Source organism: Gossypium raimondii, chromosome 3, assembly GCF_025698545.1.
Source record: "Gossypium raimondii isolate GPD5lz chromosome 3, ASM2569854v1, whole genome shotgun sequence".
Lineage (NCBI taxonomy): Eukaryota > Viridiplantae > Streptophyta > Magnoliopsida > Malvales > Malvaceae > Gossypium > Gossypium raimondii.
The window spans coordinates 38,302,664-38,374,752 of NC_068567.1; the positions used below are offsets into that span (position 1 = coordinate 38,302,664).

The 72,089-nt window shown below is 32.8% G+C and overlaps 2 protein-coding genes, 2 long non-coding RNA genes and 1 other non-coding gene across 5 annotated transcripts; 3 read left to right on the top strand and 2 right to left on the bottom strand.

The window, feature by feature from the left end:
* The first annotated feature begins 2,343 nt into the window (after window positions 1–2,343).
* On the top strand, window positions 2,344–5,351 carry LOC105795864 (uncharacterized). Its single transcript, XM_012625520.1, has 5 exons — window positions 2,344–2,706; window positions 2,750–3,212; window positions 3,383–3,598; window positions 3,985–4,160; window positions 5,196–5,351. The coding sequence occupies exons 1-5, from the start codon at window positions 2,344–2,346 to the stop codon at window positions 5,349–5,351; spliced, it is 1,374 nt and encodes a 457-aa protein (XP_012480974.1).
* Window positions 5,352–21,634: 16,283 nt separating this feature from the next.
* Window positions 21,635–22,969, top strand: LOC128039667 (uncharacterized). Its single transcript, XR_008194121.1, has 3 exons — window positions 21,635–21,893; window positions 21,985–22,048; window positions 22,581–22,969. It is a non-coding gene; the product is annotated as an uncharacterized LOC128039667 (long non-coding RNA).
* A 4,339-nt stretch (window positions 22,970–27,308) lies between these two features.
* Window positions 27,309–27,994, top strand: LOC128039790 (uncharacterized). The gene is made up of 2 exons (XR_008194435.1): window positions 27,309–27,407; window positions 27,545–27,994. It is a non-coding gene; the product is annotated as an uncharacterized LOC128039790 (long non-coding RNA).
* A 13,758-nt stretch (window positions 27,995–41,752) lies between these two features.
* On the bottom strand, window positions 41,753–41,859 carry LOC128040105 (small nucleolar RNA R71). Its single transcript, XR_008194765.1, has one exon. It is a non-coding gene; the product is annotated as a small nucleolar RNA R71 (small nucleolar RNA).
* Window positions 41,860–55,567: 13,708 nt separating this feature from the next.
* LOC105794206 (NAC domain-containing protein 2) lies at window positions 55,568–57,113 on the bottom strand. Its single transcript, XM_012623254.2, has 3 exons — window positions 56,652–57,113; window positions 56,271–56,551; window positions 55,568–56,171 (listed from the first exon to the last, which is right to left on the bottom strand). Exons 1-3 carry the CDS (start codon window positions 56,815–56,817, stop codon window positions 55,758–55,760), a joined length of 861 nt encoding a protein of 286 aa, XP_012478708.1. The 5' UTR covers window positions 56,818–57,113; the 3' UTR covers window positions 55,568–55,757.
* Window positions 57,114–72,089: the final 14,976 nt, after the last annotated feature.

Genomic DNA, 72,089 nt, shown 5'->3' on the forward strand with positions numbered 1-72,089 from the left:
CCTTTCATTTTCTATCATAAATTTCAAAATTTTAGCACACTCATCCATGGAAAACTTTTAATACTTTGATAACTCTACAAATTAATCCCCAAAATAGGTAGATTAGGTTACTACAATCTCGAAAATATAAAAATTACTAAAAACGGGACAGGAATGCTTACCCAATTAAGCTTGCTTGACGTCTTTTCTCTTAGCTAAGGTTTCCATAAAATAATTTTGGGGATGAAGATGAAATATATGATATTTTCCTTATTTAATTAATTATCATCTTTTATCGTTTTTACTTTCCAATTTAGTCCTTTTTTTAATTAAATTTCCATGGATGAATCATCATGAATATCTACTAACTTCTCTTAATGGTCTATTTTCCTTATAAGGACTTCAAATTTTGAATTCCATAGCTATTTGATCCTTTTAGCTACTAGAATTCAACTTTTACATTTTATGCAATTTGGTCCTTTCTATAATTAAACATGAAATCGGTAAAATTTTCTTATCGAAATTTTCATACATCTTTCCTATCATAATACAGACCATGCAATAATATTAAAATAAATTTTCTTTCTGACTAGGATTTGTGGTCTTCAAACCACTATTTCAATTTTACTGAAAACGGATTGTTATACGTACAAACTTACCTGGATTGAATTGTGATATTTGCAGAAGTTCAAGGACTATTCCACTAATTTTCCTTTTTCACAAGTATCTACGAGATCTTGATCTATATAAAATTATTCATTCATTAGCATATATTTCAGTTCCAATTCATTTCACCATTAATACCCTTTAATTTTTCAAATTTATATAATTACGCTAAACTTTTACAACTTTTGTAATTTAGTCCCTTAACTAATTAATCCATCAAATTAACTAATTTTTTCAATTAATAATTTATCTAAATATTCCAGGCTATGATACAACCCTTTATAAAATAGAAATTTAATACTAAACCCTAATTCTTCAACTTCTTCACAATTTGATCCTAAAATTAATATTTAACAAAATCACTTTGTAAAATCATCATACAACAAAATTAAAGCTCTAAATCCATGTTATTTCATCAAAAACATCCAGTATTCATCAATGGTAACTTTCAAATTTTCCAATAAAATTAAAAACTAGGGTAATATTTAGTTAGACCTAATTGTAAAAGTCTCAAAAACATAAAAATTACAAGAAAAGAGTAAGAATTAAACTCTCATGGAGCTAAAATATGAAAACAAGCTTTAAGAGCTCTTCAATGGTGTTTTGGATAGAAAATTGGAGAAGAAATTGTCTAGAAACTATTAAAATCCAATTTGGTTATTTTAATTTCATTTTATTTACAATTTTGCCCTTAAATCACATCATTTTATTATTTCTTTCTGTCTTATGCCGCCTCAGCTATCCATTTATCTCTATTTACACTTTAAGTTCTCCCTTGTTTACCAATTAAGCCATTTAATCACTATTTCTTATAATTCACAAGTTTTGCATCTTTTTCAATTCAGCCCTTTTTAACTAATTAACTATCAAAATGTTAAAATTTTCTAATGAAACTTTAATACTACCTTAATGACACTCCGTAAATATTATAAAAATATTTACGACTCGGTTTATAGAAACGAGGCCTCGATACCTCATTTCCTAAAACCACTTGACCTAATTATTATTAAATGCAAATCACTAATTTAAAAATCTTTCTATAACCATATTTGACTCGTAAATATTAAAATAATAAAATTTATGAGCTTACTCGTCGAATTTAGTGGCCTCGAACCACTATTTTCGACACCGTTAAAAATCAGGCTATTATAGTATTTGAGAGAGATATCGACATTTTTTCCAAGTAAACCAGGGTTCAACATTTGTTGCGAACTCTCGTGTTTTACTTTCTGTTTGGCGTAATTGGGTGGATCAACTCTTATGAGATTCTGTTCAACTCTTACGAGCTTCTATTAATATATGATTTGAATAATTTACTATTCTATTTATCTGGTAATGCTTTGTAACCCTATACTGGCGACGGTTATGGGTTAGGGTGTTATATTTAATGGTATCAGAGCTACATTTAGTTGATTCTCGGACTGAACGTAGAGTGTGAAATGTTTAAAATTACATGTCATATAAATCTATGATAGTGTAATGTGTATGATCCGATCTAACCTTTGTTTTTTTATAAATTGTAAAGATGTCAAAAAAATTTAATCGTGCTAACAATGATGAGGTTAATAGTAACATACCTACTTCTGATCATGGGAGGAGTAGTAATGTTTCGATTCCTCCGGCTTAGGAACATGAGTTTAAAAATATGTTCTTTGGGTATATGAACCAGTGGTTCAGCAAGTTATACAAGTGAAAAATATGGTTCAGCAACCTCCACCCCCTATTGTACCACCTATTGTACCTCCGGTTGCACCACTACCTTCTCCAATGATTGAACCTAATAGAAGTATTCCGATTGAAAAACTTGGAAAGCGTGGTGCTGAAGAATTTTGGGGCAGATCAGAGAATGATCCAGTTAAAGATGAGTACTGGCTTCAAAATATATTACAGATTTTCGAAGAAATAGTTTGCTCTCCTGATGACTTTTTTAGATGTGTTGTTTCATTATTAAAAGAGAAAGCGTATAGTTGGTGGTCGACGATAGTAGTTGTGGTACCGAGGGAGAAAATTTTCTGGGAATTCTTCCAGACCGAGTTTAAAAAGAAATATGCCAGAAAAAAGGTATTTGAACAAGAAAAAGAGAGAATTTCTTGAGTTACATCAGGGAAATATATCAGTAGCTGAATATGAGAGAGAATTTGTATATCTCAGTAAATATACTCGAGAAATTATGCCTACTGAAGAAGAAATGTGTATTCGGTTTGAAGATGGTCTAAATGGTGAAATTCAAATGATGATCAGAGGTAATGAAATACGAGAATTTGTTGTCTTGTTTGATCGTGCACAAAAATTAGAAGAAGTGTACAACTGCAAGATACAACAGGATAGACAGATTCAAGAATTTCACAAGAGAAGTTCTTTCAAGTCGTTTTCAGTATCACTGACGAAGAAGACTAAAGATGATTTTAGCCGAGCTATCTTAGTGTCTGAGCATTTGAATAAAAACAAGACGATTCAACATGATTTCAGAGTATCTACTAGACCAACTGATAGTGTGGGTAGTGTACAAAATGCTCCGAAGCCCAAATGTAGATATTACGGGAAATATTACCTTGGCGAGTGTAGAGGTAAAACAGGAGCCTGTTATAGATATGGATCAACTGTCCTAAATTTCCAAAAGAGGATGAAGATCAGAAAGAAAATCAAATGTCTACCTTTCAGAAAAATAGGCGTTCGGGCTAGAATAGTACTACCAAGACTACTCATTCGGGAATAAAAGACATTGTCGTTCGGTCAGAAGCTAAAGCACTTGCTTGCACCTACGCCATTCGAGCTAGAGAGGAAGTTACTACTCTAGATGTGATTGCTAGTATATTCTATCTCTTTAATGTTATTGTGTATGTATTAATTGACCCTGGGTCAACTCATTCTTATATTTGCACTACATTAGTAACGGAAAAGAAGTTACCTGTTGAATCTACTGATTATGATATTCAAGTTACTAATCCACTAGGTCAGAGTGTGATAGTTAATTTAGTTTGTCGTAATTGTCCACTGAAAGTTAGGGGATGTGAATCTCTACAGATTTGATATTGTTACCCTTTCGGGAATTTGATGTTATTTTGGGTATGGATTGGTTATCTTTGCATGATGCTGTGGTAAGCTGTAGATAGGAATGGATCAGTTTGAAATGTCAGACAGGAAAGATAATTTCAGTTGAGTTTGAGAATTCGAAAGATGTCATTAGAATTATTTCAGCCTTTTCTGCTTAGAGATTTATATGAAAAGGTAGCAAAACATTTCTAGCATATATTCTTGATACCCGAGATTTAGAATCGAAGCTAGATCAGTTACCAGTTGTTAGTGAGTTCATTGATGTATTTCCTAAAGATTTGTCAGGTTTACCTCTTGATCGTGAAGTTGAATTTGTGATTGATTTGATGCGTAGAACTACACCGATATCAATATCACCGTACCGTATGGCACTAGTTGAACTAAAAGAATTGAAAGCACAGTTGCAAGAGTTATTAGATCGAGGGTTTATTCGACCGAGCATGTCTCCTTGGGGTGCACCTGTTTTTTTTATGAAAAAGAAAGATATCTCTTTGAGATTGTGTATAGACTACAAACAGTTGAATAGAGTCACAATTAAAAATAAATACCCATTGCTACGTATCGACGATTTGTTTGATCAATTGAAAGATGCCACAGTTCTCTCGAAGATAGATCTCAGATTCGGGTATTATCAATTGAAGGTTAAATACTGTGATTTGTCAAAGACTACTTTTAGAACTCGTTACGATCATGATGAGTTTCTGCTAATGCCATTTGGTTTGACTAATGCCCTTATTGCTTTTATGGATTTAATGAATCAAATTTTTTAACCTTATTTGGATAGATTCGTTGTTGTGTTTATTGACGATATATTAATCTATTCCAAGACAGAATCCGAGTATGTACAACATCTGAGAATCGTGCTAAAAAATTTGAGAGAAAAGCAGTTGTACACAAAATTTAGTAAATGTGAATTCTGGCTTCGTAAGGTTGGATTTTTGGGTCACATAGTATCAGCTGATGGGATTCGAGTTGATCCGAGTAAAGTTTCTACTGTGATGAATTGGAAAATTCTGAAAAATGTTTCAGAAATGCAAAGTTTTCTGGGTTTAGCAAGTTATTATCGATGATTGGTAAAAAAACGTTTCTATTATTGCTTCGCCGATGACCAAATTATTACAGAAAAATGTTGAGTTTGTTTGGTCTGATAAGTGCCAACAGAGTTTTGATCGGCTGAAAAAAATGTTGTTTATAATGATGCGTCTCTCAATGGTTTGGGTTGTGTACTAATATAGTTAGGAAAGGTAGTAGCCTATGCTTCTCGACAATTAAAGTCGCACGAGAAGAATTATCCTACATATGATCTCAAGTTGGTTGTGATTGTATTCGCTTTGAAGATTTGGAGACATTATTTATACGGTGAGAAATGTCACGTATTTACAGATCATAAAAGTTTGAAGTATTTGATGACTCAAAAAGAATTGAATTTGAGACAGAGAGGGTGGTTAGAATTACTAAAAGATTATGATCTGGTTATTGATTATTATTCGGGAAAGGCTAATGTAGTTGCGGATGCACTTAGTCGAAAGTCGTCGTTGTTTGCACTTCGAGCGTTGAACGCTCATTTAGCTCTTAATGAAGATGGTTCTGTATTAGCGGAGTTGAGAACAAAACCCCTTGTTTCTACAATGAATTTGAAAATTGCAAGATGACTATCCGAAGTTAATGTTGAAATGATAGATGGTTTAGAATAATTTGAGTTTAGAGTACAGTGTTAATGATAGTGGTATATTGTGTTATCGCGATAGAATTTGCGTTCCAAGTAATTTAAATTTGAAAATTGATATATTTTCTGAAGCTCACAATAGTACGTACTCTATTTATCCGGGTAGCACGAAGATGTATTGTGATTTGAAATAGACGTATTGGTGGTCAGGCATGAAACGTGAAATTTGTGAATTTGTAGCTAAATGCTTGATTTGTCAGCAGGTGAAAGCAAAACATCAGGTACCGTCGGGTTTACTACAGCCTGTTATGATTCTTGAATGGAAATGGGAGTGAGTCACAATGAATTTTGTATCTGGCTTACCTGTAACTCTGAGAAAAAAATATTTGATCTGGGTAATTGTTGACAGACTGACTAAATCGACACTTTTTATTCTAGTCAAAACAGATTTTACACTATATGTATCTGATATTGTGAGATTACTTGGAGTTCTAACATCCATTATTTCAGATCGAGATATGAGATTTACATCGAGATTTTGGAGCAAACTTCATGAGGCTCTAGGCACTAAGCTTAATTTTAGCATAGCATTTCATCCTTAAACTAACAGACAATCAGAACGAGTGATTCAAATTCTGGAAGATATGTTGAGATGTTGTATACTCAAATTTGAAGGTAGCTGGGAAAATATCTAACGTTAGCTGAATTTGCATATAATAACAGTTATCAATCTAGTATAAAAATGGCACTGTTTGAAGCTCTTTACGGAAGAAAATGTAAAACACCGTTGTATTGGTCTGAGCTGAGTGAATCCAAAATGGTAGGAGTTTATTTGATCCGAGAAACTGAGGATAAAGTTCGGATTATTCAGGATAGTTTGAAAGCTGCATCTGATTGTCAGAAATCGTATACGGATCTGAAAAGAAAAGATATAAAATTTACTGTTGGTGATCGAGTATTCTTAAAAGTCTCTCCATGGAAGAAAGTGTTACGATTCGGCAGGAAGAGAAAGATGAGTCTGAGATTTATTGGACCATATGAAATTGTTGAAAGAATCGGCCATGTAGCTTATAGATTAGCTTTGCCTTCTGAACTCGAGAAAATACATAATGTGTTCCACGTATCGATGCTAAGATGGTACAACTTTGAACTTTCACATGTGATCCCTCATAGTGAGATTGAGCTATAGTCAGATTTGACGTAGTCGGAGGAACCAGTGGGAATTTTAGCTCGGGAAGTCAAAGAATTGTGGAATAAATAAGTTCCGTTAGTAAAATTATTGTGGCATCGTCATGGTTCTGAAGAGGCTACTTGGGAAACCGAAGAATCAATGAGATTACAATATCCGAATCTATTTTCAGGTAACAATTTCGAGGACGAAATTTCCTAAGAGGGGAAAGTTGTAATAGCCCAATTTTCAATGGTGATGGAACAGTGGTTTCAGGACCAAAAATTTCTATCGTGTCGACTCATAATTATTATTTTTAAAATATTTATAGGGTCATTATAGTCGTATTAAAATTTGGTTAAGAAATATTAATGTTTAGTTAGTTAATTAAAGAAAAATGGCTAAATTGAAAATTGTGCAAAACTTACAAATTAGAACAAATGGGTGATGAAATGGTTTAATTAATATTTAAGGAAAGACTTAGGTAATAATTATGCCTCAATTAATATAGTGGGACGACATTTTATTGTAAAATAATAAAATAAAGTAATTAGAATGGCAAAATTATAAATTACATGAAATTAAAACAAAACAAATTGAAATTTACTTCCTATACATTCTTCTTCAAAATTTGGCTGAAACCACCATAGGAGGGAGCTCTAAGTCCGTTTCTTCATTCTTGTTTCATGTGAGTCCAATTTTTACCCTTTTTTGAAATTTTTATGTTTTTGAGATCGTTGTAACTAGGTCCAGCTAGTTCTTACCTTCATTTCTGATTCTGTTAAAAATTTTGGAAGTAGCCATTGATAAATATTAGATGTTTTTGATGAATAAAATGGATTTGGAGCGTTGGTAGTGTTGTGTGATGATTTTGTAAAGTGATTTTTGTTAAATATTAATTTTAAGATTAAATTGTGAAAATGTTAAAATATTAGGGTTTGATAGTGAATTTTGGGTTATTAGGGGTTGTATGAGGGCCTAAAATATTTGGATAGCTTATTGATTTGAGAAAATTAGTTAATTTGATAGATTAACAAATTAAGGGATTAAATTGTAAAATTATAAAAGTTTGGGGTAATAACATAAATTCAAAAAAGTATTAAATTGTAAAATGGATTGGAAATTAAATATATGCTAATAAATTAGTAATTTTATATTTTAGATCAAGATCCCATAGATATTCGAGGAAAAGAAAAAATAGCGGAATAGTCCTTGAACTTCTGCAATTATTTCAATTCTGTCCATGTAAGTTCGTAGGGTTAAAATTTAACATTTGTATAAATTGATGATTGGTTTAATATATATTCTATTGTTGGAACTGAATTATTGTTTAAATTATAAGATTGAATTTGATATTCGGTTTGAATTGAATGCGAGATTTGAGTACATTCGTGATTTGGTGTATGATGGGGGTTGGAGTGGAGATGGTATTGGAGGGAGATATCAGCATTTTTCCCAAGTAAGCTGGGGTTCAACATTTGTTGCGAACTCTCGTGTTTTACTTTCTGTTTGGCGTAATTGGGTGGATCAGCTCTTACAAGTTTCTATTCAACTCTTATGAGCTTTTGTTCAGCTCTTATGAGCTTCTGTTGACAAAGTACTCTTATCCGTAAGTCATTCTTCGAATGAAAAAAATCTCAGTAAGGTGATTTATTTAATGAATTTGAACGACATGTTATTTATTTTTTGTATTTATTTGAATGCGGATGTATTTATCGATTGAAGTTGTGAATGACAGGGAATTGTTATGGATGATTTTTATTATTTGATTTATTATAGTTAATTTGGTAAGATTTTTGTATAACTCGTCTAACTTACTAAGCTTCATCAAGCTTATTTGTGTTGTTCAATGTCATTGTAGATTTTCGGAAGGTTTGACAATCGGATCGGCACTCAAGTCACACTATCCAGTTTATCTCGGTAATTTTTGAAATGTTCAATACAGTTTATATGGCATGTATAGGCTTTTGTGCGGTTTTGATCAAAGTTTGGCTTATGTAAATATTATGAATTGTTTATATAACCAACTTACATAATGGTATGAGAATAAGATATATTTGTGATGTTAGTATGAGTGATATATATATATGTGTGTTTGAATTGTGGTGAATTTTGGTAACTTTGTTAGGTAAATTGATTAGGTATTGTTTGAAAGAGTTGATGAATTGAATTGATGTTTATTTTGTTGTGAAAATGTTATATACTTGTGGTACCATTGAGGGTACATTGGTTTGACACTATTTAGGTTGGATTGACGTGTTTAAGGCTTGATTTTTGTCATTTTGAATTGGTATTTTTTATTGGCATTTAAGTTTCTGAAGGTCTAAGAAATTATGAAATGGTAAACTTGTATTTTAAGGTTTATTTTGGGGCCACACGGCCTGAGACACTGGCGTGTGCCTCAGCCGTGTGTAGCACACGACCATGCGACACAGCCGTATGTCCCCTGTAGGTTCAAAACATCAAGTCAGGTTGTGTGGGATCATTTTGAAGAGTACATGGCCTGGCACATGGGCGTGTGGCTTGGCTGTGTGACCCAAGTCAGTGAGTTATACGGGTACGGACACAGGCTGGGACACAGCCGTGTGTCCCTATTTTAATTGTTCAGACTGCCTGAGACACGGGCATGTGTATCAACTGTGTGAGTCACATGGCTTGGCCACACAGTCGTGTGACCCCTGCAACTTAAATCTTTCAACTTTTTCATAAAATTTTCTAATGTTTCTGATTTAGTCTCAAACTGTTTCTATAGTATTTTTAGGGCCTCAAGGGCTCGATTAAGGGACATTATGAATGTATTTGAATGAAATTTGATTATGTTTATATTAATATATGATTTGAATGATTTACTATTACATTTATCTAGTAATGCTCTGTAACTTTGTACTGGCGACGGTTACGGGTTAGGGTGTTACACCCCTAACACTTGTGCACTCCTCTGCTATGTTCTGCGCTAGTGTCGCTTGTGGTGGTGGAGGAGAAGTTCCGCCACCAACCATTTAGAATGATGAAAGAGAAAAAAAATTGTGTCAAAAACCTTACTCAGATGCCATGACAAGAATAGGTTAATCTCTTGAGTTTTATTGATAGGCCTCAAGGGTATATATATATATATCTATGCAGTAGTAGTTACGTTGGAATAAAATTGCTAAAATATAATATCTATAATAATATCCTATAATATCCCAAATAATATCCTAACAGGATCCACTATGTAATACTAAAGTGGTTTTACACAATTTTGTAACTTTTATACAATTAATATTTTAACCATTCAATCGTTAAATTTATCAATATATTTTTATTTGTCATGCATGTAAAATTTTAAATCAATTTGATATATCTTTCATACCGATCTAGAATATTGTTTATATTAATGCATAATTAACTATTTAAAGTTTTTTACATAAAATGAATAATTAAAATTTTTAATTTATCTTTGAATTTGACATGCATGATCTACATAAATGAAGCATGAAATATAACAGTTGAATTCTTAAAATATTAATTGTATAAAACTTATGTAAATGTGTAAAATTACTTTAATTTTACATCGTGTAATTTTATCTCTTCCTTTATTTATTTCTCATTATACATGAAAACTTTTTGTATTTAATGCACAATTCATTATCTAACAAAATTGTCTAAAAAATAAAAATCGTTGTATAAAGTTTTTTCTTTTTCAAGTTGAGGTAATATATATTGGTAATTTTTAATAAAAAGATGCCTAGAATTGTATATAACCATTTCCAACATTTAATTTAGAAGATAAATGTACTGTAACTTGATCACATATATTTTAGCATAATTTCATTATACATGCATATAGTCTATATCTCATTATACATGAAAAACCCTTTTTCTTCTTTAGTATTTGATGCACAATTTCATTATCTAACACAATTGTGTCTAAAAAAATAGCAATCATCATATAAACATTTTTCCCTTTTCACATGCACATGGTGACTATCTCATTATACATGAAAAACATTTTTACTTCTGTATTTAATGCATAATCTTGATTAAATATAAAAAAGTAAAATACATCATTACTCATTAAATTATGGATAAATTTTATTTTGATCATTTAACTAAAAAAGTTATAATTTGATTACTAAAATTTTCAAATTATTTTTGTCACCCGACTATTAAGTGGCACTTTTTAATTGGTATAATAACAATTTTAGTCCTCAATTTTATAGTTTCATCAATTTTGACCCTAATTATATATAAAATGATAAAATTTAAAATTCTTTTTAAAAATTTAGAAAATTCTAAAATTAAAATAAAAAATAAAAGTAGGTAAAATTTTCAAAAATAGATAAAGTGGGAGAAAATGAGGAAAATTGTTTTAAACCCTCCAAATTTTCTGTCTATATTATCTATATAGAAATATCTAATACCCATTTTTGAAAAACATAGAAAAATTAAAAAAATTAAGAAAAATTATTGGTTCTCTATTTTGTGCCTATTATATTTCTTGACATAGCTTTTTCGTCATAAGAAAAGAAAAAAAAAGTAGAATATATTTTGTTTTTATAATTTGAGTTTTGAAAATTAATTTAAATGAATAAAATTTGAATTGAATCTAAAAAGGAATTGTTATGGTATATTTTGTACATTTTGGCTAAAATTGACATCAAAGTCGATTTCACAAGCCTCTTTAATATCGATTTGGATGTTCTTTAGGGCATAAAACTTGAATTGAAGATATTACTAATTTGGTTTTGAGAAACACTAAGGAAGCATATAATGATCTAACTTTGTTTTGTATTGTTTTAAATTTATTATTGGATTCTATTGAATGATAATTTTCTTTATTTGCCGACATATTAGTTCTTTAACAACAATCTTTTCGAGATTTTATTTTTTAGAAGTTTTATATATAATCTTTTATATTTTAAATAATTTTGAGTTTTTAAATAACTTTTCTATAGAATTAGGGTAAAATTGATAGAAAGTATAAAACACGAGGACTAAAGTTATTATTATACCAAATAAAAAAGTACCACTTGATAGTTAGGTGGCAAAAAAAATAATTTCAAAAACTTTAGTGACCAAATTGTAACTTTTTTTAGTTAAGTAACCAAAACAAAAACTTAGCCGTAATTTAGTGACTAATGGTGTAGTTTACCCTTTTAAAAAAAATACCATTAGTTACATTATTTTTAAGGTAAACTACTCAATTGGTAGAGCACTTTCATTTTGGTGAATCAAAAAGAAATCCTTACAATTTCATTACCCACAAGGTGCTTTCATTTTAGTCACTTAAGCGTTAAATCTTTAACGGTATCATGTTTGCACTTTCATTTTGGTCACTAACTTCTAAGTCACTTTTATTCTAGTTACCCTAAAAAATCTTTTTTTTAGGTATTGATCAAGGTAAAAAACATTAAGGATTAAAGTGAAAAAGCGGTGTAAACAAAAATAATACATTAAAATTGTGTTATATTATACTTGTTTACCAATTTACTGAAAGTTCTATTTTTTTCAATATAGAAAATTTAATTTTCAAAACATCAAAATCAATTAAGTAAATTGTTGAAATTTTTATCTCTTGATAATGTTAATTGATTTGTTGCTATGTTATTGAAATTAATTTAATCTTCTTATAAATTTTTAAATTTTATTTTATGTGTCTAAATTAAAATCAAATTAAATAAATCATCTTTAATAATTAATTAAAGGAGACTATTATTAAATATTATTTATTTGAATTGATTTGAAACATAAAATAAAAGTTTAAAATTTAGAGGAAGACTAAATTAATTTCAATTTCATAGTAATGATCAGTTGAAACTATCAGGGATAATTTTTTTTAACAATTTATTTAATTGATTTTAATGTTGTAAAATTTAAAATTTCAAGATAGAAAAAGAAAATAAGTATAATTTGACAATTTTCAATGAAATGTTTTAGTTTTTACCCTTTTTCACTTCAATCTTTAATTTTTTTTACCTGGATCAAAACTAAAAAAACTCGATATTTTTTGGAAGTGACCAAAATGAAAGCGACCTAGAAGCTGAGTAACCAAAATAAAAAGTGCATACATGATGCGGCATGTACTAGTCAACCGTTGTTAGAGACTTAACACATAGATGACTAAAATGAAAATATTTTAAAAATTAAGTGCCCAAATTGCAAAAAGTTAAACAAAACGAAATAACCTTAAAAGATTAAGAAATGAACCGGGTAATTTACGTTTGTTTAATCATTGATATTAAAAAGAAAGGGAAGGGTTTGAGTGGCGTAAGTGTAATTTACTTGTATTAAAACGTGATTAATAGTTATGGAAGCGAGCTTTTGCACACAAAAAGAGAGGCAAGCAAAGGGCCTTAGGGCTTAGCTGCCCCAATCCCATTGTGTTTTGGTTGAGCTCAAACACCAAAGTCAAGCTCGTGCTGCCAACCCTTATGGATGGTCAAACTTTCAACCCACACACATCTTCATAAATGCATTTTTATTTTTATGTGTGAACAACGAGTTCATGCACAAATATTTAAATATTCAACATTGGTGTTTGATTTGGAGGGTAAAAAATATTTCTTGTGGCAATCGAGTATAAGAGCTATGAGCCAAGTTGCTTCAGCAAGCACATCAAAAACAAATGAAGAAAATTCAATATTTATGAGTAGTTGACTTTAGAGATAAAAAGCATAAATAATAAGTTTTAATTTCCATAAAAAGAAGTTATGATTGAATATAAGAATAAAATTATTTTAAGTTGCTAAATTTTAGTGCATTAAAATGATATATAAAAGGAAATTCTCCATTCAGAATCTATCAAGAATGAAATCATAGCACCATGGTTGTATATTAATCTTAAATTTGACCATTTACTTCAATAAAAGTTGTATATCAAGAGTTAGGAGGTCATGATTGTTCTTGTTCGTTTTGTCATAATGAATCAGAGGACATTTTTGATATGCTTAGAGATTGAGGTTCGGACCTAGATGGTGCCTACAAATAAACAGTGTAATTTCTTTTCCATGGATTTATTCCAATGGTTGGGATTTAATTTAAAATACTCATGTATGGAAGCTTAGTATGAGGGTTAGTTGGACATATCTATTTAGGCTAATTGTTTGGCGTATCTAAAAAAACAAGAACCTTCTCATTTTTCAAGGTTCAAATTGGAATGCTTTTGAGATTGTTAAAACCTCCTTTAGTTGGGCAAAATAATATGTTTTGGCCAATAAGAAGACTTCTGTCGGGAAGCATGAAATTGGTCTCAATTTATCCCGTGTTGAAGAGTTGTGTTTCTTACATTCTGATTGGGCGGTTAAGCACGGAGCAATACTTTCTTTTGCAGGGGGAGTGTTGAAAGATCAAAATAAAGAATGGATCCTTAGGTATAACCATTATTTGGGGTAATGTTCAGTGTTTGATGCATAATTATAGAGGATTTTGGATGGGTTGGTTCTATGTCAGAAGCAAGGTTTGGAAAGGGTGGTGATACATACTGATAGTTTAGAGGTGATTATAGCTATTCAAGATCAGAATTTGATTGGCTCAAATTCAACCTAAGGTAAGAAGTTCTCAAGTTTTACATGGTTTTGAGAAATGGCGTGTACGACATGGTCCTAAACAAAATAATAAAGTTGCGGATTTTTTAGCTAAAATATCTTCTGCTCGGAAGGAAGGTATTCAGGTGTTTGACGAGGTACCTCCTGAGGTGATAGATGTTTTGAATGTTGATACAAGTAATTTTAATTCTTTACTTAGTACTTTGATGTAATTGTTTAGTGTTTTTTTTTACTCACCAACAAAAAAACTAATTAGTAATTAACTAAAAAAATAACTAAAAGACAAATATTTTCACTGTCAAAAGAACTTAAAATGCAAAATTATCCTAAATTTGACATTTATACGAAATAAAGTCTATTAGTAATTAACTATCAAATGCACTCCTATTTCATTTTAACCTTTTGGTTGGGAAACCCAATCCTGTTCAGTCTACCACCCAAATTCAGGATTTTGATTCTCTGCAACTGCAACTAAAAGTCAAGTGAAATAATCATGCCAATTTTTTTCTATTCTGATTTGACTCAACAACCTAACTAATAGTAACCCAAATAATGAATTATCCCATGGTTGAAAACATGTATTTGTTTTCTTTACTGCAATTAAGTCCACGATGTGTTTAAAAACGGCTTTAATGCGATGTATTTAATTATTTTTTATCCCACTCTAGAATATTCTTAAATATCTAATTTCATTGTCACTATTATTTTATACTAATTATAGATAAATATACCAGAGACCCTAAAGCGAATTATCCCACATCTCAATTTAGCTTCATTTTTACACCTTTAAAACAAAAAATTCAAATTAAAGAGTGATATTAAATAAGAATTAAGTGTTAGTGTTAGTGCTGTCATTTTCACTCAATTAATTGGAATTTCTTTTGGGACAGAGAATCATGTTTTAAGAATTGTTTAATGGAGAAAAAGGTGAATCCCGCCATGCAAAAGACCTGTAATGAGCCAGACAAGAACCACTCCCCAATATCTGATGCACTTTGCAATCAGGAGCGTGAACCTCAATCTCCCAACATTATATTATTATTTCTTTCCGAAAAAAGTTAGCTGCGGAGTCATGCTGCTGTCTGACATTGCTGACCACACCACAAATGTGTGTTACAGAATTACTAGTTAAAAAGCTAAACCATAGAATCCCATGTTATTGGAGGAGCCACTCGCTTGAGCAAGGCGTGGAATCATGGCATCCCATGCCATGCCCGTGATCAATGGAGTCTTTGCCTGGAAAAGAGTGATAGTTTGAATCTTTTGGACTAGATATGCTCCCTTGCAACTCTCTCCACTACTCTTCTAACCAAGCAACCCCTGGCCCTAACTACCTATGCATTCTTTAATTTAAACACATGATTTTGGAGCTTACCTTACCAACTGCTCTAAAACCAGTTCTAACTACCCAAACACAACCTTCTGGTTTGTCTTTTAACTTTTACAGGGTTTCAAAGATTATATCCATGGTTAAAAGTATACTGGAACTCTTGTATATCTCCATCATTCAAAAAATGTTAGTAATTTATTTTATGTGTCAGATTAAAGCGTAAAGTGGTTATTCTATTAAAAATTCTATCTATTTCTATTATTAAGTGTTGATGTAATTGATGGAGCAACTTAACCCTGAGTAACTAATATTGATGTGAAAGGGTTAATTCAAGCAAAATAGATGAAACATTTAACAGAAAAAATGAATTAAATTTTGACGTGAAGGAACTAATTCAAGCAATCAAAGTAGATATTATTTCTTATTTTATTTCGGTAGCATCTTACTTAAAAATATAATTAATGAAAATTTTAATGGGAGTATCAATTTACTGTTTGATTTAATTTATACAGATTAATTTATTAAATTTGTTAAATAAAAAATAAAACTTTTAGTACAATAAGATGGGTTGTTGAGGGATTTTAAAGTTGAATGAGGAGGGTCGGATGAATTGTGGGCATCCTTGGATTAATTTTGGAGAATGTGGTTGCCGACACCAATGCTTTTCCACGGCACTCAATTTGTGTGAAAAGGTATAGGGTTTTTGCTTTTGTGGTCAACCAGTCAATAAGCCACTAACATCCCACGTTAAAGGAAACAAACGCACGCAGCTACTTTTAGTTTCACTTTTTTTCCCTACTTCATTGCTTGCTGTCCACAATATTTTAAATTTTTTCCCTCGTCATAAGTATAGAATTCCGAGAGAGAAATTGTGAGAGCCACCCACATTTAAATTTAAACAAAATTCAAGGGCTTTGTTTCAATTTTCCAACCATACAAACATAACATTACTCATCATCCCTATCATAAAAAAATTTAGTTAAAATTTATTATGCTTCAGCTAATAAATAAAGTATGCATACATACTCTATTAACTAATTTTTAGATAGACTAATTTGAAAAATCAAAATCACAACATTTTAACGAATTCAAGTATGTTTCCACATTGAGTGTTGTTTTAATTTTATTCTTAATAATTTGACATGGCCAATCTTAATTTAAATTTTATATCAAAATTACTTTTTTTACTGGAATCTCATTTAATTCTTGATAATCTGATATAATGCATGTACTCATTAGGTACAAATTCATAGATTGGGATTTTAGTAAAGCATCCGGCCTAAGCTGATTACATGGAAGAACAACTTTTTCTTTTAGAAAAAAAAAAAAGAGGGCATAATCTAGTAAAAAGTAAATAAATTTGATCTTCTTTGTCTTCTACCTAACAAAAGAACAAAATCTTCTTTTGTCTGCTTTAAATCGATCTGTAGTTTAATTACAGTATCCCTCTTGTGACTATAAATCACTAATCACCCAACTATCTGTTTCTATATTTTCACATCTATATGATTCAATGATCAATTTAACCTAACCCAACCAAGAAATATGTTCCAGACTTCAACAAAATTTGAATTTATTACAAATTTTATTTTAGGGTAAACTACACCCAAATGTCACTAATTTATTAGTAAGTTTATATTTTGGTCAATCAATTTCAAAAAGTTATAAAATAATCACTAAATTATTCAAAAATTTTCATTTAAGTCACTAAACTATTAAAAATACTGTTGTATGTCCTCTCTATTTGCATTACTTGCACCAATTGAAAGCTCTCCTTTTTCCATTTCTTCTGCAGTTCAATTTTTTTTGATGAAACAATTTTGAATGTCACGAATCTGCGAACTTAAGTCCAAACAGTTTTCTTCTTCGATCTCTGACATTGATTGTCAGATGAACTTGGATTTAAGGTATGTTCTTTAACTTTTCGATGAGTACTGATCCACCATATCGATCATCGAATCATCGCTTGGAGCTCACTAGCCTAACTTAAAAAAATAAAATTAATAACTCAGTGGCTTAAATGAAAACTTTCAAATAGTTGAATGACCATTTTGTAACTTTTTGAAGTTAAATGACTAATAATTTAGTAACTCTGGGTATAATTTACCCTTTATTTTATTATGTTTAAAGTTTAATCACAAGGAAAATGTACCGTATGCCATTTGTCATAAGAAATTGATATCATAATTTCAGATAGGGTCAAATACATGAATTTGACAATTAAATCCACTTTGTATCTGTATATTTTTTATTCACTTTGGTACCTGAATTTGACAGTTAGATCTATTTTGGTTCTAACTTGTTAAATAACAAACAAATTGTTGTCAACCAATATATGTTTTGGTTGACGAAGGGGTTCTTCATTACCGTCTTGTTAAAATTGTTGAAGCAACGTCTAAAAAGAACCGGTAGCTACATTAAATCCAGTTCTTCATCACAATTAGGTCATAAAGGAAAGGTTAGACAAAGCAAAACCCACATCAATACTTCAGTTTTAGCATGCCCTAAATCAGCAGTTTGAATAATGCCTGCTGCGACGATTATTTTGCTTGGGAACAGAATTAATTACATGTCGGGGGCCAACATGTTTGAGCTGTTTGGGTACCATTTCCTGTCTTGATTACGACTTCACTTCCCTTGGTGTGTGTTGACAAGGTACGCACAGATTTGATGATGGATCCTCCATCACATGGGATGTAGGAGAAAGCCCATTTGAATTCAAACTTGGTATTGGATTTGTGTTATCCCATGTTGCTTCAGCAATGCAAGTTGAGGAAAATTCTGTATATATTTGCTTTTCTCACAAATCAATTCCATATGATGAGCATTCCCTATCACATGCTAATATATATAATCAAATAAGCGTGCAAGTATTTGACATTTGTCATCAAGGGTAAGGCAGTTTAGGCACGTGACTGCCCTCCAACATCACACTCTATGCTTCCATAACAGAATACATTTTGGGTGACGGTATCAACAAATTGATTTAAATTTGGAGAGGATACTTTCATCCATTTTGTATCCTTATTCAGATTCAATGATTAGGCCAATGAGAAGTGGGGAATTATATCTTTCTGGGATTTCGAAAGAGAATGACATGGGGCAAGTGGGGAAGGTGAACCCTAGTCATGTTCCAATTGCAAAACAAGTGGCTAACATAAAAAAAAACCAGGGGAGGAACCGAGTTGTGCCATAGTTGAGGTCGGTCGCCAATGTGGAATTGTCCGGGGCAATGCCAACGAGACCGTATGAAACCATGGTCCCCTACATAGTAAATTTTTTTCAAAGGCTAGGGAAATGTGAAGCTAAGTCGATGAGCCTCACCCAATCACATGGGTATTGACAACTACCCTTCACTGTAGTCTTTGCAACAGATTTACATTTTGGTTTGTACTTTGTGGGCGACCGATATTGCTATATCTCCCGCTTTGGACTTATTTATGACACCTTGAACAAAAATATTTATTTACTCCATTAATTACATTTTTAAATTTAGAAAGAAAAAGAGGGAAAGTTGATGTTGGAGGACTTGGGAAGCAATTTGCGTGAGGAGAGAAATAGACATTTAAGTCCTGGATGGGGACTCATCTCCAACTCCCATCAAGGAACATTTCTATTTATTAGTACTAGGAAGGTATGATTTCCTGTCCCCCATATTTACTCATTACAGGGCTAGGTTTTCAGACCACAAACATGGGCCGAAACTATTGTTGGTTTAGGTTTGTGTTCCAGTCTGGGCCCATTGGATCCAAAGTTAATAGCCCTGTAATGTCAATTCCCCATTTTACTACAACTACTCTCTGATTAGCACACCAAACGAGAAGTATTTCATTCTACTGAAAAATAACATTTCCTATATATGAAATTTGCCCAAGAAAGTTGCCTTTTCTAAATAATTCTTTGATTTAGGGATAAAGATCTAAACATGAAGATGGGAGTGCAATATTTTATTCCATATTATATATCCAATCAAGTTTAAAATTAATTCCCCCAAATTAAACCCAACAAGTTATTTATTTAATATTCTATCCCCTCATTCCATTATTTAATCATTATATTAGATTAAACTTTAATCTATTCCTTCATTCCATTGCTTAATAAATGTAGAGCAAAAGTTAAAGGTGAGCAAAACTCGATTCGACTCGAAAAAATTGAAAAAAATTCGAATTTCGAGTTAAACGAATCGAGTTATTCGAATCAACTCTAATTTTTTTTTCAAATTTCGAGTTCGAATCGAGTTGAGTTTTCGAATTAGAATAACTCGAATAATTCGAATAATTCAAATATCAAACTATAATATTTTACATTTTTACTCCAAACTCCCAAACCTTTTTACTTTTCCCTTAAAACTTTTACTCCTTCCCACTTTCCCCCAAAACTTTTACTCCCCTCCACTCCCAACCCCCCAATCTATTCAAAATCCATTTCCCACCAAAATTTTATTCTCCCATTTACTTTTTCTCAAAATTTTACTCCCCAAAACCCTCACAACCTTTTATTTTCCCCCAAAATTTTTACTCCCTCCCACTTTTTCCCTAAAATTTTTATTCCCTTCCCATCCCACCTCTCATTTACCCCAAACCCTCCCCCCTTCAAATTTTTTTAAATATTTTCCCTCCTAAAATTTTACTTCCTCCTATTTACTTTCCCTCCAACTTTTATTCCCAAAATTTTTTATTTTCCACCTAAACTTTTACTTCTCACCATTTACTCTCAAATAAAAAATCGAAATTATTCAAAAAAAAAAATCACTAAACATAAATAGTAATAATTTTATATATATCTACTATTTATATTATTAAATTAAATTTCACATTTTATATTATTTATATTATTGAATTGTTTAGTCATATTGAATATTTATATTAAAATTGAATTATTAATTATGCCATAAAATATTCGAGTTAAAATTTTATATTGGTATCAATCATTTTATTTTTAAAATAACTTTTATTAAAAATCATATTTTTACATTTAATATATTTTTAATTCCAAAATACATAGTGACAAGAATCAAGATAAATGAAACAACTACGTAAGCAAAAAACTAACCAAAGATATAAAAATTAATAAATAAATTATGAGGTGATGAAAGTTAATAAAAATTTGATTAAGGTGGACAAATTTTATTACGATGGGTGACAGTGATTACAAGGACCCAAAATTATTTTTTAAAATTTAACTCGAACAAATATATTCGATTCTATTCGATTCGAATTCCATCTCACTCGATTCGATTCGAGAAAACTTCAAATAAAGTTAGGATGATAAAATGGGATTTGAAAACTCGATTAACTCGAAAATTTTCGATTCGATTTGATTCGACCGAATGCTCAGCCCTAGTAAAAGTTGTCTTGATTATTCTCTAGTTATTATGGTTACATACATGAAGTAGTAAAAAATTATAATTTAACAAAACAGAAAATGTCAAGAAGGAGAAATTGATTTATTGTAGTATTCTTTTTCATTAAATTTAATTCTGCATTAAGTACTCCTATATATTTGAGAAAATCATATAATTCTAAATATTCTAAAATTATATTTTATACTACATTAAATTTTATTTGACATAATATCAATATGTTGATTTTTATATAGTATCATGAGTCTAGGTTTTTTAAGAAAAAGATTTCTAATTTAAATTATTTACTGTGTATCCAATTATATATATTATACAAATTTTTTATCCCATGTGATATACAGGTTGCTCGTTTGTTCTATAAAATTGTTATTATTTAAATGTAACGCCCTAAAATTCCTACTTTTGAATTGTGAAAATTATGTCAAGTGAGTTCATTTGATTTAGTGGCTAGGTGTTAATTATGTGCGTTTGAGGTCTTATGTTCAAATCTCTTCTCTTAAATTTTTATTCATTTTTGCTCCAACCCCTGATTTTGAATATCTAGCTTATCTAATATTTTTGCTCAATTGTTGATAAGAATGAGATTGTTGGTTCCGTGGTAAGACTTCAACTTACCTAGAGGTCTTGTGTTTGAATTTTGTGCATGCAAAGTGCAAATATTTTTGCTACACATTATTTAGAATAGAAAAAAGGCTATTGAAAACAAAAAAGAAATCTACATTTGTTGAAGGTGAAGTTTACACCTATGGGTTTGTATTGTGGGTCAACCCTACTACACTAGCTGTCTGTGTTGCCCATATGGTCAGAATTCGAGTTAAATTCAAGGTTAGAATTTTATTTTATTTTTTAAAATTTTTGAAAATTATTTTCCCCAAAACTCTCTCAATTGTCGCCCCTCTCTCCTACTTCCCACTTTGATCATCCACTTCCCCCATTTTCCCATTTTCTTTCATTTTTTTTGTTTCTTCCATTTTCATTGCTGCCAAACTTTATTCTGTCGATTCTTTTACTTCTGTTTTTTTTTTGCATCTTCACTTGTTTTGAAGTTTCATCTTTGTTGATCCGTGCTGTCGTTTATTTCTGTTTTCCTTTTGTGTGGGTTGTGTAATTAAGGCGTTCCAGATTAGTACAATATTTGGACAGTAAGTATTCTGTTTAATTACTTTAAGTGTTATTATGCGAAGTTGTGAGTTGGTGGTGGGATTTCGATGTAATGGTTTTGATTTTGTTTAGGTGAAAATCGAGAGGCGCACCTTCCTTCGATCACATGAGTGTGTTGAAACCTCTGCTATAAAGGGTAAGTTGTCTAGTGCCCATAGTAGGGGATGGTTTGCGATAATTCAATTTTCAAAGATTGAATGTCTTGTGACTTTTGGGCAGAATGCTTTAGAAAGAAAGGGTCGTTTCTTGTATTTGATAGCTAATTCGTTAAATTGGGTGTCGTTTTTAGGTTCTAGAATCGTTATTGTTGCGTCAGAATTGCAAAACAATCAAGTGCATAACAATATTCCTGAAAAATCAGTGAATGATGTGAAGCCAAAAAACTCACTGTCAATGTTACACTGCCGTGTGCTAAACCGTGTGAGCCACACAACCGTGTGCTAGTGAGCCACAAGGGCGTATGGGCCCATTTTTAGTAAAACTTACTTAGGGTCGTGTTTGATGTGCGGTTCGAGGTTAGCCACTTCATAGAGTCTATTATGTGACATGTATGACTTTTAAATATGAGATTTGTGGTATTGATATTGTATGTGTAATGTTTAAAGCATGTCAATGGTATGAATTCTGCATCTAATCTGTATATCTGAGAAATCTGTACTATGTTTCAGCATGTGCATTGGGGTGGGATAATTATGTGACGGAGGAAGCGATGACAGTTTAATGATCTGCCCTATCTGATGGTTTAACCACATATCTGTTATGGTGGCCTAACCACACTTATCTAATTCTGTTGGACTATCACATTATTTCTCACAGCTAAGACTGCACATTTCTGTCAGTGACATACGATCACTTATTCGGTGTGTGGGGTTGGATGAGTATTTATTACCCTAATTGGTGCGGAGGGATGGATGAACGGAGATGGTGTGTAGCGGATGAGGGTAGGATCTGTATCTGTTTAATATGTTGCATCGCGAGATATGCCATGCTTTTGTATCTGTTTGATTCATGATTTCTGTATGATTATTCACAACCTAAACTGTATGAATGAGATAAGTTGCACACTTAGCTTTGTTAGCTTACTCTATATTTTTTTATCTCCTCAGGTGATCAACAATCTTAGGATTAGGTAATGTGCGAGAGCTCGGTTGAATTTTCAATAATAAAACGGTTTTTAAGAGACTTATTGTTTAATACGAACTTTTGGGATTGTTGGTACTTTTGGACTTCTCGATTTTTGGTTCATTTTGTTGGATTTTTGATATGATAGTATCATTAAACTGCAAATTGCATGTTTTCACAAACAAGAAACACAATTTTCAAAACTAACAACTTCGAAATTTCCGCTGCAAAATTAAGAATCGAATAAGTGTTTTCTGTAAAATGAAAAACTTCAACGAGTATCCTTCTAAAAACTTGAAAGGCATTTGCTAAAAATTAATATTTTCGGAACCCATACTTGTCAAGTTAAAAAGAAATCTGGAGTTTTAAAATGAGATTGTGTAACTCCTCAAGATTCGACTATAACGTCTAAGCAATATGTGAGGTGTTACATAAATATTGCTCTATTAATTAAAATTGTTTATGACACAATATTTAGAAGATATAAACAACTTAAAAACACTTAAATTTAATATATAACATTTAAATAAAAAATATTAAAATGTATGCAAATAATTTTAGTAACGTATTTCAAAAAATATAACGAATAATCTTTAATTTACATCGTGAATGTTCAGCTTAAAATTAAAAATTAAAAGATATTGATACAATGCTGATATAAAGTAGAATTTTAAAATTAATTAGTACTAAATGTTTTAACTTAAATCATTATATATATTAAATATTTTATAATTCAATTTTTATATAATTTATAATTTTAGTTTGCATGCAAAAGCTCATTTTGTAGTTTAATAATCTTATTAAATAGTTTTACAACTATAATTATTTACATGTTTCTATCATTTTCACTAATTTTAAACATAATTAAGTAAAATAAATTTTATTTTAAAAAATTAATTTTAAATAATTAAAATATTAATATAATTAAATAATACTTATATTTTTGGTAATTAAATAATATTTATTATTTTTATGAAAATAGTATTTATATTTGTTATAAATGTTTTATTTTTAATTTTAACTTTAAACTAAAATTTTAAGGATGAATAAAATATTATTTAAATTAAATTTTATATTATATTTTAAATTTAAAATAAATATTAAAATTAATAAATTTAAATTTAGAATTAAAGAAAAATAGAAAATTAAAATTTTGTTATGGATTTTTATTAAAATTAAAATATTATTTAAAATTGAAATTATTATTAAAATTAATATTAAAATATGTAACAATTTAAATTCATAATTTAAAATTAAAATTAATGTTTATTTATTGTTATGATAATAGTATTTATATTTTATGATAAATATTAAAATTAAATTTAATACAAAACTTAAATATTATTTAACTATAAAAGTATTTATTATTTAACTTTATTTTAAATAAATATTATTTATTTTATGAAAATTATTATATTATGTTTTATTTTTAAATTTTGTACTTTAAACTATAATTTTTAAAAAGTGAGTAAAAATATTATTTAAATATTTTTCTTGAAAATATTAACTTTAATCTGAATATTAAAATCAATAAATTAATGAAAAAATATTTGGTAAACTGCCAATGGAGTGTGGGCTCGAGCAACATGAACCAAACACAAAACAATGAATGGTTTAATTACTTTCACTTTCAGTATGAAAGTAATTCTCTAACATAGAAACTAGTAAAAATTGCAATTCCTAGAAAATAAAATTTATTCTTAGAAAATTAATTCCTACTACTTTATGCCAAAATAACAATATATAAAACTTATATGTAAATAGGTCTACAAGTGTCATCTATTTATACGAAGATGTTATAGAATCCTTGTTAAATAAATATAACATAATTTAAATAGAAAACATTCTCTAAGACTAATTGAGAGAGGGGTGGGTGGCACACCCTAGTAAATATTACTAGGGTTGCTGCCCTTCACATTTATGAGAGATAGTATTAGGCCTCTCATGTATTAGGTCCAATTATTTGTGCTTGCAGGACTTTTGACCTAACACTCTACAATTTAATCTAACCCAATATTTGCTTTTTATTCTCAAAATAAATATTAATTAATTAATTAACAAATTAAATTAATTTTCCAATTAAATAATTCTCTCAATCCAATTCTAATTCCATTAAAGTCATGACGACTTTACCTTAAAAATATTTGAGGAAATATATTTAATTTTCATATTCAATGGATTCATAATGAATAATAAATCTAATTCCAATTTTGAACTTCAATTGTTTAATTATAATTAATTAAATAATAATTTGAAAATCTTAATTTAATTCTCCAGTTATTTATATATTCAGTGAGAAAATGCATTCATTTGTGAATGTGGCCCATTTCTCTAACTTCATCATTTCTATTCATTTATGTTCATTTGGTTTTACATACAATTCATTTCTAGTTTCAACAAGCTAGCGGAGGGATCAATTGGACATATATAATTAGGGTTCAAATAATTTATAATTAAGTTCCAACTTTTCGCCTATTAATTATAAATTTATTTAGTCACGAAGTCATTCCACTATAGAATCTGTAGCGACCTAAAAATTTGAGGCGCGGGTGCTAGTCGAAGTAATCATTGAAAATTTAAAAACGGAGTTTCGATTTTATTTGAAAAGGGAGTCGCCACCGATCTTTTTTCTAGGTGTGACCGGACACCTTTAAAATTCTCTTTTTAGTAGAAAAATTTATTTTTAAACTTTTCTAAAAAGAGGTAATTTTAGGTCTACGTTAAAATCCAGAGAAAATTAGGGTTCGGGAGTCGGTTACGCGCGAGGAATGTATTAGCACCCTCGCGACACCCAAAATTGGTATATCGTTAAACACGCGTTGTCCTAATTTTCAAAAAATAGAAGTTCAATTTAATAGTTAATCGCGATCAGATCAAAATACGAGAATTTTTAAAAACACGAAGATTTTTGAAACAATTAGTTTTTTGAAAACACGAAAAATTTTTAAAACACGAGAATTTTAGAGACACGAAAATTCTTAAAAATACGAAAATTTTTGAAAACACGGAAATTTTTAAAACACGGAAATTTTTGAAAACATGAAATCTTTTGAAACACGAGGATTCTTGAAAACACGAAGATTTTTTAAAACACGGAAATTTTTGAAAATACGGAAATTATTTTTAAAAAACACGAATATATTTTTTGAAACACGGTAAATTTCATTATTATTTTTTGAGACACGAGAAATTTTGGAAACATGAAAACTTTTGAAAACACGATTTTTTTAAAACGTACCGTATTTAACACGAATCGATGATATTCACCCCGACATGGCAATGAAATCGTCGATTTAGTGTCAAATCGATTCGACTTAATATTTAATCGTGATTCTATTAAAACACGAGAAACCTTTTCTATTTTTAATAACACGAGAATTTTTGAATATCTTCATTTTTTTTTAAAAAAGGGCGGCCCGTATTTAACACGAGCCATCGATATTCACCCAACATAGCGATGAATTCGATGACTTAATATTAAATTGGTTCGTTGCCTTGTGCATTAAAATATTTTTTAATTTTAAAAATGCAAGTAAAATAAATGTGATAATATTTCTAAATATGCTATTTAAAAATACTAATTAAATTGAAATGAAACAATAATTAAATATACAGATTAATTTAAAACGAGGGTAAAAGGATTACCAAAAGCCAAAAGTTATGGGCTTGATCCAACGGGCTACGCAATTCGGGCCTTTTTGTTTTTTGTTTTCGTTGCCTTGTGCATTAAAATATTTTTTAATTTTAAAAATGCAAGTAAAATAAATGTGATAATATTTCTAAATATGCTATTTAAAAATACTAATTAAATTGAAATGAAACAATAATTAAATATACAGATTAATTTAAAACGAGGGTAAAAGGATTACCAAAAGCCAAAAGTTATGGGCTTGATCCAACGGGCTACGCAATTCGGGCCTTTTTGTTTTTTGTTTTTACTTCTTTTTTTTCTTTTTCTTTTTCTTCCCCTTTTTTCTGGACTGGGCTGGGCTGTTTGTACTGGGCCTGGGGGCTGCACTGCTGGACTGGGTTGGCCTGCTAGGCGCTGTTGGGCCTGGCTCCTGGGTTGGCCTGCTTGATCTGCTGCTGGGCTGCACTTGGGCTGGGCAGTTGGCCTGCTTGTTTTTTCTGCTTTTTTCTTCTTTTTTTTTGGGGGTTTGAGGCTACTGGTGGGCTACTACTGCTGCTGCTGGGTGCTGTTGTTTGGGTCGGATCCGGGTCGGGTCGGGTCGACCCAATTACTCCTTTTATTTTATTATTTTATTTCTTTTTTCTTTCACTTTTTCCTTTTCTTCTCTTTTTTCTTCTTTTTCTTCTCCAAGCCGAACCCCAGCCTCCTTGCTCTTCCTCACCGTCGCCACTTCCTCCACACGGTGCGATGGTCGCCGGCGTCTCCTCTTCTCTCCTTCTTTCTTCTTCTCTTCTTTTCTCTTTTCCTTTTCTTTTTGGTTGCTATTTTTCTGTGCTTGCTGTTTTTATATTTTGCTTGTTGCTTTCCTTATTTGTGTAGATGCGACGGTGGTGGAGGTGTCACGGTGAAGGTGCGACGACGGTGGTTGCGAGAGGAGGCTTTTGGCTGCTGTTTCTTGACTGTTTTTGCTGCTATTTTTTTAATTTTTTTCTTTTCTTTGCTGCCAAAACTGAACCCCCCTCTCTTCCTCTCATCTTCTTCTTTTAAATCCTTCAATTTTGTCTTCTTTCCTTTGTTTTCAGGCGGTAGGAGAGCATCATTGGCCTAGGGAGGCTGCTGGAGTAGCTGGAGGTGGGTGGAGCACGCTTGGCTGCCGACTGGCGGATTTGACATGTCTAGGAGGACCAAATTGTAAAGGGTGTAAAGTTTTCAGGGTAAAAATGTAATTTTAGAAAAATATGGGGCTAAAATGTAATTTTTAGAAATTTTAGGGGTCCGAATGTAATTTATATTTTTTGTATTTTTTCTAATTTATTATTGCTTTATTAATATTTTTAAAATATAAAAAACAAAACAAAACAATAGGCCAAAGCCCAAACAAGTCCAAACTTAAATTATTTAAAACCCAATCATCCAACCCTACATGCCCACCCATTGGGCCCAATCATTAAGCCCACATTAGGCAAGCCCAAAAAAATCATAATTTTTTAATATATATAAAATAAAATAAGATAAAATAAATAAAATAAAACAAAAACACGAAGAACGTACCGGACAAAATTCAGTGATTACAGCTGCCCCTCTTTGCTCGTCGCTGTGAAACAGTGATAGAGCAAAGACTTAAAAGCACTGAATTTTGTTCGATTGTCCAAAACCCCTTTTTTTAAAAAATAGAGATTGAAAATAGCTCGACGCGCGACCCGAAGCTGAATTTATCTCTCGAGCCATGAGTTGATTTTTGAAAAAACAGAAACTTAAAACACCTCAGCGTGCAACCCGAGGCTCAACTCACCTCTCGCAATATGAGTTGATTTTTAGAAAACATAAATTGAAAAATACATCGACGTGACTCGAGGCTCAACTCACCTCTCGCAATATGAGTTGATTTTTGAAAAGCAAAAATTAAAAAATACCTCAACATGACTCGAGGCTCAACTCACCTCTCGCAATATGAGTTGATTTTTGAAAAAACAGAAATTGAAAAGAATACCTCGGCATGCGACCCGAGGCTCAACTCACCTCTAGCAATATGAGTTGATTTTTTTGAAAAATACCTCAGCATGTGACCCGAGGTTCAACTCACTTCTCGCAATATGAGTTGATTTTTGAACAACAGAAATTTAAACGAAATACCTCGGCATGACCCGAGACTCAACTCACCTCTGTATTATGAGTTGATTTTTGAAAAACATAAATTGAAAAGAAATACCTCGGCCTACGACCCGAGGATCAACTCACCCCTCGCAGTATGAATTGATTTTTGAAAAATAGAAATTTAAAAGAAATACCTCGGCATGGTCCAAGGCTCAACTCACCTCTCGCAATATGAGTTGATTTTTTTTATGAAAAACAGAAATTAAAAAAAAAAACCTCAGCGTGACCCGAGGCTCAACTCACCTCTCGCAATATGAGTTGATTTTTGAAAAAAATACAGAAATTAAAAATACCTCAGCGTGACCCGAGGCTCAACTCACCTCTCGTATTATGAGTTGATTTAAAAAAAGACATAAATTAAAAATACCTCAACAGGACCCGAGGCTCAACTCACCTCAGATTATGAGTTGATTTTAAAAAAAGACATAAATTAAAAATACCTCAACAGGACTCGAGGCTCAACTCACCTCAGATTATGAGTTGATTTAAAAAACATAAATTAAAAATACCTCAACAGGACCCGAGGCTCAACTCACCTTTGTATTATGAGTTGATTTTTAAAAAAAGACATAAATTAAAAATACCTCAACAGGACCCGAGGCTCAACTCACCTCTGTATTATGAGTTGAAAAAAACATAAATTAAAAATACTTCAACAGGACCCGAGGCTCAACTCACCTCAGATTATGAGTTGATTTAAAAAAGGACATAAATTAAAAATACCTCAACAGGACCCGAGGCTCAACTCATCTCAGATTATGAGTTGATTTTTTAAAAAGACATAAATTAAAAATACCTCAGCGTGACCCGAGGCTCAACTCATCTCTGTATTATGAGTTGATTTAAAAAAAAAAACAGAAAGTGAAAAATATTTCTTGAAAGAAACAGGGTTTCAAAAAACATCTAGTAAAACTAAAAGCCTTCTTCTTCATTGATTTTGTGCAGCTTTCTCCTAGTATTCCTTGCTCTACTGGTATACCTATATATGTCATGTATGATGTTATTATGATATGCACATGTTTGTCCTAAATGCTTTTGTGTCTACATGATCATGCAATGCACCGTGGGCTGTTTGTCACGTGCCCCACTTTTGATTTTTGTGAGAGTCCGCATTCATTTCCTCAATTCTTGACTTTTCTCTCTAGTTTTGTACTCATCCTCAAGTTTGGTGAGTAACCCACATTTCTTCGTATATCACCCTCTTGTCCCCTGTTGAACTTTTTCTTGCTTTAGGGTCCTTGTATTTATCAAGTTCTCATTCAGGTAATGCTCAACATTCCTTTTGTTTAGAGTATGTCATCTTACTATTTATCATTTAAATGAATCAAACACGATATGCATACAAAAGGCAAAGTAGGCATGAAAGAAATACCTCACATTCATTTTTTTAAAAGCAACAAACGAAGGAAATTGACAAGGAAAGTTTAACAAATAAATTGTCATAAAGAAAAGAAAGCGAATTCAATGGCCAGAAATGCTCTAGATATCCAATGCATGAACTTCCCACGTTTCTTCATCCTGGATCTTTTCGAGCACGGCTTCTTGTGTAGAAGATTTTGAGCTTCTGAGAATGCTTCAAATATTGTAACCTCGCCATTCGACTCCCTGTTCAAGTCGCCTTGCTCCTTAAGTCCGAGGCCACATTGTTAGGACGCCCTTTTGGGTTTTCATCCTAATTTTTTTTGTTTATCAAGACGCCCTTTTCGGGTTTTCATCTTGATTTTTTCTTTTTCTTTTGTTTTTTTGTTTTGTTTTTTTTTGTTTTTGTTTTTTTAGGCATAATATTTCTTCACAGCATCTGAGTTCACTGGATTAGGTAATTCTTTCCCGTCCATCTCAGTGAGAATCACAGCCCCTCCTGAGAATGCCTTTTTTACAACGTATGGCCCTTCTCAATTTGGTGACCATTTTCCTCGAAAGTCCTTTTGTATCGGGAGGATCTTTCTTAAAACGAGCCCCTCTTCGCGAAATTGTCTTGGCCGCACCTTTTTATCATGGGCCGTAGTCATTCTTCTTCTGGTACATATGTCCATGACAAATTACCTTCAAGCGTTTCCCTTCAATATGGTTTAGCTGATCATATCGAGCTCGAACCCATTCTGATTCCTCTAACCTTGTCTCCATCAAGACGCGCAGGGATGGGATCTCTACTTCGATAGGCAGAACGGCTTCCATTCCATAGACCAGAAAAAAGGAGTTGCCCGTGAGACGTCCGCATCGAGGTGCGATATGCGTATAAAGCGAATGGTAGCTTCGTGCCGGTCTTTATATGTCTCATCATCTTCCCAATAATCCTCTTAATGTTCTTATTAGCGGCTTCATCGCCTCCGTTCATCTTTGGGCGATAGGCGAAGAATTATGATGTTTTATCTGAAATTGCTCACACACTTCTTTCATCATATTGTTGTTCAAATTTAAAGCATTATCTGAAATGATTCTTTCAGGCAGACCATATCGACATATGATCTCCTTTTTTAAGAACCTACAGACCGCAGCCTTCGTCACATTAGCAAACGTAGTGGCTTCTACCAATTTTGTGAAGTAGTCTATAACCACAAAGATGAATCGATGTCCATTGGAAGCTTTCGGGGAAATCGGCCCTATAACATCCATGCCCCACATAGAAAAGGGCCACGGAGAAGTCATGACATGAAGGGGCGACAGAGCTGCATGAATTTTATCGCCATAAATTTGACATTTGTGGCACTTTCGTGCGTAACCAATGCAATCCCTTTCCATCGTCAGCCAATAATAACCAAGTCTCATAATCTGCCTGGCCATGGTGAAACCACTGGCATGTGTTCCACGAATTCCTTCATGAACCTCTTCAAGTATCTTTCTAGCTTCAACAGCGTCCACGCACCTCATGAGCACTTGATCTTTTCCTCTTTTGTATAGAATATCCCCGTCAAGAACAAATTCAATCGCTATTCTCCTGATTGTTCTTTTGTCATTCTCGTTTGCTTGCTCGGGGTACCTTTGATTCTTGATATACTCCAAGATATCATGGAACCATGGTCGTCCATCTGACTCCTCCTCAATACTAAAACAGTGTGCAGGGGTCTCATATATACTCATTTGGATAGGCATTATCTCAGTTTCTCTGTTTGCCTTGAACATCGAAGCCAATGTGGCTAGGGCATCAGCTAGTTGGTTCTCTTCTCGTGGAAAGTAGTTAAAAGTCACTTCTCTGAATTCTTTGACCAATTTCGCAATGAGATCGTGATACTTGACTAATTTTGGATCTCTCACTTCTCAATCTCCACGAATTTGATAAATGACTAATGCTGAGTCCCCGTGCACTTCTAAGATTTTGATTTTCCTCTCGATAGCTGCACGAAGCCCCATGATGCAAGCTTCATATTCCGCTATATTATTGGTACAGAAGAAGTTCAATCTGGCAGTGAGCGGGTAATGATCTCCTTCCGGTGACACCAAGACTGCTCCGATCCAATGCCCCAACGCATTCGATGCGCCATCGAAGCTCATCTTCCATGATTTCTCTTTTGATGACTCACCCTTTTTTTCTAAAATTCACATCAAATCTTCATCTGGGAAATCAAATCTCAAAGGCTCGTATTCCTCGTTGTTCGACTTGCCAAGAAGTCAGCTATTGCGCTTCACTTTATCGACTTTTGTGTCACATATACAATGTCATAATCAGTCAATAGGATCTGCCATCGGGCCATTCTCCCTGAGAGTGCATGTGACTCCATCATGTACTTTATTGGGTCCAGTTTCGAAATTAACCATGTCGTATGATACAACATGTATTGTCTGAGCCTTCGAACAGTCCAAATCAACGCACAACAAAATTTTTCAATTGAAGGGTACTTTGCCTCATACTCTGTGAACTTCTTGCTCAGGTAGTAAATTGCCTTTTCTCTTTTCCCTGACTCATCATGTTGTCCCAGTACGCAACCCATTGAGTTCTCAAACACGGTCAGGTATAATATTAAGGGTTTTCCAGGGGTTGGTGGTACTAGTACCGGAGGATTAGACAAATACCATTTTATCTTATCGAAGGCCGCTTGGCAGTCCTCGTTCCATTCTCCGGGGTTATGTTTTCGAAGGAGTCGAAAAATTGGGTCGCACTGATTGGTAAGTTGAGCAATGAATCGAGCAATGTAATTCAACCTTCCTAAAAATCCTCTGACTTCTTTCTGTGTGCGCGGGGGAGGCAGTTCTTGTATAGCTTTTATCTTGTCTGGATCAACCTCGATACCTCTTTCACTAAAAATGAAACCTAGCAGTTTTTCTGAGGTAGCCCCAAACGTACATTTAGCCGGGTTAAGCTTCAACTGGAACTTTCTTAATCTTTCAAACAGCTTCTTAAGACTCCCAGCATGCTCTCTTTCTTCCCGAGATTTGGCAATCATATCATCAACATAAACTTCTATTTCTTTGTGCATCATATCATGGAACAACGTCACCATAGCTCTCTGATGTGTTGCCCTAGCATTCTTTAATCCGAACGGCATTACCTTATAGCAGAAGGTTCCCTACATTGTTATGAATGTAGTTTTCTCCATGTCCTCGGGAGCCATCTTTACTTGATTATAACTTGAGAAGCCATCCATGAAAGAAAATAGAGAATGTTTGCCGTATTATCTACCAAAGTGTCGATGTATGGTAAAAGAAAGTTATCCTTAGGGCTTGCTTGATTCAGATCACGATAATCTACGCACATTCGCACCTTGCCATCTTTCTTCGGCACTGGGACTATGTTAGCCACCCACTCTGGATATTTGGAGACTTGTAGGAAGCCATCGTCAAATTGTTTCTTGACTTCTTCTTTTATCTTTAACAGCATTTCAGGTCTCATCCTTCTTAACTTCTGTTGAACGAACTTGCATTCTGGTTTCAGTGGGAGCTTATGAACCACCACATCCTCATTCAACCCTGGCATGTCCTGATACGACCAGGCGAATACATCTTTGTACTCACAGAGCAAGGCGATCAAATTCTGTTTGGTGTTATCTGAAATGGAAATCTCAATATTCACTTCTTGTTTCTTTTCTTCACTTCCCAAGTTCACTGTCTCAACAGATTCTTGATGGGGTAGAATATGTTTTTTTTCTTGTTCAACCATTCTCAGTAAGTCAGGAGCATCTTCAGCATCTTTCTCGGCTTCAAATTCTCCTAAACAAACAGCCTTCTCAAAATCGATTTCAGGACTTGTAACGGGATTGTTCATGCCATGAATATCTGAGCACTTGAAAGGCGGATAGAAAATACTGCTATAGGAGAGCATCAAAGTATTGGAATAAACAAACACAATGTTATGGAATGAGATATATAGAGAGAAAGGATATGAAGCGATGAGGGTAATTATGAAACTGATAGAAATGAAAAGATCATGACAAAATGCATCTTCATTAATGTTCATTGAAATGATAAAGAGCAAACATAAGCTCTTACAAAAGGAATCCCACTATTTAGGGGCACACAAAATAAATGGAGAAGTAACATTGGGCATTACTCTGGAGAGGACTTAGAAACTACAAGAAGGCCCACAGCAGTCCAATTGTTCAAAACATATCCTGGAAGACAGAGGTGTATCATTGAAACATCATCAATTGTATCACCCTCGTTGAGCTCAACATCCATAGTTCTAGCTCTTAAATGCGTTCTATAAGAATGACGTGATTCCAGACTTGTAGTGTCACAACTGTGGATTATGCGATTCTAGCCTTAGTGAATGGTTAGGGTGATATGTACATACAATGAATGAATGAATGAATGAATGACCAATGGATGCTAGTCATGCGTAAATATGCAAAAAATGGTGTTGATTTCAAGATAGCCCCATATTTTGGCGTTTCAATTATCAAAAGAGTCGATTACAAAATATTTTGTCGATGAAGATGCTCATAGTGTTTGAGTCTCATTATTTCCAGATCCTAGTCAAGTCTTCGAGGTTATTCTGTAAAGCATTCGAAGTCATATGCTCAGGAAGATCGGAGATATATCTTTCTTTTAAACTATCCCCTTTTACTTTTTGGGTCCTCAAAGACTAGTCTCGGACTACGACATTTTTCTCGATTACTTGTGTAATTGACTCCTCCATCAGAAACCCGTTTTTGGCAACCAATCTCTAATCAACACCTTCCTAATGAGATGTCTACGATGCATTATGAAAAATAAAATGAAGAACAAATAATCTTGGTTAGAGATCACAACATATATAAACAGAAGAAAAAAGAAAAATAAAGACTATGGAAAATTTAACAAATTAAGCTATTCAATCATGCAATTTGGTGAAACGGACCGACATTTTTTTTGCCCCAACATGCTTTACAAGAAACCTACGCCACATACCATCAAACAATCTACCCAACCCAATTTATTAAATAGACCCAATTCATTCGCAAATAAGTGTAAATGTAAAAGAAATAAAAGGTAAGAGGCGTTTCTCCCGTGTACTTATTTTGGTAACTATCAAACGGATAGAGGTTCGGCATGGCTCTAATTGGGTGGCTCGTACGGTTCACTATATGTGGTTTTGGTTCTAGAAAGGTACTTGAATTGTCCATACTGTCACCTACTAAGGTTAGTACGGAGCCTCGGTTATCGCCCGTCATGGGCTTGCGAGTTCAATTCGAGGGATTACATTTACTTATGCCTATGCGGAGGGACAAGTTAACTCACGAAAGCAGAAGTCATATGTAACCCGGAAGTAATTACTAGCCTGTGCGGAGGGACGAGTTAACTCACGAAGGCGTAGCGTTTACTTCCACTTAAACGGACGGAGCCCGGGTAGAGAGCTCATGTTATGCAAAAAATGCAAGTGCACGGTGTACGAGGAGAAACTCACAAACCTTTTAAATTTTATTTTTACTAAAATAACTAAAAAAACGTAAAACTTAAAGCTGAAAAAAAACAGAAAGACAAAACAAGTTAGAAAAATATTAATTAAAAAAACCGAATGCAAATGCATGACTTTTCAAAAAATAAAATTCAAGGATCACGATTAAAAATTAATTTGAACAAATGATTTTAAAAATTTGACAACACGCGTTTAACATCAGACTCGACTCTAAAAAACATTTTGTCCCCAGCGGAGTCGCCAGCTGTAGTGACCTAAAAATTTGAGGCGCGGGTGCTAGTCGAAGTAATCATTGAAAATTTAAAAATGGAGTTTCGATTTTATTTGAAAAGGGAGTCGCCACCGATCTTTTTTCTAGGTGTGATCGGACACCTTTAAAATTCTCTTTTTAGTAGAAAAATTTATTTTTAAACTTTTCTAAAAAGAGGTAATTTTAGGTCTACGTTAAAATCCAGAGAAAATTAGGGTTCGGGAGTCGGTTACGCGCGAGGAAGGTATTAGCACCCTCGCGACACCCAAAATTGGTATCTCGTTAAACACGCGTTGTCCTAATTTTCAAAAAATAGAAGTTCAATTTAATAGTTAATCGCGATCAGATCAAAATACGAGAATTTTTAAAAACACGAAGATTTTTGAAACAATTAGTTTTTTGAAAACACGAAAAATTTTTAAAACACGAGAATTTTAGAGACACGAAAATTCTTAAAAATACGAAAATTTTTGAAAACACGGAAATTTTTAAAACACGAAAATTCTTAAAAATTCTTTTCTTTGCTGCCAAAACCGAACCCCCTCTCTTCCTCTCATCTTCTTCTTTTAAATCCTTCAATTTTGTCTTCTTTCCTTTGTTTTCAAAGGTAGGGAGCATCATTGGCCTAGGGAGGTCAGCTGGAGTAGCTGGAGGTGGGTGGAGCACGCTTGGCCGATCGGGCGATTTGACATGTCTAGGAGGACCAAATTGTAAAGGGTGTAAAGTTTTCGGGTAAAATGTAATTTTAGAAAAATATAGGGCTAAAATGTAATTTTTAGAAATTTTAGGGGTCCGAATGTAATTTATATTTTTTTGTATTTTTTCTGATTTATTATTGCTTTATTAATATTTTTAAAATATAAACAAAACAATAGGCCAAAGCCCAAACAAGTCCAAACTTAAATTATTTAAAACCCAATCATCCAACCCTACATGCCCACCCATTGGGCCCAATCATTAGGCCCACATTAGGCAAGCCCAAAAAAATCATAATTTTTTAATATATATAAAATAAAATAAGATAAAATAAATAAAATAAAACAAAAACACGAAGAACGTACCGGACAAAATTTAGTGATTACAGAATCGTCACTGAGCTCTCATTAATTACATACCATTATGAAAGCTACTCAATTAGTGCTTGTCCAATGATCTTACCATAAGTGTGTTACCCTCGTAGGATATCCTAAATCTCTTTGGGATAAATCTCATAAAATAATAATCAAGTCATTCATCTACTAATATAAGTTGTCTTTCCATATTACAATATGACTGTTGACACCATTTTTTTTGATAAAACGGGGTCGACTTGGATTTTGAAAATAAAACAAAAATGGGAGTCGCCACCAATCTTTTTTGCTTAGGTGTGATCGGCTCACCTTATAATTAAATCATTTTAATAAAAATTTAAATTTATTAAAATGATAATTTTTGGTCTTATAAAATCTAGAAGACGGGTTCGGGAGTCGGTTACGCACGAGGAAGGGTTAGAACCCTCGACACGCCCAAAATTGGTACCTTGTTGATTAATTAGTGTCTTAATATAAAAAATGTGTAAAGATTTTAAAATACGATCCTTGTATTAAAAAAACTTGTATAAATCAAATTAGCCGTTAAGACCCTCTCATTCCGGAGAGAGAAAATGTCATACCCAATGAGTTAGGGCATGATATTTCACCTCCTCAAAAAATGAGATTGTCCAAAAACTCGTGTAATAAAATTTAAAAGGATATTCAATTGTTTAAGTCAGATGAAAAAATCGCAGCCCAATACGTTAGGGCACAACTTCTGAAAATTCTAAACATTGAATATTGCCTTTATTATTTTTACAAAAATCCTCATCTCGAGAAAACAACGTGTCATATCCAATACGTTAGGACACAACGTATTTTATTCCCGATAATGAGCTTTTTATGTTTTTTGATTAAAGAGCATTCTCGATTATTTAGATTCAACGAAGAAAATTGGAACCCAATACGTTAGGGCTCAATCCTCTCGAAGATCCCAAATACCGAGTATTGCCTTTATTTTCAAAATTTTCTCTTTTTTACGAATTTGGGTAAAAATTATATGACGGAATAACAATTATGATAATGTAAGTAAAAATAATACGAGCAATAACAAAATGAACAAATAAAAAGGTCAAATTAATAACATGAAAAATAACAAGTATAATAAGCAAGTAAAGTTAAAACATTCTTTTAAAATAATGATGAAAACGTGAATAAATAATTAAAAGGAACGTGAACAAAATTATAAAAATACAAGAGTATAAATATGTATATATGTATGCATATGGAAATTATAAAGTATATAAAAATATATATGTATATATATAAATGGTAAAATATATATAAAAAATATATGTGTATATGAATTATAAAATAAAAAATAAATATGTAAAAAGGGTATATTTTAAAATATAAAGGATATATAAATATGCATATATATATTTATGAAAGGAAAATGTGTATGTAGATATATATCGTTATGTATATAAATTATAATGTATATAAAAATATATAAGTATGTATACATATATATATAAATAAGTTATAAAAATATGTACATGTATGTGCATATATATATGTTATAAAAACGCATATATAATGTATATATAAATTATAAAACGTAAAAAGTATAGAAGCATGTATATATAAATCCAAGACGTGCATGTATATATATATAAATCCAGCTCTCAACCCCCTCCGAACGCTTCGATTAGGGCTCGACCGAGGTCACATCGATCGATCACGGCATTCTGGCTTAGCTCTGCAGGCACTACCATGGAGTCAAAAGTTTTTTTTTACCCGCTTTTAGATCCCGGCCTCCTAAATACGGGTTCGGTCTCGAAACACCAAAAAGAAAACAAAAGGGATAGGATCACCAGCCTTTCAACAACCGATTCTATCATCGGAGAAGAAGCCTCCGACGACACAGATGTGAAACGATCCCGGTAAGTTCTTCTTTTTCTTTCTTTTTCTTGTTATTTTCGTATAAAATAAAAAATAATAATAAAAGTAGAATTGGCCCGATTTGAAACCAAAATAGAAGTAAAATCACCTTCAAAGTTTCTTTCTTTTTTATTTCTCTCCTCTGTTCGTAAGCTTTTTTTTTCTTTTTCTTTAAAATTACATTGGGTTTTTATAGACAAGTTCTCTGTTACAATCACTATTCTCTGTTGCTACCTCCCCTTTTGTTTTGTTTTTGCAGGGCTAGGGAGTCAACGGACAGAACTTTTCCATTTTGGTGCTACTGAAGGTCGCCTTGGGCGTCGAACGTGCTGCTGAGGCACATGGGCAGCAGGGGGAAACGGCGCCTTAGGGTTAAGGTTCTGGTTTCTTTACTGAAACCAGTTTAGGTTGTGAGCTTATCGGGCTTGATGTTTTTGGGCCAGTTGGGCTGCTAGGTTTTTTCTGATTTGGGCCATATTGGGCCTATTTGTAATTTGGACTTTTTTTTTATTTTGGGTTTATTATTTGTGCCTGGGCTCAGGCAAAATAGGGTCTGTACAATGACCATGTAATACTAATAAGTCTAAATTATATAGATTTATGTTACATCTTTTTACTTAATATTTGAGCAAATTTCGAGTATATTATTAGAAAATTATATGAATTTTATTCATATTAAGACATTGAGCATGATTTTAGCAAGTTTGTAATTTTATTAATTTTAAGAGTTAATTTTGCATAAAATTAAGTTATACTGATACATATTTAATGAAATGCTTAATATATTGCAGTGGGACCATGGAATTGACTACCATGGCAGCAAATTAAAATGTCACACATGACCAAGTCATATGGACGGCTAGAGCATGATTGGGTTCAAAAATTTTACCTTGACCCAGTTGAAGTTGGTTGCTGAAAGGAAATCTAATTGTGTCTTAAATTGGGTCAAAAAATCGTCCATCAAGGGGAAGAGAAACCTAAATTCGGCAAGCATCATGAGCAGCCGAAATCAGCTTTTGAAGATTTATTTGAGGTCTTTCCACTTGGGAAAGAATAAAAAATCAGCTCCCAAATATTCCCCAAGAAAGCTAGAATCAAGCAAGAAAATCAAAGAAAAAATCAGCCACTCTCCACATTTTATGGCTGGCCAAGAGAGGGATCATTTCAAGGGATCCCACAAGCTATTTTTAGCAAACTCTCAAGCTCTCCATCCACTATAAATACCACCCATCACCCCTCACTAAACTCATCTCTCAATTCACAACATTTCTCATCTTTTCTCTCTCCTTTCCACGCATAAGCCTTCCCATTTCCCATCCCTTTGGCTAGCATTTTCCCTTGAGGAAAACCTCTCTAGGCTGCCACGTTGAGGAGTATTTTGCAATCACAAGAATCGAAAGAAGCCACCACGATCGATTTTTGGGGAACTGTCGAATCATCAATAGTTTTGTATTCCTTAAATCTTATTTTGTTTATTCAATATGTTTGCAATTTGTTTTGATGTTTTCTTATTGACAATGATGACTTAATTTTGTTTAGCTAGAATGATTACATTAATTTGATAAAGTTCATTTTGATTCATGCTTGTGATGTTTTTTGCCTCAATCGTTCATGTTTCCAATTAAAATCATGTATGTATTTCATGCATTAAAATATGTTTGAATGCATTGAATTAGTTGATCAATCTTGACTAATTGGCAATTAATGGACGCAATAATTGGAAGGTGCATGCGTAATTTAGATCCTAATCTGATTAAATTAAAGGTTTGTAATAACTAGGGAGAGCTCTATTACCTTTCATAACTTTAGGTTTGTGTGATTAAATTGTTTCAAACTTTATCCATCCCTGGTACTTCATATAAATTCTAAGGAATCCTTAGTTAAATTATGACATTAGTTTATGCATAGTTTTTCTAAGTATAAGATTCGATTGAACTTATATGAGATTCTCAGTTAATGAAAGATCAAGTTGCCATGGAATATTTTTTGAACATTGTTAAGCATGATGAAAACTGATTTAAGTTGAATGTTGTAATTATTCTAGTTTATTCATGTTATTGTTTTAAACTTGTGAATTTGTTGTGTTTTCTTACCAACTTGTAATATTTAATTTTGCAATTATTTGATTAACATATACAATCCTTGTGGAGACAATAACTCTTATACTTACTTATTACTTGATAACGACTGTGTATATTTACACAAACCTACGCCTTACAAGTTTTTTGCGCCGTTGTCGGGGACTGTTAATTTAATCATTATTTGTGAAATTATTTCTTGCAATTTGGTTTATTTATTTTTATTTATTATTCTTTATTTTTTTGTGATTATATTTTTAGGTGTTTATGAGTATAGATTGTATCATCAATCTACTTCCTGTAGACCTTGAAATTGATGAGACATTTAGACAAATAAGATGAGAAATATTAGCCTAAAGACAAGTCGCAGAGATGGACTTTCAAAATCAAAATGGTGTTCAAGGGAATGGAGTCACTAATGTTCATAATCCAATCTTTATTGCTAATGATAGGGATTGAGCTATTAGGCAGTACGCTGTGCCCCTTTTTAATGAGTTAAATCATGGAATTAGGATGCCAGAGATCGAGGCACCGCAATTTGAATTGAAGATCGTGATTTTTCAAATGTTTCAGACAATGGGCCAATTTAGTGGAATGCCCACAGAAGATCTACACCTTCACCTTCGACTATTCATGGAGGTGAGTAATTCCTTTAAGATAGCCAGTGTAACTGAAGACACATTGAGATTTAAGTTGTTTTCGTACTCATTGCAAGATCGAGGATGAGCCTGGCTTAATTCATTGCACCCAATTTAATATCTATTTGGCAAGAATTAGCTGAATGTTTTTTGGTAAAGTATTTCCCACCTAGCAAAAATACTAAGTTGCGAAATGAGATTGTCACTTTTCAGTAGATGGATGATGAATCCCTAGATGAGGCATGGGAAAGATTTAAGGAGTTACTTCGTAGATGCCCTCACCACAGGATTCCACATTGCATCCAGTTGGAGACATTTTATAATGGTTTCAACACACACAAAAGGTTGGTGGTAGATGCTTTTATGAATGACGCTCTCTTATCGAAGTCTTATAATGAGGCTTATGACATCATCGAGAGAATAGCCAGTAACAACTACCAGTGGCCGACAAATTGAGTAGCTTCAGGAAGATGAGTAGCCGGAGTGCATGAAATAGGCACCCTCACTTCACTCTCAATTGAGGTATCTTCTATCTCTTCAATGTTGAAACAATTTACTACTAATGGTTTTAATCATGTTGCAGCCTAGCCACTAAGTCAATTTGATGTTGCTTCCTGTGTATATTATGGGGACGGTCATTCTTTCAAGAATTGTCCATCAAATCCCAAGTCTGTTTACTACGTAGGGAATTAACACCAGAATAGAAGTGGGCAAGGATCATAGTCCAACTTCTATAATCCTTCATGGCGTAACCATCCAAACTTTTCTTGGAGTAACCAGGGAAGAGGACTGCACAACAATTTCATGCAGCATAAAGTAAATCAACCTTAAGGTTTTAATCAACAAATTCAGAAGCTATCGCAAGCTGAATCATCTAATAGTTTGGAGAATTTGTTAATGGCTTACATGGAAAAGAATGACGCCTTGTCAAGTGAAAAAATTGGAGAACCAAGTGGGTTAGTTAGCTACAAAGCTTCATAATAGACCACAATGAGCCTTGTCAAGTGACACGAAAAATACAAGGAATTTGGGTAAGGAACACTACAAGGTAGTTGCTTTACAAAGTGGTAAGACTTTGGAACCTAATGTAGTTGAGGTTGAAGAAGAACCTATCAAGAAAAAGGAAAATCAACCGAAAATTGAGATTCTAACACTAGAAATTTCAGATGCTGAAAAGTCTGAAGTGGTAAAATCTAAATTAGTGAATTTTGATAAGCTAACACCTTCTTCAGATGCAGATACAATTCATCAGAAAAGTTGTCTGATTTAAGCTAAGGATCCAACACCTTTTTATCCACAAAGAATCAAGCAGCAAAAACATGAGGTGCAATTCAACAAGTTTTTTGGATATTCTAAAGTAGCTTCACATTAATATAGCTTTGGTAAAAGCTTTAGAACAAATGCCCAATTATGTCAAGTTCATAAAGGACATTTTGTCCAAGAATAAAAGGCTTAGTGAGTTCAAGACTATAACATTAACGAAGGAGTGCAATGCGCTCCTACAGAATAAGCTACCTCCGAAAATGAAGGATCCAGTAAGCTTTACTATACCCTGTAATATTGGTGAATCTTACTGTGGTAAAGCTTTATGTAATCTTGGGGCGGGCATCAACTTGATGCCAAAGTCTATTTTCAAGATGTTGGGAATAGGTCAAGTAAGACCCATGACTGTGACAATCAAATTGGTGGATCGATCCTTAGCATACCCAGAAGGAAAGATTGAGGATGTTCTGGTACGTGTAGATAAGTTCATTTTTCTTGTTGATTTTATTGTCTTATATTTTAAAGCAGATAATGAAGTGTTGATCATCCTAGGGGGACCTTTTCTAGCTATGAGAAGAACATTAATAGATGTGAAAAATGAGAACTTACGATGAGAGTTCAAGATGACCAGGTAACAATTAATGTTTTTAAAGTAATGAAATTTCCCAATCCGACGGAGGAATGTTCAGTAAGGGAGGAGCTAAAAACCTTAGTTTCTATGGAGTGAGAGAATAAATTTGTAGAGGACCCACTGAAAAACACCTTAGGGTCTGAGCCATTGGAAGATGAAGAAGGTAATGAAAGTATGGCTTCGATGAAAGCTAATCCGAAGGACTATGTTCAACCAGTACAGTTTGAACCATTAGAGTTGGAAGATCGAAAACTTACACAACCCAAGTTGTCAATCAATGAACCACCCAAACTCGAACTAAAGGTACTTCCTTCTCATTTGAAATACGTTTATTTGGGTAACAGTTCTACTTTGCCTGTGATTGTTTTAGTAGAACTAACAGGACACCAAGAGGAGCAGCTGATCGAAGTTTTGAAGAAATTCAAAAAGGCGATTGGTTGGACCATAATTGATATTCGAGGAATAAATCTGTCATACTATATGCACAAGGTTATCTTAGAGGAGGGCGAGCGAGCTAGAATTGATGGGAAAATGAGACTCAATCCAATAATGAAAGAGATAGTTCGAAATGAAGTTATCAAATGGTTGGATGCGGGAATTATCTACCCCATCTGAGATAGTTCGTGGGTAAGTCTGATATAGTGTGTACTAAAGAAAAGTGGAATCACGATTGTTGAGAATGAATGAAATGAGTTAATCCTGACAAGGACGGTCACAGGTTGGAGAATCTGTATAAACTACAGAAAATTGAACAGAGCCACTCGTAAGGATCATTTTTCGCTATCTTTTATGGATTAGATAGATGTTGGGCCAACTTGCAGGTAACGAATAATACTGTTTCTTAAATAGATATTCGAGATATAACCAAATAGTTGTAGCCCTGGAAGACTAACACAATTCGACTTTTACTTGCCCGTACGATACGTTTTCTTTTAGGCGAATGCCTTTTGGTTTGTGTAATGCACTTGCCACATTTCAACGATGCATGATGGTAATATTTATGGTTGAAAATTTTGTTAAGGTATTCATGAATGATTTTTTTTGTTTTTAGCAATTCATATGATGTTTCTTTTGAGTAATTTGGCTAAGGTACTGAAAAGATGCGAAGAGAAAAATCTTGTCCTCAACTAGGAGAAATGCCACTTAATGGTTAAATGATTGTTTTAGAACACAAAATTTCCAAAAACGGGATTGTCGTCGATAAAGCAATGGTGGATGTAATTGAGACATTGCCACCACCAGTCACTATTAAAGGAGTTTGAAGTCTTTTAGGCCATGCTGATTTTTATCGAAGGTTTGTTAAAGATTTTTCAAAAATTTGCAAACATTTGTGTACGCTTTTAGAGAAAGACACCACTTTTGAGTTTAACAAAGCATGTTTGAAAGCATTTGAGGAATTAAAATATCGATTAATCTCAACCTTTACAATCGTTACACCTGATTGGAACTCTCCTTTTAAGTTGATGTGTGATGTAACAAATTTTGCTGTGGGAGCTTTGATGGGGCAAAGAAGAAACAAAGTGTTTCATCCTATCTACTATGCAAGTGAAACTTTGACAGGAGCCTAGTTTAGCTACACGGTATCTGAAAAAGAACTCTTTGCTATAGTTTTTGCTTTTAACAAGTTCTGTTCTTATTTTATAGGTACAAAAGTCACAGTGTTTACTGATCATACGACCACAAAATATTTACTCTTAAAGAAATATGCTAAACCAAGATTAATTTGATGGATACTTTTACTCTAAGAATTTGACCTTGAGATTCAAGACAGAAAGGTAGTTGAGAATCAAGTAGCTGACTATCTGTCAAGGTTAGAACAAAACGAGGTAAATCATTCACTTGTGGAAGTTTTCCAGATGAGCATATCTTTGAGTTTAATCAAATCCATGAAGTTCCTTGGTTTTTCGATTTTGTAAATTATTTAGCATGTGGAATAATGCCTCTCGGAATGACATACCAACAAAGGAAGAAATTCCTTCATGATAGTCGATATAATTTTTGGGAGGAATTGATTGTAACACCCCTAACCCGTCTTCATTGCCGAATTAATGTTACAGAGCATTACCATACAATCATAAAACATTAAACATCATAACATTTAAATAAACTAAACATATTATAAACCATTCATTCATATACATTTTGTCCCTAAACCGAGCCTTCAAGGCCCTAAAAATAGCTTAGAAGAAATTCAGGATAAATTGAAACAAAACAGGAGTTTTACGAAAAAGATACAAAAATGTGAAAATAGGGTTCACACGACCGTGTCCCAGCTCGTATCGTCACCCATGTTACTCACTGAGATGCCCCACACGCCCATGTGCCAGGCCATGTAACTCTTTGAGTTGCCACACACGCCCGTGTGCCAGGCCGTGTGCTAGGCTGTGTAACTTACTGACTTGGAACACTAAGAAATCTCAAATGACACACGGCCATGTCGTGAGGCCGTGTGTGTCAACGAATGTGTGGCAGCTTGTGTCCCAGGCTGTGTGAACCCAAAATTTAGCTAAAATCAAGCCATTTCATAACCAATTCTTGCATGACAAACCAATCCATTTGTGCACACTTTCAATGGACTTAAGCATCATTCAAATACATATAATCATGCCATTTCAAACAACCTAATTCACCTAACCAATATGCCATTGAAAGGCACTGCAATTGCATCCAAAAATTATTTACCTAAACATGTCAACATTGCCATTTTCCAAACATAATAACCTAGTTTAAATATGTACTAAAACATGTCACAAGTAACCATTTTCAAGTCATCATCAACATGCCAAAAGAACCTTATAAACAAGTATTTGAAAATGACAAAAATGACATAATTTGGTGAGAAGATAAGGTACACCAAACCAAACATGAAATTCAAAGCTCATACATATCAAATCACTATTAGCACATTTACAAAGTACCATTACTAAACAACCTATACATGCCATTATTAACCTTGGCCAAAAAACACAAAATCTACCAAATTAGTTGTTGGATAGTGTGATAGGTCTCCAACGAGCTTCCAACTGATCGAGTTTCTGATAATCTATAAAACAAAAGGAAAATAACTACGTAAGTAACGAGTGCTTAGTAAGCTCGTATAAACTTTAAACATAACTTACCACTTCCAGTAATACAATTCATAGATTAAGTATAAACCATTACCAATGCCATAAGCTTAGTAAAAGCCTATACAACATTATCAAATTCATAATTTAGTATACTTGTTCATGATATATATGAAATCAACCATAAGATATGTAGTTTACCATATATATACATAACATCTAACTCATCAATGTTACCATAAGATCATGATTCATTCCATTTGCATACTTACAATTTCATTTCCCTTTTCTTACGTGTTGAACCATCTAGAATTACATCGGATACTCGAGAAAGCTCACACATAGTGTGCCTTTACATATAACTGTAATCTTTCCTTTACATCATTGCTCACATGAGCTATGAAATGGGCTTGCTAACAGGAGCTGTGGGTCAGAATGTAAGCTACACGATGCTACTCACACTAGCTGTGGAGAATCAAAAAGAAACGCAGGACCTCAGCCACCGATAGGACATTCAAGACCAGCACTCCAAAACTTTAGCCTTTTCGCGATTTAAGTCTGAATGTGGTTTATCTTGATCTAAATAAATAATTTCATTTAATTAAATACTTCTAGTATTAAATTTAATCCATAGTTCATATTTATGCAACACTATGAATTTGCCCCTAATACTTTGACTTTTCTCAATTTAGTCCTTAAGCTTATAACTTAAATATAACTCATTTTTGCCTAAATCCAATTTAACCAATGTTGCAAGGGACCTTAAAGTAAATCATATTTACCAATATTTCACAATAAAACCCATAGATTTATACATTTAACAATTTAATCCCTATTTCTAAAATTTAACAAAAATCACTTAACAAAACATGTTTATTTTACAACAATGATAAATAATCCATCAACTAACATCAAAACCTATTCAAAAAAATCTATGGAAAGTCCCTCAACCTTTACCAGTTTTGCAAAATAACCCCCGGGCTAGCTAGACTAAGCTAAAACGAACTCAAAAACATAAAAATCATTAAAAACGGGCCACAAAATCTTACCATGTAATGAAACTAAGCTTAACCGAAGCTTGTTCCTCCCCCAAAAATGGCTAATCAGTTTTAGATGAAGAAGAAACAAAGATGATAACTTTCTTTCATCTTTTAATTACTTTATTTTTCTTTTATTTTAACAAATTACGAATTTACCCTTATTAATTCAACTAATCATCAACATTTTAATGTACATGGCTGTCCATTACTCTCATATATGGTATAATTATTAAATAAGTCCATAAATTTAAGATTCCATACCCATTTGACCCTTTTTACTAATAGAATTCAACTTTTACACCTTTTACAATTTAGTCCTTTTACCTAATTAACAATTTAAACATAAAAATTCTTAATGAAATTTTAATACTACCTAAATATAGTCCCATAGAAGTTAAATAAGGAATTAAATAATAAATCACTCATCAGAATTGTTGCAACAGCCTGAATTTGGGGCTAATCAGAATAGTGATTTTGGGACCAGAAATTCGACGAGAAAAAAAATTATTTTCATTATATTTTTATGGTCTACAATTACACAAAATGATTTCATGAAAATTTCGTTCGAAAATTTTGACGTTTGTGACTCAATTTAGTCAAAAGGACTAAATTGTAAAAAGTGCAAAGGTTGAGTTCTATATGTTAGAGGTGTCCAATTGTTATGAAATTTTAAATTGGAGGTCTTTATATGGTAATTAGATCATTGGTTAAGTTGGTGGAAAAAATGGGTATGGTTAGACATGTTTCCAAAGTTTTTCATTAAGGGCGTTTTGGTCATTTAGTTATTAAAATGAATTAAAAACAAAATTAAAAGCCAATTTTTGTCCATCTTCAACCCCGATGCTGAAAAGTGCTTGGAGAAGCCATGGCTAGGGTTTTTCAAGCTTCGAAGCTCGATTGTAAGTCCGTTCTATCCCCGTTTTTAATGATTTTTACGTTTTTGAAATCCTCGTAACAAGATTTACCTATTTTTACCATTGGTTTGAACTAAGGTTTGTGTTTAAAAATTTACCCATGAATGATATGCATGTATTTTGATGTTTTATGGAAGAATATGAATGTTTGGAGTGTGATAAACGATTTGTACTAAGTAATTTTCGATGAAAATGCCTAAAAGGATTAATTTGTAAAAGTTATAAAATATGTCACAAGTATGTGAATAAGTGAGTATTATGGACTGCTAGAGTTATGAAAATGGTTCAGCTAGGCCTAAAATGCAAGGAAATTGAATAAAAACTATTTTTACAAGCTTAGGGGAAAAATCGTAATTTTATGAAACTTTAAGGGCAAAAACATAATTTTGCCAAAGTATGATTTTTGGAATGGAATGAATAGTATGAAGGTTATATAAGTTAAATGTATTGTTATAAATCAAGAAAGACGAGAAATTGAAATTGATCGATAAAAAGAAAAGTAAGAAAAAGTGAAAAATTCTCGAATGAACCTTTAGAATAAAAAAGGATACGAATGAAGTGACAGAAATGATTACATGTGTGGCACATATTTTATGTAGGCCACTATGTAAAAGTGAAAGTGATGGTCAAGTGTGTAGTACTATGTGCAGGCTACTACATGTACCGGAATGATAGGTCGTATGTGTAGTACTCTGTGTAGGCTACTATGCGTACCGGATAGTTTCGATCACGTGTGTAGTACTATGTGCAGGCTACTAAGTTAATCGGATGGTAATGGTCACATGTGTAGCACTATGTGCAGGCTACTATGTGAACCGAACATCATTGATTAGTAACGTGGTTGCTATGTGCTGAATCAACCGAGTATCTGTTATTATTCCGAAGTGTTCATCGGGAAATTGACTAAGTGTAATTTAATAATGAATATAGTTGTGGAATTGAATTGAATATTGACTTAGAAATGGAAAAGTGAATTTTGAATTGAATTGTGATTGAAAGTGAAAAAGTGAAATTATGAAAGAGTACATTTAGCAATAAAACAGTTTAGACAGAAACAGTTGTGTGACTTTGAAAAATCACCAAAAATGGTGGAGATTGAATTAGAGGCTGAATAATATATGAAATTTAATCTGAATGAGTCTATTTTCACATAAAAGAAATAGATCAAGCAAAAGAGTTATATATTTTGAGATATTTGAAGTTTAGTTATACAGAGTCAGAATGAGTTCGGAATCCCCTGTTTTGACTTTAGAAAATTGTCAAAATTGTACAAAAATAATTATGGGATAAAGTTTATATGTTTAGAATCCTCAGTTAATATATTTTCAAGAGAAACAAACGAAAATAATATCCAAATTTTTTAAAATGAGATAATTAATTTTTAGTGAAGAAAGGTCAGAACTATTAAGTAGTGAAACAGGGGAAACTTTAAAGAATAAAATGTACTATTTGGCTAAACCAAAAATTCTGAAATTTTTTTGGTAAGAAGATATGTGAATATAGTTTCAGGGAAAATTTATGGATCTTAATTTGGAGTTCTGTAGCTTCGGGTAAAAATAATTTAGTGACTCTGACTCGAATAGACAGCTTTGAATATACATGTGAGTGAATAGTGAAATTGTAGTTAATGTAGTTTAAGTGTGTTATACACATTAAGGATGTGGAATGGAGAGGAGGATGAGGAAAATTGGAAGAACATATGAATGGTTTGTGTATAATTGGCCATATGCTCGATTATAATCGATAAACAATTGAAAAGAAATGATGTTTATAATTGTGCATTATTAGTTATAGTTAAAGTTCATATGAGAAAATAAAGTTTCATAGTATGTGTATGTGGTATACTTGGTATATGATTTGGTATGTAGCAATGTCAGAAATGGTTTATGAATTAACTCATGTTTATAAGTTTGATACATAAATAAATGTGGTGCTTATCCATGCTTATAATGCTTATACTATATGTTTATTTGGCTAGCATGTTTGGTGTGTATGCTTAGGCTTTGGCGAAGTTGTGGCTGGATTACGCCACATTAAATTTATAAAATTATGTATTGAGATGGTAAATGGCTAGATGGAAATATGCTTGTGATCATAAAAGGGTGGTAAGGTTTAAAGTTTGTAATCTTTATTAAAATGGTTTATCATGTGGTTAGTCTTCAAAAAGACTAGCTTGCGACTATGGTTGAGTGTAATGTTTATATCTTGTGTGATATGCATAGGAAACGAGAGTGGAAAGGAAATGAAATACTAGATTCATGCTTGAAGTGTAAAATGATGCAAAAAGGGGACGTTAAGTTAAACGATAAATATGTATTAGTATTGAACGTAATGAAATTGAATTGTTCGAGAATTAAATGGAAATTGCAAATGGTATGATGTGAATTAAATGAATTATTATGGTATTGAAATGTATATTGGATTGAGAAATTGAATTGAATCGTGAACATGAGAATCGTGAATTAAATGAAATGGAAATGAAGTATTGAATTGCATGAGTATGTATTAGGTCTCAGAAGCCCTATTTGTTACAAATATAGTATTTTGAAGTTATAACGTGAAGATTTATAAAATCATGTTAAAAATTTGAAGAGTTTAAATTTGAATGAAATTTTATAACTCGGTTTAACATGTTTATAAGTGTATGTGTTCTAGTAATGCCTCGTACCCTATTCCGGCGTCGAATACGGGTAAGGGGTGTTACAATATGACATCGCCAGATTCAGTCATAACGTTTAGACCAGATTTGGGGTGTTACAATTGTGGTCTCGAAACCACTATTTTTGACACCACTGAAAATAGACTATCACATTGTTTTTGTTTAAATAGTGTGTATATAATATAATAAGGAAGTGTGTAGCTTGAAACGAGGTTGACGAGATCCTATATCACCGTTATTTATCTCTAAGTGAGGGATATTTTGGTGGTTCCCGCACTGCAACAAAGATCTTACAAGCTGGATTTTTCTGGCTAACAGTGTTTGAGGATGCATAAGCATACATGAAAAATTGTGATGGATGCCAAAAGACTGAAAACATATAAAGAAGGAACGAGATGCCCTTGACAAACATCCTAGAGATAGAATTATTTGACGTTTGGGGCATTGATTTTTTAGGGTCATTTCCTTTTTCTTTTGGTAACAGGTACGTCCTAGTGGCAGTTGATTATGTATCCAAGTGGGTGGAAGCTGAGGCATACCTAACAAATAGTGTCAAGGTAGTCATGCAATTCACCACTGTCTATCATCCACAGTCAAATGGGCAAGTTTAACGAGTAAGCCGTGAGATCAAAGAAATCCTTGAGAAGATTGTTCAACCTAACCGAAGAGATTGGTCCCGAAGGCTCGATGATGCTCTATGGACCTATCGAATAGCTTTCAAGACACTGTTAGGAATGACTCTTTATTGGTTAGTCTTTGAAAAAGCATGTTATTTTCCGATTGAGTTAGAAAATAAAGCTCACTGAGCCTTGAAACAATTAAATCTGGATCTAAAGCAAGCCAATGAAAGAAGAATGTTACAGCTTGATAAGCTTGAGGAATTAAGGTAGTTTTCGTACGAGAATTCCAAGATGTATAAAGAAAAGAGTATGGAAAAATATAAGATTAGTACTTGAACTTGTCCACTTCTCTCAGATTGGTACCTATGGTTTTTTTCCTAGATTGGTACTCAAACTTTTTTCCGTTCACTGTTTGGTACTTGAGCCTAACACCGTTTAAATTTTGCTGATGTGACAACACTAGCCAATCGTGCATTGCCATGTGTTGCAATTTGAGAACCTTATTTGACCTATTTTTTTTCATTTGTTGACCGACCCCTTTAGTTTTTTTATTTTAAAATTTTTTCCTTTAAAGTTATATTTCATTAATTTTTCCATCATTTTTCACCATCTTCTTCAACATTTCTTTTTCTTTCGTTTTCTCTTTGAATCGTCTGCTCTGCCATTTCCTTTTCTTTTGTTTTTTTTCAACAGTTTTCAACATCTTGCATCTTTATCTTTTTTCTAGCTTTGGTGTTCTCATAGAATTTCCCCTCTTTTATGTCTCATTTTTTTCTTTCCTCTTTTTCGTTTTCCATCTCCTTTAAGTCTGTACCATGTCTTCTTCTGCGAACAGAAAATCAAGTGCATAAAGAAGTGTTGTGTACTGCCATTGCGGTTTAGGGGAACCCATTTGCAATGTGCATACTCCAAAGAATAAAGGGAGATAATTCTTTGGATGTTCGAAGTTTAAAGAGGTAAATTAGGCTTTAAGGTTTTGATCAGGCATTGCAATTTGCAGAGAATTGTTGTGTACTTTTGTTTTTTAATATTCTGTTTCTTTTTTGTAATATGTGTAATATGAAGACTGGGGGATATGATTTTTTCAATGAGTTGAAGGTGACAGTGAGGGGATGGACTCAATTGTAAAAGAAGAAGGATGCACAATCAACGGAATAATGCTAGAAAATAAGATGTTATTGAGAGAGAATTAAGACTTGAGAACGATGAGCTCAATATTGATGAAATGTGAATAATGAGATCGAGGGTAAATCATTTGTAAGAGAAGATAAAATTGTACAAGGATAAAATGTCTAGAGACAACAAATTAATAGTTGCTTATAAGTTGTTAATTGTATCATGGATGATGTTTTTGGTTATCTTGCTTTTGGATGGTGAAATGTTGTTCATGTATTTACATTAGTTGTTAATAATGAATGAATTGAATGAAATGGAAATATTTTTTTTATTGTCCATAAATTGACATTCATAAATTGAACCATCCGGTACAAACAAAATTGAACCATCCATCAAAATGAAAACATCAATAAAGTGTCCATCAAAAGACAACCATCAATTAAATCCTCTATCATCGAAATACATCCAACAAAATAAAACCATCTATTGTATGGTAACAAAATAAGACCATCAAATTAAACATGGATTAACATCAACTATCTCCATGGCTTACGATTGTGCTTGGGTGGGTATTTGGACTTAGCCTTTTTCATGTTCCTACTTTCTTAAGTCGCACCAGCAGTTTCTTTGTCATTCCTTTTATTGGTGCACTTGGTTGGGGCTGCCACTATGGTTTCCCCTCTCATACTAGGCTACAATGCATAAAATACATAAATAAAAAACATGTCATCAAAATAAAATAAACAATTTAGAAGTTGGCTACTTACATTCAAAATTTGCATCCTTTTCCTCTCATCGGTGTATAACCCAATCCCTTACATAGCTTGTTTTCCCCTATTACGAAGTGTTGTAAGTATTTGCTGTGTTGAAGAGGTTGGCATGGTGAGAGGAGTTGGTTGTGTTAAAGGAGCTGGTGGTGATGATGTAGATGTTTCGAATGCAATAGTTTGAGAAGTAGCTGGTGAAGTAGGATTAGAAGGGGCTGATGGAGCAGGCTACTGCGGCTGGTGGAATAAGAGCTGCTGGAGGTGTACTATACAAATTAAACATGTTAGTAATTCTCAAATAAAACACGTTTTGAATTAAAATTATTATAAGTTAATAACACTTACAGTAGTTGAATTTTGATAGCTTCACATACATACATACATACATACATACGTTAGATAATCAATAAGTCAATATTTAATTTTATTTCCCTTTACAAAGAAAAACCATTGAAGATAATATACAAAGAATATTAATGTAATCAATGAATATTTTATTAAATTAATTTATTTGAAAAATACAAATATAGATAAATGAAAATAGTACACTAAAAACACAAGATCCTACACCATCATCATATCGAGCACTCTTAGCTATAGGTAGAGTGCTAAACATTTCATCAGCGGCCCTCGTTCCCTCAAGATCTCATCTAACATACCTCGATCATACTACAAAATGCACAAATACAAACAAGTTAATTAACACACCAGATAAAGCCAACTTAATATTCTGTTGACCACTCAAAGCTTAGTACTCAACCGTCATTAAAATTTCTCAGGGGATAACTCATTCAAACCCCTCGATGGATAATTCATTCAAATCCAGGCGGAGGCATATGCACTTTGAGATAAGAACCAACTATCTGCTCTCAACATGATTGATTTTTGCCAAACACCATCTCATTTTTGGCCTAGGCATCGCACAAGTTTCAGTGCTCCCATAGTTATCTCTTGCGACGAAATTGAAACCATTAGATAATACTGATGAAAGACTAAGTTGGAGTCTCATTCTAAACTCGGAAAAAGGAAATATGATAGGAGGCATTTAGAGGATTAGGCTTAACTTGTTAAAAGCAGAGTCCTCAGATTCCATTCTTGAGTATGACGGCTGACTAACCTATTCATTGCAAATATCAGCATCATATGCAGCACAAGGACAAATTTAGCCCTTGCATTTTTATGTACACAGCAATTCTAGACGCATCTTTGACCACCCCCAGCCACCAACTCCCCCATTTAATTGTTTTGTTTTGGATAAGTAAGTGATGCAAAGCAAGCCAGCTATCCCAAAAGTCTGCCAATAGTTTCTAACAACGGTCATGCCAATCTTGTTCCAATTTTTTGTTATCTCCTCTGCTCTGTACCTATCTATCTCTAACCAATAATTAAATATCAAAGTTGTTACTCATAAAATATCTTCTTTCTTCGCATCATCATTAGCGTCATCTATGCATACATTCCAAATAAACTTGCTATTTTTGTAAACGATAAACATTATAATAAACAACATTCTACACATTCAAATAGGGATTAATATGATATATTTAAGAATTTATGTTTAATTTTCAAGAAAAAACTTGATGAGATTTATTTATTTTATATGGCCATTTATATAGTCATTTTTTTTATAACTAGAGGAGGGAAATGGGCCTACAACATAATACTCTTGGTAGAATTTATACTTTCCTTTAACCGGGTACCAAATAATAATACATTCCACATAAATTTAATTGCACTTGTTTTTGTTTTGTTTGTTCTGTTGGTGAAGCCTTATTTCAGGCTAAAATAGAAAGCAAAAAACCCAGGGATTCGTACGAACCGAGTTGGGTTGAAGGAATGGGTTGTATTAAAAGTAAAACATGTAGCCATAATCATCTGATTTGTAAGACTGTTTATGGTTTTGATCATAATCAATCAATATTCATTTAATAAAAATAGAATTGGCTTTCATCATTTTTGTCTTTTTGCAAATTTCGAGCAAATTATATTACAAAATTAATCATTTAAAAATATCTAATCTATCAGCTAACAGTTTTTACACACACATTTCCTTTTTCTTGTGAATAGACCAATCCAAAATTTTGTCAAGGTGAAAACAGTTCAATGGAGATCTATTACTGAAATTGATACAGCATGGGATTCATATATACTTGCTGGTTTAAGAACCCATTCTCATTCACTTGAAGCTTCCCTGAATCAGTGTATTGGCAAGGTATTTCTTGTAGCTGAAGTTTCTCAACATGGTCACCTGTGGTATTACTGGCTATGGTGTTAGGGAAATAGTCAAAGCTGGAATTGTATGTATTTTCACCCAAAAGTTGGGAAATTGGACCCATGTAATCCAATTCCAGTAGTTGAGGAACCGAACTATTTGTCCTTGGGAATTTCAACATTTGTTGGGTTTCACTAGCATCATTGGAACACTGTGTCATGTGAATTGGGGTATTTGATTCTTCCACTTGTTGATCCAAACCTCTTCCCCCTGAGTTCTTCTTCTTGTAGATTCTGCAGAGGACCCAATCATCCAGCTGAAATTGTAAAACAAGCCCTGTTTCCACTCAGTTTACTTCTATCATCACAACAATACTTGGAAATATTATTAATGACCAAAAAGAAGACAAACTTACTCTCATGGATCCATTTTGCTTGGTGATTTGTTTACGTGAATCATTTAACCGATATTCATGCATAATCCAGTCAGTCTTGAGTCCCTTTGGTGGCTTGCCCTTGTAGAATACAAGAGCCTTCTTCACTCCAACATATTTGGAACCACTATAAATGGCTTTGTCCGTGCCCGTAGCCTTCCAATACCCTGACACCGTCGCCCTATTCGGTCGAACCCCATTCGGGTACTTCCTATCTCGAGGGCTAAAGAAGTACCATTCCTTTTCACCAAACTCTGCTTTATCTTCAACATCATATGCAAAAAAGAAAAAACAACAGTATAGTCAGTGCTCAGCAGCATAGCATAATAAAATAAGGGGAGATAAATTTATAAATAGACTAACCAGGCAATTGCCATGGATCAAATTTGTAGATATCAACTTCTGGGATAATTGAAACAGGGCATGGCTTTGATTTGGCCTGGTTTTTAAGGTAGAAGGTGATCAATTCTTCATCTGTAGGGTGGAATCTGAAACCTGGAGGAAGGTCAGAGCTGGTTTTTGTTTCCATTCTATTCAAAAAGAAGAAAAAGGGTATTTGAAAAGAAAGATGGTTTAAGGGTGAAGAGGGGCATAGGAAAAGAAGGGTGTTTGAAATGTTTGCAAGGAGAGGGCTACGCCTTTTATGGTTGAAGTATTCTTGTCGTATTATTGTGCGGGAAAATGGAGTGTGATTGGGTGATGCCTTGACTTTGAAGGCATTTAAACATCGTAAGAAGATCAACTGCCACAACCGGTGAGAACGTGGACAACACGTGCCGCTCTATCTACACAATTCCTTCATTGCACGCTCTTCTGCCTGCCTGCCTTCTTTCTACCTTACCCAATCAAATAACGAAAAGTCTTGTATTCCTTTGGGATAATTATCCAATGAGACACTAACACTTTGTATATATCCAATAATTTATCACGTTTTTTTATATAAACTAACGCAAACTTTAAAATGTTTATTTATTTATAATAGGATTAATTTAAGTCGATTTTATATAAAAATAATTGGGGAATGAGTCATGCAAAGGTGGTGTGGAAAGGAGTTAAAAGAGCGACACGTAGTAGTGGGAAAAGTGGCAGAGTAGGATAAGTATGGTATAATTTTTTTAAAGGAAAGAAAGGTAGACCAAGGGATGGGAACAAGTAAAATAAGAAGGAGATTGTGGTTCTTATCTTAGCCACCTCACTAAATGACCCCTTTTTTCGTGCTAATCCTTTACATCTAAATATACTAATTATCAATTTCTATTCTATACGTTAGAATTTCAAAGATAGAACCACCACGTGGCAAGTTGACCTTCATTACACAGACTTTAGAATTTTGAGGTATATTCCTTGTAAACAAATGAGACATGGTTCAATTCCTAGCAAACCAGCCCTCATGATATTTTTACTCACTAACAATGAAAGAGAAAAATGGAAGAATATGGGAAAAAATCTGACATTTTGTTTCATAGCAAGAAGGAGAAGGTACCGCAAGTATTACAACATTTTCTAAAATCCCCGACTCATTCCTTATTTGGCAATACGAATATCCCATTTTATATCATTTCTCAAAATAGCAGGGAGGGTTGGATCCTCCAAGCACTGTGGTTGGAACATGCTACTTTGGGGATTAGACCCTCCTCCCTTTTTTATTATTATTTTAACACACACCCAACCAACTCAACTAAATTATTCAAAATTATTCTTTGAAAACCATACGACCAAGTGTGTCACCTACCTATCCCCTTATCTTCAGTAACTAGGAATTTTAGATTGGAGGTCAAAACTTTTAAACAAATACCTTTTTTTTTTTGTATAAATTAATGCATAATTTTAAATATTTGTCCATTCATGTTAAACATTTAGAACAAATTTATTTAAGCTTTAAACATATAAAAATTTTCATGAAGTCAACATATCACTAGTAATTTTCTTTCACAAAAATAAACACCACTTAAGTGCTTTTTGGTGTCATGAGAATGCAATACACCAATTTTTCAAACACAAAATTTACAATAATTACAATAGCAACAACGCATTCTAAATAAAAAAAATACTAAATTTCTAATCAATCCTAATTTCTTTATGCTCCATTCTAGAACTTGGATTTGGATTTTAATTATTATATAAATAGTAAGAATAAAATGCATATGTTATAGTGAAATTAGTTGAAAATTAATCCAATATATATTAGAAAAATATAAAAACATGAATTTGTCACATCTAAAAATATTTTAAGGATTTCAAATTCATTAATAAATAGACTTCTAGCACTACACCAAAACAGGTTTTTAGCGGCGTTTATTTAGGCCTTTAGCGGCGCTTTTTAGCGCCACTAAAGGTATTTGCGGTGCTTCCACAAGCGCCGCAAAAAATGCCGCTATCGACAACGTCGCTAACGTTTGCAGCGTTTATAGAAATAAACGCCGCTAAAGGTCATGTTCTTTAGCGGCGCTTCAAAAAAAACGCCGCTAAAGGTCATGTTCTTTAACGCCGCTAAAGCTCATGTTCTTTAGCGGCGCTTTCTCAGAAACCCCGCTAAAGGTAATGTTCTTTTAGCGGCGCCTTTTCCACAAACGCCGCTACAAGTAATGTTCTTTAACGGTGTTTTTTTCCACAAACGCCGCTATGGTCATGCTCTTTAGCTTTTAGCGACGCTTTTATAAAAACGCCACTAATTTTGGGATTTTTGTAAAATAAATTTTTTTATTTTTTCAGCCCTCCTGTAACAACAAATCAAAAGCAACCAAATCTAAACCAGCCAAAAGCAATAAATTTATATAATATTTCAAATTAAACAAATAAAATAATATTAATATCAATAAATAAAATAGAATTCATATTATTTTTACAAAAATGTTAAAAGTTAAAATGATAAAAGTATTTATACAATACACTATGACGGCGGAAGTTGCGACTGCTGAAACATCTTCATCATATTCTTAAGCTGCTGTTGGAGTTCGTCGTACTTTGTGCTTTGCTCTGCTTCTCTCGATGCCGCATCTGTTTTAAGTTTAGTTGGAGTTCTTCATATTTCTTTTGAACCTCTGCTTCTCTCGCTGCAGCCTCTGCTTCCCTCGCTGTCGCCTCTGCTTTAAGTTGTAGCTGGAGTTCTTCATATTTCCTTTGAACCTCAACTGTGGTCGCTTGCATCTGAGCCATCTGGTCTTTTAACCTCTGAACTTCAGCTTGAGCCTGACTCCCCGAAGGCATGTATTGCTGCGAGCTGGATCCAAAATATTGGGTTGGGCTAACAAAAGATCCTTGAAATCGAACCCGACCATACCTTTCAGGACCCAAAACTTCAGTAATAATCCAGCTATCAATGTTAGGAACACAATATATTTTAAAAAAACAAATGCAACATAACAATAATCGCATTACAAGTAATGAATTAAACCATTAGAAAATAAACACTATAAATAACTAAAACAAGTCAAATTGTATTAAGTAAACGTACCATAATTTCACCAGCTTTAGGGGTCATAGGAGATCCATCTTTCTTCCTATGTGTAATTTCAAAAAGTTGAAGGTGTCCAACTTTTTGACTGGACGACAGTTCCTATAATATAGTAGTAAAATATTATTTAATGGAAAGTTATACATATTTGACAGTATTAAAAAATTTAAAATACCTCCGCCTCAGCTACACATGCAAAACTTTTCGACCCGGCTGTGTGAGTAAATTTTTGTTTCTGCCTGCTGCTTTTTCCAACTCGTTCACGATCCTACATTATAAAATTTTTAGTACGTAAATAGTAAATACTATAAACCAAAATAATTACAAGAGTTTGGAAGTACGTCATACCTCGCCTTTCTTCGAATGCCAAAATCTAACCGCATCTTCCCATTGGTACCTCAGCATACCGGAGGGACATTTTGCAATTTCTCAACGAGGGTTGTTTTTGTCTTATAATAATATTTCTTCAAAGTACTTTTATGGTCTCTCCATCTTTTTCCCAATGCCTTCTTTACATAAGTATCCGAGACCTCTAAAGCAAACCTCGCCTACAAAAAACACAAGTTAAGAAAGTAAATATAAATGAAACTAATTCCCAAGTATTATAGATGACATTAACATTTTGTTACCTTAATATTATCGAGGGCTTGGTTTTTGTTACTATCGGGCATTTGATGCCATGACTCGTAGTTGATAGGCAACATATTCGCATTTCGTGCTAAAATGCTCATGTATCTTGCTAAAAGTCGAGCTTCTGATCCAACAGGCTAACCAAAACTGTTTTTGCATACCTTGACACGCTCGACTGGATCTAACTCGTATAAATCTCTAAGTAGCGTACGTCCTCGACCTCTGCGAGTCCCACCATTTTCAGCTGAAAATGGTATATTATAATATAAGAATTTGAAAAATAAATCAATTATAAGTCAACACGCATGTAAATTAAATGTAAAATTACTTTCAACTTCTGTAGGATCCTCAAGTGTAATCAGAACATTCGAAGATCCAATTACTGTCTGTTGTTCACTATTTGTTTCTGCCGAGTTTGGATCATTTTGAACAATGCTTAGAACTCGCATTTTTCTTCTAGGCATTTTATCTGCAATACACATAAAATAGTTGAAAACTTAATAACTAATTACAACAATAACAGCACATATAAAATAGCTGAAATATATAATAAGACCAAGATTTAAATTATGATATTACATATACTTAAACAATCGTAAAATCTTACTACATCATTATTCGTAAATATCTTCATCCTTATCCTGACGAACCCATTGAAATTGTGTACTAGTACTAGGGATATTATCGTTTAAGTTTTGTTCTGGAAAGGGCAAAGTTTCTGATCTGTCGTCGATGTTATCTTTACTTCCACTGCCCATGTCAAACAAGTCTCTAGGGATGTTACGGAGTACAACGTACCAACCCTCATCAGTTGGTATTAGGGGAAAATACCGCAAAATCTTGACTGGCTTCTTCATTGATTGTGCATCATTTTCATCGTCGTTCCCATCTTCTGGGTTTCTATTTATCCAACGGGATTGGCCGCATACATGACAGCACTGTTGGTTTTTCCGATCGCCCCAATACATCATGCAGTCATTTGGGCAACTATGGATTTTGTTGTACCCAAGGCCTAAATCTTTTATCATTTTCTTCATATCTTTGCATGACTGAGGGATTTTTGCAAACGGAAACATTTCTCTTAAAAACTCTAACAACATTTTCAACGAGTTTCCGGTCCACATTCCCAAACATTTTAACTGAAAAAGACGAACACAGAAGGACATTTTTGAAAATTTTGATCCCTCATACAGTTCTTCGTTCATGTCATTAAGTAGCGCGTAGAACTTTGCCGCTTCTCCATTCGGCTCTTCATAAGGTACACTACTTCCCGGTTCGGTAAAAGCAATTCCACTAATATTACAATCATCAGATGCCACAAAATCCGCTGGGAACGACTGCACACCATGATTGTGCATATTAAATGCATCCGGCAACATACCTTCCATGTCATCCCCTCTATCAGACTGATGGTAAGCAGTACCAGGATAAGATACATCCATGGTTGAAGAGGAAGTACTAGGCGGACATTCTCCATGAAATAACCATTGTTTATATCCCCGAACAAACCCATCAACAATTAGATGCTCGTATACAACTTCACGATAATGCCAGTTTATGTTGACACACTTCTTACACGGGCAAAGAATCATATTCTCTTGGCTTGCATATTGAAATGCAAAATTTACAAAAGTCTGTACTCCATTTCGATAACTGTTGTTTACCCTTGACAAATTCATCCAAGACCAGTCCATTTTCTTAATTCTTGAGGTCTGATGTTGACAATAAATTTCACGGGTTTAGGATTTAGGAATAAGTATAATTAAGCTATGTAAGTTATGTAAGTTAAGATATAATTAATATTTATGTATGTAAATTATGTAAGTTATTATGTAAGTTATGTAAGTTACTATGTAGGTTATGTTCATTATGTAAGTTGTAATATGATTAATATTTATGTATGTAAATTATGATATGATTGATAAATTTAAGATATATAAGCTATGTATTATGTAAGTTTATGTATGCAGAATAAGTATAATGTAAGCTATGTAAGTTATGTAAGTTAAGATATAATATATATCCCGTAAGTTATAAGTGTAATTAAGATATAATATACATCCCGTAAGTTATGTAGGTTATTAATAAGTTATGTATTATATGTATTATATGTAAGTTATGTAGGTTATGTATTATATGTAGGTTATGTAGGTTATTATATTTTAAATTTTAAAATATATATTAATAAGTTATGTAATTTATGTAAACACAATTGATAATTCTTTGACATCGCCCCAATTAATCGATCAATTTATTGTATGTAAATGATTATTAAACATTAACATTCAATCGTTAATCGCATCTAACGTCGATAGTTTATTAATTTAGAAGTAAAATTGATAACTCATTTACATACTTTGCCAAAATCGATAAATTTTTCACATTAAACTGAATAAACTAATCGCCCATAATTTATTAAAATACTCAAACACATAAAGTGCTTTAAGAATTGGCATAATCCAAAATTTAGTAAACTGTGAAGATTGTTTTTGTTTGGGTAAACAGTACGTGGAGAGCTGCAAAGTTACATGCAGAAATTATAAGTAAACAGATACCCATAGGTTCAAAACCAAAAAGCTTAATTAAAACTCCCTTTTAAAATTGAAAAATAATAAGTAAACTATTAAGCTAAAATATATCCAAATTAGAAATTTAAACATTTGGATGTGTTTTTGTAAGAAAACTATGTAGGAAACATAGGAATAAATACCTCAAATTTTCTCAATTTCAAGCAAACTTCTACAAAAATAACAAAACACAACTAACTTAGTACCAAAAAAGGAAAAATACAATGTAGTAAATAGAAGATTATTTAACTAAATTTAGATTCAAATCAATGTATCAATTTTAATTATCACAACAATCAACTTAATATGAATTGATAAAGTAACAATCAACTTAATATAAATTAAATCAAAATCTTAAATTAAACAAATATGGTAAAGTAACAAGGCATTGCCAATTAATCTGTGTAAAACAAGCACAAGAAAGAAAATAATTGGTACACAAGAAGCACAGTTACAGGTTAGTTATGATCCAATTATCAAACGCATAAGAAAACAGTTGAATCAAAAATGGTGTTTTCCAGATAAATAAGTTATACAAAAAATTGTTACAAATGAAGAAAAACTCCAGCAATAGGGAAAAGAACTTAAAAAATGTATACACAACATATACATAATTTGTATATTTAATATGAATTGATTTAAATGTTACTAAATTTTTATTGTAATTTTCAAACCCAAATTTCGGACTCTCCTAAACTAAGCTCAATGTGGAAATACCTTTGATTAATTATTATATAAGTATATTAATAGAACTCGAATTTCATTTGAAGCCATTAAATATTCCAGAGAAAAAGGAATTTTATAGAGGTTTAAAATTTAACATACAAAGATTTGTTGAAACCTAACCAAATCATGCGGGAGAATTCACATTTTCTTCTAATTTAAACCTAAAAAAAAGTATGTTAACTGCCTAAAGGTTTCAGTAATGGATGCTTTTAGAATATATAAGCAAATGAATACAGTAAATACTCCATTTACCCTAAAATAGATGCTCGAAAAACTCCAGCGGCAAGGAAATTAAAGAAATTAAATTGGATGCTTGCAGAATATATACTGCAAATAGCAACTCCCAAGATAAAATTCTTTTAACTCAGACTTTCTATCCATATATAACCATTGAAAGAATTCACACAATAGATTTCATGGTAAATACCAGCGAAATAAACAAATAATTCACACGATAGATACATATATAATCGAAACCCTAAAAACGTAATATTTCTTCCCCCAACCGAAATAAATCAGCAATGCAGGATATCTCTCTACGACTGAAGAACTTCATAAAACCAAACAAACATATATAACCCGAACCCTAAAGACACAAAAACAGTAAGCATCTGCTACTGATTAAACCTTACCCAAAAAACTGAATCTCCTCGACGCTGTCTTCTTGTAAATGTTGTGAAGCCTCCGAATGAAATGATCCGGGTAAGGAAACCGATGAAATGATGAATCGAATGAACAATACCAATGAAGGTTCGACTATCTTGAATGACTGGACTTAAGGATTTGGAAAAATAGTTGAAGGGGATTTAGGGATTTCGATCCAATGGGAAGAATTTTTCTGGAATTAGGGGCTGGGTGCAGGAAAGGTAGGGAGAAAACTAAGCTAAGCAAAACGACATCGTCTTAGTTAATAATTTTTAAGTCCCTAAAATGAAACGGGGACTTTTAGCAGAATTTTTAATACACTATTGCGGCAATTTTAGCCAAAACGTCGCTAAAGATGATATATTGCAGCAATTCTGAGAAAAACACCACTACAAATTTAAAATCAAATAAGCAAACGACGCTGTTTTTGTTCAATTTTTGATAACTTTTACGGCGTTTTGGATAGAAACGCCACTAACAACCAATTTCCTCTAACCAAACGGCGCCGTTTTCTGTAATTTCTAGTACATTGTTGTGGTGTTTCTTGTGCAAACGCCACTATTCTTAAAATTTTTCAATTATTTAATAATTTTATAAAATTTACATTTGATACATTAATATACCATTATTTTTAATTGTTAAAGTTTTAAAAATTGAAATATTGTTCAATTTTAAATTTGAATTATGATGGAAGGCATTTTATGTGTTATTAAAAATTAATTTAATTTCGGTATCTTAAAATTTAAATAATTCTATTATTTAGCAAATTTAAAATTTAAATAGTTCTATTAAAATTTAATACTTAAAAATTCATTATCTAAATCCTATAAACCATTATAACCCTTATATCCTAAAAACCATATACAGTAGACCTACGACCCTAGATCACATACCCTAAAAATTAAACCGTATACCCACAAACCCTAGAAAATAACCCATAAAATCCTAAAACCTAAACCCTAAGCTCTAAACTACGTGGCCTTATTCACTAAACTCTAAATCCAAAACCTATAAATCATAAACCCCTAACTCCTAACTCGTAACCCGTAACCCCTAACAGGCCTAAACCCTAACCCCAACCCTTAAACCATAAACCACAAATTAACCATAATGCCTAAACCCTTAATCCATATCCCCTAGACATATTGAATCATAAACATTAACTATAAACCCCTAAACCCTAAACCCTTAACCCTAACCCTTAACCCTTAAACCCTTAACCCTTCACCCTTAAACCCTAAACACCAACCCTTAAACCATAATCCATAAACCCCTAACCCATATCCCTTAAACCTTAAATCATAGAACATATATATAAAAACTATAAACCCCTGAATCCAAAACCTATAAATCATAAACCCTTAACTCGTAACCCTTAACCCATATCCCCTAAACATATTAAATCATAAAACATTAACTATAAACCCCTAACCCCAGCCCTTAACCCTTAACCCCTAAACCCTTAACCTCAACCCTTAAACCATAATCCATAAACCCCTAACCCATATCCCTTAAACCCTAAATCATAGAACATATATAAACTATAAACCCTAAACCCTGATTCATAGCATATATATATAAACTATAAAGTGTAAACCCCATCCATTAAAAAATAAACAATAAACATAACCCCTAAATTCATAATCCTTAAATCGATAATGCCTTTAAAGCTCAACAACAAAAAACTAAAACTTTTTGCGGCGTTTTCACCAAAAGCGCCGCTACTGGTTGACTATTCCGGCGTTTCTAGAAAGCACCACCAATTTCGAGAAGCTCAACAAGAAAACGGCGTCGTTCGACTTAACTCTTTTGTAGCGCTTTCTGAGAAATCGCCGCTAATGCTTGACTATTGCAGCGTTTTCTAATAAGCGCCACTAACGTCTCTAAAAGCTATATAAAAACGACATCATTCTCTTAACAGTTTGTGGCATTTTTAGACAAGCGCCACTAAAAGCCCTAAATGCTAAATAAAAAACGACATCGTTTGCTTAACAGTTTTGCGGCGCTTTTAGATAAGCGCAGCTAACTATTAACAGTTTTGCGGCGTTTATATAAAAGCGCCACCAACGTCGTAAAAGCTCAACAAGAAAATGGCGCCATTTGGCTTAACTCCTTTGCGGCGCTTTGGAGGAATCGCCGCTAATTCCTCTATTTTGCGGTGTTTCTAAGAAAGCGCCACTAACGTCTCTAAAACCTAAATTAAAAACGACTACGTTTTCTTAACAGTTTTGCGGCGCTTTGTCTAAAGCGCCGCTAAATCTTGGCTATTACGACATTTTTTGATAATTGCCACTATCGTCTTGAAAAGATAAACGAAAAACGACAATGTTTTCTTAATAGTTTTGCGGTGCTTATGATAAAGCGCCTCTAATTCTTAACTATTGCGGCGTTTTTTAGTAAGCGCCACTAACGTCCCTAAAACCTAAACCTAAAATGGCACCGTTTTCTTAACAGTTTTTGCTGCGTTTATGATAAAACGCCGGTAATTCTTGACTATTGCGGCGTTTCTAAAGAAAGCGCCACAAATGTTGAAAAGCTCAACAAGAAAACAGCGTCGTTTAACTTAACTCCTTTGCGGCGCTTTCACGGTTACCGCTAATGCTCGCTCTCATCGGCGTTTTTTGAGCGCCATTAATATCTCTGAATCTAAAAAAAGAAACGGCATCGTTCACTTAACTCTTTTGCGGCGCTTATTGTAAAACGCCGCTATTGATGAATTTTTTCGGCGTTTTTATTTGTTCGCCGCTAATGCTAAATTTTTTGTGGCGTTTTTTGTTTAAACGCCGCTATAAACGCCTCTAAAAACCTGTTTTGGTGTACTGTAACAAATCCATGGTTTTGAGAAATGATTATGAATGTCATATTTCTAAATAGTTTGCTAGTCAATTTACATTATTTTTGAAACCTAAATTCTGAAAACCTAGTTTCCAAACGCTACCTCAAGGGTTTGTATTAATCAATCCTAATTTCTTCAAGGATTTGTATTAATCATCCGCCAAAAACTATTACACATACATGATGTTAGGAATCTCATATAAAATAAATAATCTCAAAATCATTCAATAAAGAAAAAAACTAAATCTTGCCTATCATAAGAAAGTTGCAATATTAATTTTTAGAGATTAATCAATAAAACATAAAAAGAAAAAGATAAGTTGTTACCAAATTTGAAGACCAACATGAAAGAATTGAAAGATTGAAAACTATCTTGTAAAAATTCTAGAGACTAAGAGAATAAAACAAAATCGAGAAAAAGTGATAGAATGTGGGAAGAAAATAAAAGAAATTGTTGGGTTTTAGTAGCTCGGAGAGATTTGTTTATTTTATATTAAATAATTTATTTTATAAAATAACTCCTTTTCAAAAAAATTGTGGGTATTTTTCAAATTTTCGTGGGACCAATTTTTTGTGGGGTCATTTTAAAAATTTTATGTGAATTAATACATTAAATATATAAGAAATTGTAAAAAAATATTACAAATAATATTTTTTATTTTTATTTTTTGTGGGGTCAATTGACCCCATAAGCATCAATATGGCTCCGCCACTGTTTTTCTTCAATGGTTAGGTACTTTTGTAATACCTTATACCCGGCTTGATCACCGGGTCTGGTACCAAATGCCACAACACGAATAATTTAACAAAATCTCTAAACGAATTTATTTAATTAATTTGACATTGTCAAATTACAAAAATAAATACTTCAGCTATAATCCACATCATTCGAGAAATAAATTCTTACAAAGTTACTACCTTATCAAATCTAGCAGTATTTACAATTCTAAATTAAGACTTTAATATTGATACCTCCAATTTAATCCCCGAGGTGTGGCCTCTAAGGGAGCCTTATAGGGCCAATGCAACTGTCGAGCTAATGCAACTTGGCCTCCGAGCAAATCCTCCAAATTTGTTATGATCTCCTTGGCAGTACGAAAATTCTCGTGTTGTTTTTGCAACACACTACTCATGCTTGCTAACATATAACATCGAGCAATCGAGTCAAAATCTTTCCAACGATTTCTCGCTTTAGGCCGAGCTTCAGGAGGGCACGTTTCGTTAAAAACGAATTTGTGTTTATCATAACTGAGAACTATCAGCAAGTTTCGTTTCCATTCTTGAAAGTTATCCCAATTTAATTTATTCTCAGTAAGAATGCTAATCAGAGGAGTAGGAGACATATTTGAACTGTAAAAATAAAGATTTCACTAATTACTATATTTGTATTAAGCAAATATTTTTCATTTCAACAACATATCAAGGATGCAGTATGATGCATGCATATTGTATTAAAACCTTGAAAAAATATTTTTCCGTTTCTACGATCATTCTCACACCCATCAACCATGTCGCCTTGGGGTCCCATGATTAACTAGCAAGAACATGGATTACATCCAATCAGTTCATGAATATTAATTCTTAAGACTCCACACGAACTAACGACCGTTTAACGTTTGGCTATCATCTCTAGCTTAAATATCATTTCTTTGGAAACTATTTAATAATATATGATCTTGAGTGTGTAACCATTGACTCAACATCCATCATGAACATGCTTTCATTTGTGAGTCATCTTGAGACAATCTCTCTAAAATTCATGCATGATTAGTTGTCCTTAAAAGGAAATCTCATCTAGTGAACCCACATGAAAAATTTTTCCTTGGGGTGCGGCCAGGGTAGGAACCGGCTTGAAACTTTATCATGCTATCACTTAGGGACCATCAATAAAGGCCGTAGGTCTTGTTCAAGGACCTTCTCCCATTCAATATTTTAAAATCAGGCAAGGTTTTTTATCCCAAATTTTAAGAATGATCATACAATAGTCCTAGTGACATTTTTGCCTAATCTAAATGACATGCTTTCAATATGTGCATGGCATGTTATGACAATAATATTCATTCACAAGAATCAATCAATCTTCAAACAAATAATTTTGATTCTCTACAGCTTTTCTTTTAAGGGAAAGACCGAAGAAATGAAAGCGAACCGTACACCAGGTTGGGTCCCAAGAAAGGGAGGTGAGTCAAATTTGACCACATAAAAACCAAAAATTTCCTAGCTAGAGACAATCCTAGACATGCACCTTCTCATTACCATATCTCTCACAGTTATCGAATAACCTAAAGAAGTGACTAGATTAATACAACACATGTATTTTCTCATTACCACACTTTTTATTTTTAATTGATCAGTTGTGGATCATCTCATATATATATCACAATTATAACAATTACATAATATAAATATATAAACAATTATATAATGAGATAGGTAATTAAAATAAAATTGCCAACCAAGGTTTTCATGGTTCTATTTTTAGAAAATAAATGGAAAAATAAAATTACATAATTTTTCACTACAAGGCATTCTTTGGGTTTTCAACCACCATCGCATCTTTTCCTCGTCATGGATTCCTTTTGGAAAAATTACATTTAAGTCCTATATTCATTTCTGGCTTACAAGAATTCTATGCATTTTAAAAAATAATAGTCCTACATGGAGATGATAGTCCACGATCTATTTCCTAAGAACCACAACCTCGGCAAAACATAATTATATAACAAATATATAATATCACATCCATTCCCATAAATAACTTAAAACCTGCATAAGATCTAAAGAATGTCACTTTCTATGTAATCAAATTATTTAAGAAGAAGAGAAATTTATTTTGATTATCTGTTTATAATATAGATAGAACACAACCTGCCTCTGTTATCAATTGTTGGAAGAAACGAGTTTGAAAAACCCAGCGAAAAATAAATTTAGGGAAAAACCAGAGTTTTAATTTTTTTTCCAAAACAAGATCTTGGTTGTGATATCTAAAATAATAAACACTTAATCAAAATTGTATCTTTTTTATTCGTCTAGGATGAGCGCTTCGACTGAGTAGCCTCCTCTGCTATCCTAAAGCTCACGTCTGTCGAGTGTGGGCTGACTTCGAATAAGAAAATTTTTCACAAAAATTACTAGTGTAGTAATTTTACAATTTCTCTAAACTTTTGGGTCAAGTTATAAAAAAGAAAAATATCTGTAGAATTTTTCTGGAATAATCTCTTTAGAGAATTTTCTCTCTATAACTTTATCTTAAATTCAAGTGTGTGTTAATATGACCCAAGACTCTTTTTATATAGGGAGAGTTTAGAGAGTTCAACTATGATTAAATTTAATCACTTTAATATTAAATTTAATATTAAATCTTATTAAAATAATAGAATATTTATCTTGTAGATAAATTAAGATAATCACTTTAATATTAAATTAAATTTAATATTAAACTATTAAAATGATATTATCTTTAGAATAGTTAATCTGAAATCAAATTCTCTGGTAGAGTCCTAGTAGGAGTGTAACACTTTAATTGCTCAACCACCGATGACCAACCGCCGCCGGTCATCGAGATGCCGCCGTCGTAGCCACCGGCACCACTTTGTCTAGTGATGGAGGTGTGACACCTCGAGCCGGTTCGATCCGGGTCAATGACAACCCGACCGGTCCGATCTAGCCACCGGTTAGACTGTCGGCTCAGTTTCACGTACCGAGCCCGGTCGACAAATTTTTAGGTTTTGGTCTTGGTTTTGTGCTCCCGAGACTAATTTACGATCTCAAATCTCGTTTTTAAGTTCAATTACCCATTAGGCCAATTGTCTGACTTGAAAATTAACTTCTAAAAATATCATATTAATTTTAATTGATTTGATTAACTTAATTTTACTTGATCAAAATTAATTTTTCTAAAAATCACTTAGATTTTCCAAATTAATTTTTGAAGAAAATTTTTTAATCAAATTCTCTAGTTGAACAATTCTTACGACCACCTAATTTAATTCATCATCGAATAAATCGACTCAATTAAATTATTCCCAAAGTCGTAGAATTTTCTTTTGATTCAAATGCAGTCTAATCGAGCTTTTGTTGAGCTAGCGGATGGACCAATCAGATATATACAATTAGGCTCTAGTGATTGCAATTATGTTCAGAAGCATGGTTACGATAATTCACAATTACTTAATCATGGAGTCAGTCCACAAAAAGTACCATGGTTGAAAAATCTTTATTGTATACTTTTTACGAAAGCAATTCATCCAACTACTTTGTCTAATGACCTTGTCATGTGTGTGTTACCCTCATATGATATCCTTGATTCCTTTGAGTTAAATCTGTACACACAATACAATCTTATTTTATCTTATTTTCAGAATTGTGTCTTTTTAATGATTAATATGATCACTGTTAACAAATGAATGCGATAAATTGCTAGGTTCAAGAACAAGCAACTTGTGACCACGTTCTATATTTATCAATACACACAATGTCAATTAGAGGATATAATTAACTATTTAATTGAGCTATGAATTCCATTAGTTCTAGTAAAGCCATGCCATACACAAGTCATGTACCCAACATATCGACTATGGGCTCAATCATCTTAAGAGCATAAGCCTCCACTTATATCAAAGCACATGAGTTGCATACGCATGGTTAGTGACTAACTAAGGATTTATGTAAATCACACCATGAACGTCACAAGTGAATTAATTTACAAATGGATTCAAAATTAATTCATCTTAGGTCCAGTCTAATGTATCATTCTACTAATGAATACATTTATGTCTCTACTTGTGGAGTCAACTGCTCCGATAGCCAAGACTAGGCATCTGCCAAATTGGAATTGTAGACGACATAATAATCCTTCTCAATATTTGAATCAAATGATCACTTTGATTCTTTTTTGAGATTACAGACTCATTTAGATTATCTACTAAAGTAAGTTTTCTTTCT

Excerpts from the sequence above, each read along its gene's own strand:
- LOC105795864 (XM_012625520.1), top strand. The coding sequence starts at position 2,344 with ATGGTTCAGCAACCTCCACCCCCTATTGTACCACCTATTGTACCTCCG. Across the intron at positions 3,213-3,382 it reads TTACCTTGGCGAGTGTAGAG|AAGCTAAAGCACTTGCTTGC; the intron begins GTAAAACAGGAG and ends TCGTTCGGTCAG. Across the intron at positions 4,161-5,195 it reads TGTCTCCTTGGGGTGCACCT|GCTAATGTAGTTGCGGATGC; the intron begins GTTTTTTTTATG and ends TATTCGGGAAAG.
- LOC105794206 (XM_012623254.2), bottom strand. The coding sequence starts at position 56,817 with ATGGAAACAAAAACCAGCTCTGACCTTCCTCCAGGTTTCAGATTCCAC. Across the intron at positions 56,552-56,651 it reads TGATCCATGGCAATTGCCTG|ATAAAGCAGAGTTTGGTGAA; the intron begins GTTAGTCTATTT and ends ATGATGTTGAAG. Across the intron at positions 56,172-56,270 it reads AGCAAAATGGATCCATGAGA|CTGGATGATTGGGTCCTCTG; the intron begins GTAAGTTTGTCT and ends TTACAATTTCAG.